Below are 60,948 nucleotides of genomic sequence, written 5' to 3'. Positions count from 1 at the left end.
CATAATATTCTATCTTCAATGTAGCAACATGTTAATATATGTTCTAATTTAATTATGTCATTTCTTAGCTAAAATTAGCAACAATTAAGAGAGAGAAAATAAAAAGCTCTTAATTAAGCCAACAGTGAAAGAGTAAAAACCAACACATACATGACCTAAATAATAATTTACTACATGTCTAAGATATTACTCCATATTTATTTTTCCGATTTAATTTATGCTTCTAACAGAAAAAGTTTGATAGACACGATGCCAAAATAAAAAAAAAGGGACAAGTTTAATTATGCATTAAGCCTCCATAAAATAATGCCAACGTCATATTCATGTTGGTGTTCTTATATACCAAAAAGAACATTCCCTCTCCCTCTTACTCTTTTTCACCTAATCCAATTATCTTTCCCACAAATCTCACTGTAGTCCTAATCTAACAAACACCCATAAACAAAATCTACATCAATTTGGTTTTGGATCTAGGGTTCATTTCCAATTAGTTCAATGAAGGGTGTTTGTCTATTTTGCAGTAAATGAACAAAAAACATAGCCATAAGTAAGATTCAGGGTGTGAGGATGAAGGAGTTGTTTGGGGGACCAGGGAAAGTGAGTGGGCTGATATTGAGAATGGGACAGTCTATATTTGCAGCAGCTTCTATATCTGTTATGGCTTCTTCTCATGGTTTCTCCACTTGTACTGCTTTCTGGTACACTATTCATTCTCTCTCTTATTTCTTTGTCTAGTTTTTTTCTTTTTTTTTTTAAATGTAACAACGGTAAATTTGTCTCTGTGTGACTTAAGAGCCTGGTTGGATGGGGTTATAACTTGTGCCTTTGGCTTATTTTTGTTATTTTAGCTTAAAATCACCTTTTTTTATCTTGTTCAAACACTAAAAAAAATGGTTAAAAGCTATTTTGGCTTAAAAACATCTAAAATAAACCATCCAACTAGGCTCATATAGGTCACGGGTTTGAGCCGTGGAAGCAGCCGCTAATGCTTGCATTAGGGTAGGTTGTCTGTATGGTGCGACCCTGCCCCGAACCTTGCTAAGGCGTGATGCTTTGTGCACCAGACTGCCCTTTTTCGGAAAAAATTGAAGTGGGTGTGAAAACACACACACATACACACACTTAAGGCCTATGGGGCATATTTATAGATGGGTCTTTTTTTTTTTTTTTTCCTATTGGAAATTTGAGCATTTAATTTGTGAAAATGATGTTTACATTCTGACTTGTGCTTGCATTAAACATTTGGATTAATACATTCATAGCCCCTTAAACTTGCCTCTACATTTCATTCAGACACTCGAACTATGACTTGTTCCAATTGAGCACCTGAACACATGATAAAGTGTTCCTATTAGATACTTTTGATTCAAATTTTGGAAAACTTTTGGGCATGTTCTCAAGTTCCAATTACAATAGATAAGTTAACCACTTAAAATATGCCACCTGCTTTAATAATACACATTAGCCTCAATAAGTTGTAAAACCTCAAGCATATTCCAGTTGAGGCAAATGTATATAATTGAATGAGATAACATATTTTATGTCATTAACTTAACTACCTAATAGACGCTTGAGAGAATGTACAAAAAAGAAAAAAAATTGAACCGGAAGTGTCTAATAGGAACATTTTATTATTTGTTTAGGTGCTCAATTGGAACATACCGTAGTTCGAGTGTCTAAATGAAATTTACTAACAAATGTAAGGAGTTGTTTCGTATATCCAATATTCCATTTCAGAATTATATAACTCATCTTCGATGGGTTCAAGTCTAATGGAATATGCTAATCTGAGGGTGTCAACCTTAGATTTATATTCTGTATTTCCTTTATTGGGACATTCATTGGCGTAATGGCCTTCTTCTTGACATATCCAACATTGGCATGATTTCTTGCCTTTTGGACAATATTTATCTTTTTTGGTCTTTTTACCAAAATGTTTTTTCCTTTCACTCTTTTTGCGAAAGTATTTTTTCCTATTACCTGTAGAGGCTTTTTGGAATTTCTTATATGGGACTTTTTTCCAAGAACGTTTTTTCTTAGAATATTTTTTTCCTTTTCGGAATTTTTTCTTCCTATCTCTCCCCCCCTCCATGGGTGCACAACCATATTTAGTAACTCGATCTGCGACTTTTTCGCAGCAGAGTTCTATTTCTGCTTCTTTTTTGAGCATTTCTTGGTTACATTGTAGCTTGAGCCATTTATCTAGTGCGGTAACTCGTCCTCCTAGATTATTAGCTAATCCTAGCTCATTTTGTAACTTTGCATAGTACTTAGTAACTTCCTTACTAATTCCTATGGGCAGTTTACTGAAGAACATTGCTAAAGCTAATGTCTTATTGGTTTCTGAGAGATTATAGAAATATTTTTTGAATTCACATACGAAGCTTTTAACATCGCACATATCACATATTTGTAGATTGGTTATATGCCACCATGCTTCAGATTGGCTGAGTTCCCATTCTGCAAGTCTTAAGGACGATAGTCCTGTGAATTCTTCTAATAGCTTCAAGGCTATAGCTTCTAGTATTAGATGAGGTTCTTTGTATTTAAGTTTATCATCTGTTCCTCCTATAACTTCTGCTACAAAAGGAATTGTTTGTCTCATCAAAAAATTGAGAGCATTTCCTGAAGTATGTCCTAGCACATAATTGAATATGAGCATTGACGATACTTGCCCTAATTGAGCGCTATTTAATTGCATGTGCATTCCAAGGACTTTTGCCCAATCCTGGATTTCTCTGGCTACATCTTCTATGCAGTCAATGTTAAGGATAAGGTCCTCTATGTTTTTTCTAGGCGTAACAATCTTAGGCCTGAATTCTATCGGTATATGGGTAATTCCTCCCTTTTTACCGCTTTTTTTGTGGTATCCTACTTGTTGTAGTTCTCGATCCACATAATCTTCTAGGTCAATTACTGGACCCTGTGTGTTTCTTCTTTGTTGAGGCTGAACCTGTTGATGAACACTACTTGTAGCTTCATCTTCACCTAAGAAGAATGGATTTTCCTCCTCACTGTCGGAGCTATCATAGTCTAGGACTATATCTTCGAATTCCGGTGTTTCGGATTCTTCTATTTCTTTTGGAGTTGTATAAGATCTCGTATTTGGAAAAGACTTCTTTTTCTTTGTCCTTGAAATCTAAATGTATGTTTTTCCTATTGTCTTCTAGGATATCTATTATCTTGGCTAGATGATTTTCTAGTGTCAAGGTAATATCTTCTAATGCCTTTTCTAAGCCTATGGCTTGACGAGGTATCTGGTGTACAATACTGTATGAGAGTACTTCCATTATGTTGTTAAGGAGTGCTCCTATTTGGCTGAATCTAACTGAGATATGTTGGTTAGAAGAAGCTATTTCTGTGTTGATACCTAAAAGGTAAGATGAAGATGGTTTTAGATTTCTAGGGATTCTAAGAACCTTTCCATCTGTTAGTAATCCTGGGACGTCACTTAATCCTGGGGCTACTATTATTTCGTCTAAAGGTAGACTACTTAGAGATGAGGTACTTGTTGTACTCATTCTGGTTGATCTAACTTCCAATAATTTTCGAGTTGATTGAGTTGTACTATCAACTTATTTATCTTTTCACTATGTTTTGGTTCGTTAACTCGCTCTGATACCACGTTTTCTCGACGCGCTGATACCGGGTTAAGGTGGTCTTTGTCGTCTGTGTTGTGCGGATTATTTCTTTTGATATCTTTAGAAGTATTCACTTCCTGTGACATCTTCGTATCCATAGACTATCCAATCTAGCCAATGTTCATATTCTATAACATCTTTCTGAATCATTCGATCTATATATTTAAGATAATCTTCTAGAATAAATTTCCAGTAGATTTCTTTGACTACTAAATCCGGTAGATCTAGTTGTGTAATAATCCAGACTTTTTCCAGATTCATTTTTTAAGACCTTCTAGATAGTATCTATCTATTTGATCTTGGAGTTCTTTTATTTTCCTTGTGGAAACATCTGCTAAGCTTATTGGCTTATCTGGTAGAATGATGGGAACATCCTTTTGGGCTATTTTGGGTTTTTTTTCTTCTCTTTGTGGAGAGTAGAAAACTTGTTTTGGGATGGATACTGAACTTGATGGTTCGTCTTTTATCATCCTAAATGATTGTGTATTTCTATCATCTTTTCTGATAGTATTTGACTCATTTTTCAATCTAAACATGGGAGTATTAACTTCCATTTTTAGTATATTTCCAAAAAGTTTATCAACTTCTATTTTTGGTGAATACCTAAATGTGAGACTATGGTGACTATTCGTCAAAGCATAGTTCATCCTATAGAAGGCTGTGAATGGGTGATTACCCTTTTTCATGAGAGGTGCTCTGTCAAGTTTATACTTGATGATAACAGCTCTATCTAGATCCTGGTCCATAAGACTCATACTTAATTGAAGATTGATATTAAACTTCAATGTTTCTCCTACTAGGTTTCCTGAACCTGTAGCTATAACACTTTCGTGTTCATTTTGAATTCTATCATCTCTGATGATTTCTGATAAAATTAAATGGAACTGGACAAAAGAAGATACACAAGCTGTTTTGAATATTAAAGACATGTGTAAAACTTTGCCAGAATTATATAATCCTAAAGCTGAAGATTTTCTTATTATTGAAACTGATGCTTCTAAGGATACATGGGCTGGTTGTATGCTAGCTATTCCTCAAGGTAAAAGATTACTAAACCTTGATGAACATGGAGATATTAAAGCCTATGATGAAAATCAGACAGGCAAAAATAATCTCATTACATATGGACATAGTTCCAAGCCTAACGGCACAATACATATGGCATCTTTTGATGACCAATCGGCAAGGAAGAGAAACATCCTTGACTCAGACCAAGCTCCACTATCCCAAAAGGAAAATCAGCTTCATGCCCAAATAGAAAAGCATTCTTCAAAGCTTTGCAAATATATTTCAGGAACCTTCACAGCCACTGAACAAAACTATACAGTACATGAGCTTGAAACGTTAGCCTGCAAAAAAGTCTTATCAAAATGGAGATTAGAACTACTAGGAACCAGATTCGAACTAAGAGTCGATTCAAAATACCTAACAGGATTTCTTCGATATAACCTTAGCACAGATTACAAAAATGCTAGGTTAATAAGATGGCAGCAGATAATGTTGCAATACTCACCATATATCAAATATATCAAAAGTGATAAGAAAAGTTTTGCAGATACCCTAACAAGGGAATGGAAGCAATCATAAAACAGCATCAAAATGAGCTCAAACAGAAGCGACAGCAGATGGCAGCGCTTCAATTTCTTTTAGAGTATCCAATGTTTCGGATTCTTCTATTTCTTTTGGAGTTGTATCCAATGTTTGCATTAATAACTCGAGGCGCTATAGCCTCGAAGCTATTAGAAGAATTCACAGGACTATCGTCCTTAAGACTTGCAGAATGGGAACTCAGCCAATCTTAAGCATGTTGGCATATAACCAATCTACAAATATGTGATATGTGCGATGTTAAAAGCTTCGTATGTGAATTCAAAAAATATTTCTACAATCTCTCAGAAACCAATAAGACATTAGCTTTAGCAATGTTCTTCAGTAAACTGCCCATAGGAATTAGTAAGGAAGTTACTAAGTACTATGCAAAGTTACAAAATGCGCTAGGATTAGCTAATAATCTAGGAGGACGAGTTACCGCACTAGATAAATGGCTCAAGCTACAATGTAACCAAGAAATGCTCAAAAAAGAAGCAGAAATAGAACTCTGCTGCGAAAAAGTCGCAGATCGAGTTACTAAATATGGTTGTGCACCCATGGAGGGGGGGAGAGATAGGAAGAAAAAATTCCGAAAAGAAAAAAAAAATATTCTAAGAAAAAACGTTCTTGGAAAAAAGTCCCATATAAGAAATTCCAAAAAGCCTCTACAGGTAATAGGAAAAAATACTTTCGCAAAAAGAGTGAAAGGAAAAAACATTTTGGTAAAAAGACCAAAAAAGATAAATACTGTCCAAAAGGCAAGAAATCATGCCAATGTTGGATATGTCAAGAAGAAGGCCATTACGCCAATGAATGTCCCAATAAAGGAAATACAGAATATAAATCTAAGGTTGACACCCTCAGATTAGCATATTCCATTAGACTTGAACCCATCGAAGATGAGTTATATAATTCTGAAATGGAATATTGGATATACGAAACAGATAGTTCTTCAGATGAAGAAACAACAAGTAGCGATTCGGAAGAATAAGAATCAGAATGCTACCTTTATAAATGTTACCATTTTAGGTAAACAGATATCTGCCTATATCGATACTGGAGCAAACTTCTGCTTTGGAAGAGATATTATAGGTAAAGGTAAATGGAAAAAACTTAAAGAACCCAAGCGAATTACTATCGCTGACAAAAGTTCTCATTATATATGGTATGCATTGGACTACCCAGATATATATATACAGGGATTCAAATTCCCATGTAAAAGAATATATAAACATGATTCAGGCATAGACCTAATCATAGGAAATAACTTTCTTAAGTTATATGAACCTTTTACACAAAGGTTAGATACCTGAACAGGAAGTTAAGGTAAAAAACAAAATACCTTACACAACCAGAGATATAGAAGAATTTACAAAAGAATGTAAAGATCTTTTAGAAAAAGGCATAATCAGGAAAAGTAACAGTCCACACTGTGCACCTGCATTTTATGTAGAAAATAAAAATGAAATAAAAAGAGGTCAAAGACGTATGGTGATCAACTATAAAAAAATGAATGAATCCACCATAGGAGATAGCTATCAGCTACCCCGAAAGGATCATATTTTAGAGTTACTTAAGGGTTGCTCATATTTTAGTGTCTTTGATGCAAAATCAGGATTTTGGCAGCTACGGTTAAGCGAAGAAACCAAGCCGCTAACAGCCTTTACATGTCCGCCACAGGCAATGTACGAATGGAACGTATTACCCTTTGGCTTGAAACAGGCTCCACCCATATTTCAACGATTTATGGATGAAGTTTTAAATGGTTTGAATTACTGTTCAATTGCTTACATAGATGATGTAATTGTTTTTTCAAAAACAAAGGAACAACATGTCGAAGACGTTACTAAAGTTTTAGAACGCTTTAAAGAAAAAGGTCTTGTAATTTCTGCAAAGAAATCAAAGATTTTACAAACAGAAATTGACTATTTGGGATTACATATTAATGCCAATGGATCAATTAAACTCTCAAATGATTTGTCAGAAAAAATACAAAGATTTCCTGACAAATTAGAAGATCGCAAGCAAATTCAGAGATTCCTTGGAGTACTGAATTATATTGCAGATCAAGGTTTTATCAAAAATCTTGCAAAAGAAAGACGGATTTTACAGAAAAAGATTTCTGATAAAATTAAATGGAACTGGACAAAAGAAATACACAAGCTGTTTTGAATATTAAAGACATGTGTAAAACTTTGCCAGAATTATATAATCCTAAAGCTGAAGATTTTCTTATTATTGAAACTGATGCTTCTAAGGATACATGGGCTGGTTGTATGCTAGCTATTCCTCAAGGTAAAAGATTACTAAACCTTGATGAACATGGAGATATTAAAGCCTATGATGAAAATCAGACAGGCAAAAATAATCTCATTACATATGGACATAGTTCCAAGCCTAACGGCACAATACATATGGCATCTTCTGATGACCAATCGGCAAGGAAGAGAAACATCCTTGACTCAGACCAAGCTCCACTATCCCAAAAGGAAAATCAGCTTCATGCCCAAATAGAAAAGCATTCTTCAAAGCTTTGCAAATATATTTCAGGAACCTTCACAGCCACTGAACAAAACTATACAGTACATGAGCTTGAAACGTTAGCCTGCAAAAAAGTCTTATCAAAATGGAGATTAGAACTGCTAGGAACCAGATTCGAACTAAGAGTCGATTCAAAATACCTAACAGGATTTCTTCGATATAACCTTAGCACAGATTACAAAAATGCTAGGTTAATAAGATGGCAGCAGATAATGTTGCAATACTCACCATATATCAAATATATCAAAAGTGATAAGAAAAGTTTTGCAGATACCCTAACAAGGGAATGGAAGCAATCATAAAACAGCATCAAAATGAGCTCAAACAGAAGCGACAGCAGATGGCAGCGCTTCAAAAGCAAATATCCAAGATGGAGAAATCATTGGAAATGCTCATGGCAATAAATGCAGATGAAGATGACGAATCTTCACCCGAACCAATCCCAGTTGTTAAAACTGAGAAGAAAACATGGTCAGATTTAGTGGAAGACGAAGCACAGTCCTCTACTAAGGAAACAAAGAAATGGTATGTGATATACGATGGAGACCACCCTGGTCTTTACAATTCATGGGGAATTGCCTCATCACACATACATGGAAAGAACGTAAAACATGAGAGCTTCAAAACTAAAGAAGCAGCTCAAGAATCTTTTGATAACTTTCAAAAGAAATACAGTACTAAGCTACTCAGGCCAGTACAGGAAAAAATATGGTAGTTATTGGGAAAACTACACAGCTCCAGGATATGATGAAAAATGTCCTAAGAAACGACGAATGTACTAACGAAGCCACTAGCGCTTCACTTGTTACATTTTGCAGGAACTGGAGATTGATCGCAGACTATCGCGAGGAATACTCAAAGCAGGGATTTTATCCCAAATATGGAGGACAAGGCTGCTTAAGAGCAGTATTCATAGAAGACGCAGATCCAATCACGGTCTACAGCTTCTTTCTACATGGTATGGTAGATTCCATATATACCAGGAGTATCAAGGTACTCTCACAATTTCCTCAGCGCTTTCAGATGCTGATCAAGAAATACATAGACAACTTTGCTAAAGGCCAAGTCATCTACCTACGAATACGGTCAACATACCCGGTATTCGATGACACGGACAAAGCAAATTTGTTAGTGCCTTCACTTGCACTAATCAGCATGGGAGTGGTCGGAAAGACAGGATTACCACCCAAAGATATTCCGATCTACCCAGAAATAGATGGAATCTGCATGGCAACAGCATATGCCGGCTTATTCAAAGCAATAGCGGACTTCGGAAAACAGCCGACTATTCGAGTCCACTACTCAAATGGCAGGAACATAGTGGTTTACACCAAGAATAGTAAACCTATCACTGCAGAAGGAGCAGCACACATAGTAGCCATGGAAAGATGTTTTTACGACTTTTCAGGCGTACTACAAAATGTTCCGTTGGATCTACAGAGAATGATCTGTCAAATGATTCGATGGAATAAAAATCATCTGTGCATATTCTGTCAACAGAAAGATAATGAGAAGGCTCCACAACAGCCAAGCTCGGAAGATGACGACTTCGTCGACACCAACAGCCTTCACGCCGATGAAGCCTATGGAGACGAAGAAGCAGAGCTGAGTCACCCATGACATCAGCATCAACATAGCATCTTTGATAGTGGCCGACACTATGTCCCACTAAAAAAGAAAAGCAGTGGTCACGCACGTTAAAACGTTGTATCAGTTTGCTTTTTCTTTTTTCTTTTCTTGGGGGGGTGAGATGTCATAATCTCCACCGAAAGTTTTTTGTTTGATATGTGAGTGTCCCTTTATCACTACCCTACATGGGAAAAACTGTGGACACGCGTCTTTAATTATTGTACTATGTGGACCGCACCTTATCTCTTCACGCGGTTTGCTTTATGTAAATTATTGACGACCTATCTTTAGTTGCCTATATAAGACATGCTAGAGGCACTAAGATCGGGGAGTTAAAATTGAGTCAGTCTTGTATGGTATAGTACGCAGATTAAAGGAATAAAGGGAAGGAGTCCGCTTTTCCGCCAATCGCAGTACGTAGCCCAGTTACAGACGTAAGTAGCAATTACTCCACGAATAGTAAGAATCTACATATCTTACTTATATATCTCTTTACTTGAAACAATTGATTTTATTGTTTTTATTATTACATGTTATCATTCTTTTAGCTATGTCTAAAGAAAAAATCTCAAAAGATATATTTGAAGAATATAAGAAAGATGAAGAGAATGAATACTCTTTAAACACAGAATAATGTGTTTTTGGACATAGGCTCTGATACCACGTTTTCTCGACGCGCTGAATCTTGTCCTCTAGTTCATTCATTCCCTACCATAGTACCATAACCTGGGGTTTGGGATGGTAAGAGTATTTACAGGTGCTGTTCCAGCAGGTGTAATATTTGGTCTTAGTAAAAGGTTATCTACCTTTGTATTAAGAGCATTGATCATTCCAAGAAGGTTTTGATCTATATTAGATTCTGAAGATGTTTTATTTCTATCAGAATTAATAGCTATTTGTTTTAGCCTTTCTATAATTTCTAGAATAGCTTGTGTTTGGTCAGTTCTTTTGGAGATATCCGAATCATTTTCTCTGGCTAATGCTTGTATGTATTCCTGAAGGGTGTGTACAGCAGTATCCAAGTTTCCTAAGATACCTTGAAGAGGTGTTTGAGTAACTCTTCTATGTATATCAACAAGAATATCTACAATTGTATTTACTTGTGGGTTATACGTGTGGAATAGATGTGGGTAGGTTCCATTATGGTCTCTACACGCACAGTATTCTAAACCATTGAAGAACTCTTTTGAGGGTTCTCTATATCCTTCTGAGAATTCAGTACTGAAATCAGCATTCTTTCTGAATTCTAAGTCTAATGTATTGCCATATTTCCTTCCAATGGCTATTTTAAGCATGCCAACTTCTCTAGCTATTTCATGAATCAAGTCACTTTGTGGCTTAACTATTTCTTCTAGGGAATCTAGTCGATTTCCTATTTGTATTCCTAATGTTCGAAACTTGTCATGGGTTTCAGACATTATTCTCCTAGAGTATCTTTCAAGTATTTCTCAATACTTTCTATTTTGTTGAGAACGATTTTCTCATTTGCTGCTGACTGAGCTATATATTTTTCTAGAGTTTCTTCTAGATGTTTGATTTTACCCTTTGTCTCTTGAAGGTCAAGATTTAGGAGTAATTCCTTTTGTTCTAGTATTAACTGAACAATAGTTTTCTGGTGACTGTATAAGATCTCGTATTTGGAAAAGACTTCTTTTTCTTTGTCCTTGAAATCTAAATGTATGTTTTTCCTATTGTCTTCTAGGATATCTATTATCTTGGCTAGATGATTTTCTAGTGTCAAGGTAATATCTTCTAATGCCTTTTCTAAGCCTATGGCTTGACGAGGTATCTGGTGTACAATACTGTATGAGAGTACTTCCATTATGTTGTTAAGGAGTGCTCCTATTTGGCTGAATCTAACTGAGATATGTTGGTTAGAAGAAGCTATTTCTGTGTTGATACCTAAAAGGTAAGATGAAGATGGTTTTAGATTTCTAGGGATTCTAAGAACCTTTCCATCTGTTAGTAATCCTGGGACGTCACTTAATCCTGGGGCTACTATTATTTCGTCTAAAGGTAGACTACTTAGAGATGAGGTACTTGTTGTACTCATTCTGGTTGATCTAACTTCCAATAATTTTCGAGTTGATTGAGTTGTACTATCAACTTATTTATCTTTTCACTATGTTTTGGTTCGTTAACTCGCTCTGATACCACGTTTTCTCGACGCGCTGATACCGGGTTAAGGTGGTCTTTGTCGTCTGTGTTGTGCGGATTATTTCTTTTGATATCTTTAGAAGTATTCACTTCCTGTGACATCTTCGTATCCATAGACTATCCAATCTAGCCAATGTTCATATTCTATAACATCTTTCTGAATCATTCGATCTATATATTTAAGATAATCTTCTAGAATAAATTTCCAGTAGATTTCTTTGACTACTAAATCCGGTAGATCTAGTTGTGTAATAATCCAGACTTTTTCCAGATTCATTTTTTAAGACCTTCTAGATAGTATCTATCTATTTGATCTTGGAGTTCTTTTATTTTCCTTGTGGAAACATCTGCTAAGCTTATTGGCTTATCTGGTAGAATGATGGGAACATCCTTTTGGGCTATTTTGGGTTTTTTTTCTTCTCTTTGTGGAGAGTAGAAAACTTGTTTTGGGATGGATACTGAACTTGATGGTTCGTCTTTTATCATCCTAAATGATTGTGTATTTCTATCATCTTTTCTGATAGTATTTGACTCATTTTTCAATCTAAACATGGGAGTATTAACTTCCATTTTTAGTATATTTCCAAAAAGTTTATCAACTTCTATTTTTGGTGAATACCTAAATGTGAGACTATGGTGACTATTCGTCAAAGCATAGTTCATCCTATAGAAGGCTGTGAATGGGTGATTACCCTTTTTCATGAGAGGTGCTCTGTCAAGTTTATACTTGATGATAACAGCTCTATCTAGATCCTGGTCCATAAGACTCATACTTAATTGAAGATTGATATTAAACTTCAATGTTTCTCCTACTAGGTTTCCTGAACCTGTAGCTATAACACTTTCGTGTTCATTTTGAATTCTATCATCTCTGATAAGAAACTTGATAGGTGCATCTATTCCTGCGCTAAATGTAGATTTAAGCAAGATTTGCATAACACTAACATGAAGATATTTAATCTTATGTCTATCTGATTCTCTTTTAAAAGAGGCTATCTTAGCTTGTATAGCTTGCCTATTTACCATGGGTATGTACATGTCTCCTTCGGTTTGTTCCTGAGGGACTGCTATTTCTCCTTCCATTAGTCCGTAATAGACTATATTTGATCTCTTAATTAGATTACTAATTCCATTTTTTAGAGATATAAAGTTTTGTTGATTAGTAACATCAAAACCTATTTCTCTTATCTTTTGAAGATCTAAGAGTGTGTTTAAAGAGTATTCATTCTCTTCATCTTTCTTATATTCTTCAAATATATCTTTTGAGATTTTTTCTTTAGACATAGCTAAAAGAATGATAACATGTAATAATAAAAACAATAAAATCAATTGTTTCAAGTAAAGAGATATGTAAGTAAGATATGTAGATTCTTACTATTCGTGGAGTAATTGGTACTTACGTCTGTAACTGGGCTACGTACTGCGATTGGCGGAAAAGCGGACTCCTTCCCTTTATTCCTTTAATCTGCGTACTATACCATACAAGACTGACTCAATTTTAACTCCTCGATCTTAGTGCCTCTAGCATGTCTTATATAGGCAACTAAAGATAGGTCATCAATAATTTACATAAAGCAAACCGCGTGAAAAGATAAGGTGCGGTCCACATAGTACAATAATTAAAGACGCGTGTCCACAGTTTTTCCCATGTAGGGTAGTGATAAAGGGACACTCACATATCAAACAAAAAACTTTCGGTGGAGATTATGACATCTCACCCCCCCCCCCCGAGAAAAGAAAAAAGAAAAAGCAAACTGATACAACGTTTTAACGTGCGTGACCACTGCTTTTCTTTTTTAGTGGGACATAGTGTCGGCCACTATCAAAGATGCTATGTTGATGCTGATGTCATGGGTGACTCAGCTCTGCTTCTTCGTCTCCATAGGCTTCATCGGCGTGAAGGCTGTTGGTGTCGACGAAGTCGTCATCTTCCGAGCTTGGCTGTTGTGGAGCCTTCTCATTATCTTTCTGTTGACAGAATATGCACAGATGATTTTTATTCCATCGAATCATTTGACAGATCATTCTCTGTAGATCCAACGGAACATTTTGTAGTACGCCTGAAAAGTCGTAAAAACATCTTTCCATGGCTACTATGTGTGCTGCTCCTTCTGCAGTGATAGGTTTACTATTCTTGGTGTAAACCACTATGTTCCTGCCATTTGAGTAGTGGACTCGAATAGTCGGCTGTTTTCCGAAGTCCGCTATTGCTTTGAATAAGCCGGCATATGCTGTTGCCATGCAGATTCCATCTATTTCTGGGTAGATCGGAATATCTTTGGGTGGTAATCCTGTCTTTCCGACCACTCCCATGCTGATTAGTGCAAGTGAAGGCACTAACAAATTTGCTTTGTCCGTGTCATCGAATACCGGGTATGTTGACCGTATTCGTAGGTAGATGACTTGGCCTTTAGCAAAGTTGTCTATGTATTTCTTGATCAGCATCTGAAAGCGCTGAGGAAATTGTGAGAGTACCTTGATACTCCTGGTATATATGGAATCTACCATACCATGTAGAAAGAAGCTGTAGATCGTGATTGGATCTGCGTCTTCTATGAATACTGCTCTTAAGCAGCCTTGTCCTCCATATTTGGGATAAAATCCCTGCTTTGAGTATTCCTCGCGATAGTCTGCGATCAATCTCCAGTTCCTGCAAAATGTAACAAGTGAAGCGCTAGTGGCTTCGTTAGTACATTCGTCGTTTCTTAGGACATTTTTCATCATATCCTGGAGCTGTGTAGTTTTCCCAATAACTACCATATTTTTTCCTGTACTGGCCTGAGTAGCTTAGTACTGTATTTCTTTTGAAAGTTATCAAAAGATTCTTGAGCTGCTTCTTTAGTTTTGAAGCTCTCATGTTTTACGTTCTTTCCATGTATGTGTGATGAGGCAATTCCCCATGAATTGTAAAGACCAGGGTGGTCTCCATCGTATATCACATACCATTTCTTTGTTTCCTTAGTAGAGGACTGTGCTTCGTCTTCCACTAAATCTGACCATGTTTTCTTCTCAGTTTTAACAACTGGGATTGGTTCGGGTGAAGATTCGTCATCTTCATCTGCATTTATTGCCATGAGCATTTCCAATGATTTCTCCATCTTGGATATTTGCTTTTGAAGCGCTGCCATCTGCTGTCGCTTCTGTTTGAGCTCATTTTGATGCTGTTTTATGATTGCTTCCATTCCCTTGTTAGGGTATCTGCAAAACTTTTCTTATCACTTTTGATATATTTGATATATGGTGAGTATTGCAACATTATCTGCTGCCATCTTATTAACCTAGCATTTTTGTAATCTGTGCTAAGGTTATATCGAAGAAATCCTGTTAGGTATTTTGAATCGACTCTTAGTTCGAATCTGGTTCCTAGCAGTTCTAATCTCCATTTTGATAAGACTTTTTTGCAGGCTAACGTTTCAAGCTCATGTACTGTATAGTTTTGTTCAGTGGCTGTGAAGGTTCCTGAAATATATTTGCAAAGCTTTGAAGAATGCTTTTCTATTTGGGCATGAAGCTGATTTTCCTTTTGGGATAGTGGAGCTTGGTCTGAGTCAAGGATGTTTCTCTTCCTTGCCGATTGGTCATCAGAAGATGCCATATGTATTGTGCCGTTAGGCTTGGAACTATGTCCATATGTAATGAGATTATTTTTGCCTGTCTGATTTTCATCATAGGCTTTAATATCTCCATGTTCATCAAGGTTTAGTAATCTTTTACCTTGAGGAATAGCTAGCATACAACCAGCCCATGTATCCTTAGAAGCATCAGTTTCAATAATAAGAAAATCTTCAGCTTTAGGATTATATAATTCTGGCAAAGTTTTACACATGTCTTTAATATTCAAAACAGCTTGTGTATTTCTTTTGTCCAGTTCCATTTAATTTTATCAGAAATCTTTTTCTGTAAAATCCGTCTTTCTTTTGCAAGATTTTTGATAAAACCTTGATCTGCAATATAATTCAGTACTCCAAGGAATCTCTGAATTTGCTTGCGATCTTCTAATTTGTCAGGAAATCTTTGTATTTTTTCTGGCAAATCATTTGAGAGTTTAATTGATCCATTGGCATTAATATGTAATCCCAAATAGTCAATTTCTGTTTGTAAAATCTTTGATTTCTTTGCAGAAATTACAAGACCTTTTTCTTTAAAGCGTTCTAAAACTTTAGTAACGTCTTCGACATGTTGTTCCTTTGTTTTTGAAAAAACAATTACATCATCTATGTAAGCAATTGAACAGTAATTCAAACCATTTAAAACTTCATCCATAAATCGTTGAAATATGGGTGGAGCCTGTTTCAAGCCAAAGGGTAATACGTTCCATTCGTACATTGCCTGTGGCGGACATGTAAAGGCTGTTAGCGGCTTGGTTTCTTCGCTTAACCGTAGCTGCCAAAATCCTGATTTTGCATCAAAGACACTAAAATATGAGCAACCCTTAAGTAACTCTAAAATATGATCCTTTCGGGGTAGCTGATAGCTATCTCCTATGGTGGATTCATTCATTTTTTTATAGTTGATCACCATACGTCTTTGACCTCTTTTTATTTCATTTTTATTTTCTACATAAAATGCAGGTGCACAGTGTGGACTGTTACTTTTCCTGATTATGCCTTTTTCTAAAAGATCTTTACATTCTTTTGTAAATTCTTCTATATCTCTGGTTGTGTAAGGTATTTTGTTTTTTACCTTAACTTCCTGTTCAGGATTCTTAAGTTTAATAACAACTAATTCTGTATTAGTGTTTTTAATATCTAAAGGGTTATTTGCACTTACTTCTTGAAGTTTATTTTCTAGAATCTGTTCTGTGGTAAGAAAGAATCTAATCATGTTTAAGACATCTTTTGTCATTAGCCGCAATACATCATAGTAACTTAGTATTGGAGCCGAAACTATTTGTTTCTTTTGTTTTCCTATTTTTGGACATAGGATTTCAATTGTATCTAACCTTTGTGTAAAAGGTTCATATAACTTAAGAAAGTTATTTCCTATGATTAGGTCTATGTCTGAATCATGTTTATATATTCTTTTACATGGGAATTTGAATCCCTGTATATATATATCTGGGTAGTCCAATGCATACCATATATAATGAGAACTTTTGTCAGCGATAGTAATTCGCTTGGGTTCTTTAAGTTTTTTCCATTTACCTTTACCTATAATATCTCTTCCAAAGCATAAGTTTGCTCCAGTATCGATATAGGCAGATATCTGTTTACCTAAAATGGTAACATTTATAAAGGTAGCATTCTGATTCTTATTCTTCCGAATCGCTACTTGTTGTTTCTTCATCTGAAGAACTATCTGTTTCGTATATCCAATATTCCATTTCAGAATTATATAACTCATCTTCGATGGGTTCAAGTCTAATGGAATATGCTAATCTGAGGGTGTCAACCTTAGATTTATATTCTGTATTTCCTTTATTGGGACATTTGAAGTACTCTCATACAGTATGAAAGTACTCTTTAAAATACTCTTTAAATAGCACTCCTTAACAACATAATGGAAGTACTCTCATACAGTATTGTACACCAGATACCTCGTCAAGCCATAGGCTTAGAAAAGGCATTAGAAGATATTACCTTGACACTAGAAAATCATCTAGCCAAGATAATAGATATCCTAGAAGACAATAGGAAAAACATACATTTAGATTTCAAGGACAATGTATTAAGTCTAAACATTTTGTTATTGGTCGTTTCTTTTCTTTGGCTTGGTGAAGTAAGGGGCTTTTGTATTTAGTTTCATCAGACATAGGCTCGTAATCAGGGGGCGGACCTAGAGTACTGCAAGGGGGTTCGTTGAAAAATTATACTTAATATATAAGGTTAACCTTATTTTTTATGTATGTATAGTAGATGTTGAATCCCTTTGGCTTCTTCCTATGTTTATTTTTTATATTTTGAATCCCTTGGTGAAATTTCTGGCTTCAGTACTGCACGAAGCGAAGTGTTAAACTTTCTTAAAGTATGAAATAGAGGTTTTTAAAGTGAGATAGCAGTGTATATGAGCTATTTGATTAAGCTAACATCATTCAGTCAGTCTAGCTAAGATTACATTACCAGGGTAAATATTGCTTGCTGCTGATGCATAGTTTTTGTAGATTTATCATCCTTGGGCTATTATAGCGTGAGAGCACCTGCCTTATCTAGCCCCAGTTGCTGAACTTTTCCTCTACAAGCATTCAACCATTTCATATCCTCCTCAAAAACACTAGGTGATTTCTTTCCATCTGTCCTAGCCTTGGTGGACAAAGTTAATTGGTACCTGTTGCTGGATGATAAAAAAAAAAATCATCCTTTCTGTTCTCTCTTTGAAAAAATAAAGTTGTGTCCCTTTGAATGCTGAAGTTTCCAGTCTTTGGATTCTTCTGAATGTCTTGCACAAAAGGTTCTAGAATAGTGCAAGTTAAGGTAGTTTAAAAGAACTGTAAAGTCATATTCTGCTCTCCAAATATTGGAAAAACACATTTGTTTTAGAACTTGGATTCTGATTGCATGAGAGCCTAATTTTTTTGGATTAAATGCAGTTATATTCATAAACGATAGTTGCCTTCAGTCCAGCAGGATTTTCCATCTACCAGAATTAGCAATTACCTATGATTTGATAATAGGTTAACTTGCCTCACCTTTGAGAATCTGTAATAGTTCTCGTTGTACTTTAAAGAGTGACTTGGATAGTTATTGGACACCTAGGAAACCCATTGTAAAAGTATTAGTCTGTTGGCCATTAGTATTTTCTAATATGTTTATTAACTTTCCTTTGTTTCATTTTACTACCTTTTCGTATTAACTATCTTTTTGAATGATGACTTTCTGGCTGAACGCTATTTCTTAGCCATAAAGTTGCGTTGCCTTTGACAATTTGTTAAGTGAAATACATTCAGCTTCATGTGGTGATTTCTATCTCTTATGTTGTTCAATAAGTTTATAGCTTGCTCATGCTTCAACCGCATGATTTTCTTGGTTCAGCTATTTAATTGCATCAATGGGGCTGCAATTTCTATGGAGCTTCTCACTCGCCTGCTTGGATATCCATGCCTTAAGATTGAAGAGAGATCTAAGGAATTACGTCTTTCTGAGCTTGCTTGTAGTTGGTGATTGGGTAATCTTCTTTATTCGATCTTCTACCTCATGCATAGATGCTTATCAGTGTGAAGTTACTAATACAACATAAAGATAACCAAACTAGAATGCTCTGTTTGTTTGTTAAATACATATTCTTGAATATTATATTTTTAGCATTCACGCCAATTAGATGAGAAGTCTTATATATTTCCCTTTTCTAGTTAATCAATATAAGAACTTATAGTTTTCGAAATACATCAACACCCCCTCTCAAAGGGAAAAGAAAATATTCTTTTTATTTGGGTGTGTGTGTGTGTGTGTGGGTCGTTGGGGTGGGGGGGAGGGATACATGCAGCTGTTATAACTTAGTAATGGGTTATGTTTGGTTTTCCTGAGTCTAGAAATGTTTCCAAGTATTATGGGAATTTATTGATGAAAGCTGCTAAATTCCAAGATGGAGTCATCTTTTTCAGTTATAAGGAGGCTGAAAGCTAGTTAGCAGTGCGAGCAGCTGTTTTAGCACATGACAACTCCTTAGACAGCATTGTAAAGAGGGATCACGAAATATACTGTCATTGGGTGGCCAGTGTAAACTTTTGGATACTTATTTTATACTTTACCTGATACAAGTTGTTGTAGAAACTCGAAAACCAGCCTATAGTTTGTATATGAAATGATATAGTTCCTTTTCTTTTTTCAATATATTTATATATATCTTAGCATTTCTGTGCTCTGATTATCCTGTATTATCTGTGTCGCTTGCATTATTTCATTTCCATATCGCTTTAAATCTCTTATCCGAATCCGAATCTCTTAACCTTATCTAACAGTATCTGACTTCGTTTTATGCTTTTATTGAGCCGGGGGTCTTTCGGAAACAGCCGTCCTACCTTGGTAGGAGTCAGGTCTGCGTACACTCTACCCTCCCCAGACCCTACGATGTGGGATTTCACTGGGTTGTTGTTGTTGTTGTTGTTGTTATATATATCTTAGCATGTAGTTCCATGACAAGGGAATGGATGTGGCATGTACCTTTTGGAAATATGTTATTGTATGCCTTTAAAAGGTTACATATCAGGGAAAGAAGTTATGGTTTCTGGTAACTGCACCAATAACAAATACTTCTGAGAATGAGGTTATGGTGGGATATGCTTAGCTGGTTCGGTACTTCATGGGTAATGCCAAAAAACGGTGAAAGAGTTGATGTTCCATTGGAAGAGCGGGAGAAGACGCAGGGCATGGAATGTGGTCCCTCTCGCGTTAATGTGGGTTGTATGGAGAGAGAGAAACAGGAGAGCTTTTGAGGGGGTAGAGTTGAGTTTTTTCTCAATTGAGGGGTAGTCTCCGGTCACTTATTTTCTCTTGGTGCACACATAGAGTTCCTTTTTGTATAGAAGATTGGGTGGAGTTTGTAGAGAATCATTTCTTTTTGTAGATTCTTTACCTTTTGGTATACCCCTTGTATACGGCCAGCTTTATGGCCATGTTTATGAATGAAAATACTTTTACTTGATTAAAAAAAAAAAAGACCAGTGAAGTTCTATTGCTAACTCTAGTCTTGCATTTATGAGCTCCTAGTAAAGAAGACTGATATTTTCTGCTGGAACAATTGCTATATTTTTTGCGATATTCAATCCCAGCAGTTCAAAATTTTTAGTGGTTTGAAGTCAAATATGGTTGAACTTGCAAGATATTAATGCTTTCTCAATTGGTGAATCTTTGAGATCCTACTGGAGATACCAAGAAAGCACATAAGATTAACATGGGGATGGAGCATAGCCAAACTGCTCTATTCATTTGATCAGAATAAGACTTGTGCCAAAGGATAGCCTAATCTGACCAAACCCAAATGATGCTACTTCACTCACTTATCGTCCTATATTATTCTATACTCTACAGCCTAAGCATCACAAAGCTAGTACTGTACGTAGTTTTTGACAATCCAATGTAATGATGGTTGTGGACTTTCTTAAGGTAAAGTACTTCTTGCCCTCGACTCATTGAACATAATGCAAATCACTTAGCGTTTTTTTGTCTCCGCTGGGTTTGAACTTTGGTCACCTATCAAGTTCCAGGAAAACTATGGAAGACCAGGGTTCAAATCTCCACTAGAGGCAAAAAAAGGCTAGGTGTTTGATTTCGATCTGCCTAAACCTTGTTGGATATAGTTACTTGGCACCTATGCTGGTGGTGGGAGGTAATAGGTGTCCGGTGGAATAGTGCGAGGTGCACACAAGCTAGAACGTTTTTCCTCTTCTTGTTTTACTCCTCATAAATGACATGGATTCATGGTGGTTGTGAGAGAGATTGGAGATTTGTCCGGTGGTTTCTTTTTACCAAGGCGGAGCTCCACCTCAGCAGATAAATACTTTTTAAAAATGGATTTACATCCTAGTGGGGAGGGATAAGTGGGCTAATTGACTAATAGCGAGGGTAATTTTGTGCCCAAAATAAAACGGAGAGCAAAATTGTTCTATTTCCAATAATTCAGGGTTATTTTTTACCCTTTTAATAAATAAGACTCTATTTATGTTAAAAAGACTGTTATAACTGAGAGACTGTTTATGTTAAAAAGACTGTTATAACTGAGACTCTGTTTATGGTAAAAAGACTATTATAACTGATCCTTTGGCATCATGTCACTTCTGCTCATATTTTGCATTCATGTTGTAAATATTATCATTATGCAGGTGACATCCATTTTATCACTTGCTGCTGCAAGCTCATCAGCTGGCGTGGTAGTCTTGATTGTTAAAGATACAAAGATGTGCAAACAGAGCCCTCAGCTATCCTGCCACATGTTTCAAATTTCAGTAGCTTTGGCTTTCATCTCATGGTTCTTCCTTGCCATTTCTTCCTACGTCATGTTTTGGCTCGCGGCCTCTGATTAAAGGCCCCTTATCCGCACGCTACAACGTTTCATATGGTGATGTGAATATTTTTGACTTTAAGAACTTATGTACAGGAAGTAATTGCTAGGCTTTTCCTGAAGCGGCTTGTTTCTTGGTTCATTGTTTTGAGGTTCATCATATCTGGAAATGAGCCTCTTCTCATTATAACCTTTTTTTTTGTGTGTGTGTAATGCTAAGTGTATGCGATTGATGCATGAAATATGATGTCATCTAATTCCCCAATGTTATCTTAGGTTGCTTATGACATTTGATTTTTGTCCTCTTTATTCTTAAACCAATTCCTTTGATTTGTTATTTTCTAATCAATCGAAGAGTGAACATATAAGTTGCTGGAATTCCCCTTGAAGACACACACACAAAAACCCTTTTCAATGTTGTATTTTGGTGCTAGGACCAAGTGGAGAAACATTGTTCTCTTAGGTTAGTCATATAACATGTGGTGCTTGCTTAAAATTGTTTTAAAGAAGGGTCTTCCCAGAAAAAAACAAAGATGCAAGAAACATTTTTGCATCTTTTTATTTTTACCATCCACCTAGAAAGAGACTTTTTTTTGATAGTTCTACAAAAAAGATTGACAAGCTTTTCTTCTGGTGTTTGGTTAATACACTTCTCATAAAAAATTTAAATCCTCTCCCCAAACAAGTTGTCCAAATTGAAGCAAATGTAGTCAGCGTTTGGATGGCTAATGATCTCCAGCTCTTGAAGAACTTCAAAATAGATCCTCATCCCCAAGTACCCATTACAAAACTATTTCCATAGGTTTAATTGCAGATTTTAGTCCATCAAATATTGACAAATTCTTATTTTAATTCTTGTGATGTTTGATTCGTTTAACCTTTAATTAATTAAAATATATACTATTCGTGCCAATACTTGTGAATCTTCATAAAGTTCATTAACAGTTAAATCATTTAGTTACGAATATGTAACATTGAATTCATATTAGCACTCAATATTCGAGGATAATATGATTGTAGAGACACAAAGAAACCAAAAACACAGTTTTATTAACTACTGGTTAAATATGCTTAACTTAAATAATGCAAGGATCAAAATCAAAATTCACCAATGATTAAGGTTGCCAATGATGCAATCACCCCTTTGAGAAACTTAAAAGATCAATGTTGTAGTCTTGGGAGAGGGAGGATTTACAAGGCTAATTATAATGCGCTTCAAAGTTCACAGAGTAACTGGGCGTTGTTTGCCTCTGAGATATTATTGTATACGTGCAAATAATATCAGCAGAAAACAGCTGCAATAATAGACTTGCTGAAACTCCCAATTTTAAATGAATAAACAAGAAGAAACTAACACAAACTTGCCTATCAAATTTAAAAGCACCATTATCAATGCACAAAATCCAAACATCAGACATCATAGTGACTTCTCTAACCATACAAAGCACCTTTGATACATCAGAAAATCCAGTCGCAAAGAGGATTTACACTGTAGACTAAGTTACATGCTAGACGACGTTGTCTCTTTCTTCGCATGTTGCTGCCTTGGTAGGAAGATGATGATCACTTATTCTTGTAATTCAAGAATAGACTCCGTGCTAGTATGTATATACGCATGCAAACTACTATATGTACCACATGCACATACCATAATGAGGGTCTTGAAATAGAGAACCACAGGCACCTAACCTAACAAAACTGTGAATTGACATCAATAAGATGAGTAGGTAGTTCAAGTAGCTGATTCAGCTAGTAGAAGTGTGTGCCACCACCCACAAGCTACATTTGTCGGTACATGACCATCGATTGAGACCTGGGATGGAATACTCCGGTCAATCACATCGCCCAGTCCAAGCTGCAAAAAGATGAATGAATTCATTTGTTTATTAGACTATACACTTGTAGAATGCCAAGCAAATGAACTTAACAAACTGGCACATCGCTAAATAAGAATCTGCAAAAAGAACATATAAAGCAAGCTGCATTCTTGAGGCACACGACTAAAAACTATGATTACAAGGAGAAATATGCTGAATAAACCTATAGCTACCTGACCATACTTGTTCCATCCCCAGCAAAACACTTTGCTATCACCTTCATAAAACAAACAGCAGAAAGGTTAGATGAGCTAAACAAAAGAAAGAAAAAGAAAGAGTACACTCTAGAAGGAAGCCATACCTGTGACTACGGCAGTATGTCGTGCTCCACAAGATACAACTTTCACATGAATGTTTTCCAAACTTGGAGCTTCCAAAAGCCGAGGTAGTGTCTGATATAGATAAAAGTAAAAGTTCAATACTAGATTGAAGATCTGCAGCACTCTTAGTATTAGCCCATAACGTAGGAAAGCTACTGAAGGGGTAATCATCCTACTGTGCACTTACGTTAAAAGTTTACGGTTACAACCCTTGCCAGAACAAAACCGATCAATAAGACTCAGCCAGTATTTCTGAGTAAGCAAACCACATTTCACTGTATGATATGTTCCCCATACTTTGAAAGCCTCTTATATTTAATAGTTGTAACAGTACTAACAGAGCTATAGGGTTGGATGGAAGGGAAAGAGCCAAAAGTTCGAAATGTACCTCAGCCTGCTCAGCACCAGTGCCTAACTGCCCAAATTGATTCCCTCCAAATGCATATACATCACCATCAGCAGAAACACATACAGTGTGCCAGAGCCCTGCTGCTACACTTTCTATTCCGATGCCAAGTAATGAAGATACACACATCGGACTTAGCTCATCATCTGTACTCCCTTGACCACACTGAAAAATGCAGCATCAACGCTTGATAAAAAAAAAAAAAAAGGGCAGCCCGGTGCACTAAGCTCCCGCTATGCGCGGGGTCCGGGGAAGGGCCGGACCACAAGGGTCTATTGTACGCAGCCTTACCTTGCATTTCTGCAAGAGGCTGTTTCCACGGCTCGAACCCGTGACCTCCTGGTCACATGGTAGCAACTTTACCAGTTACGCCAAGGCTCCCCTTCCTTGATATACTCTTTAATAAATAAAAGAATATCATAATACATCAAAAAGGAACATATGATCATATATTGTTGTAGGGAGATCCTACAGTTACCATTAATTTACTATGCCCTAAGTTCATAGCACCTTTAGGCAAATTCTCAAATTGAAATGAACTTTAGGCATTGGCATTAGGAGCTCAGAGCATCATATTCCGTCTTCTTTCTCTTGTTAGGTAATATATACACACACACACACACACATTTTCTCTTATGGAAGAGGTCGAAATACATAAGTTTTGTTGTGTTCAAGTGTCTAGTGTGCAAAAGATCATCATGCTACAACATAGTGGATGCAAATTTCTTCAAGTCCAGTGCGATTGGGCTCCAAGAAAATAGCGTCAAGGGGCATATATTACATTATTTTATACATACATGATAGATGTATGCACAACATACGAAAAAAGACATGTTTAGTGTTTCACCAAGAATATAGTTTATACTAAATGATTCACGTGCTTAAGTTCACTACGGAATAGAAATACACTGATCGCAAGATACTCACCTGTCCATACAATCCCCAACCGAAAGTTAACAGCGCTCCAGCATCTGCCTTAAAATTCAGCAGCAATAAATTATAAGTAGAAAGTATTGTAGAAGTAAATTATAGGACTGCAAGAGGAAAGCTATATTATATGATAATGTCCCAATAGAGAAACACCTAGAAAGACGAAAACATCACTCATATGAAGAATGGACATGCATATTCGACATGAAGTAGACACGTTCATAAGTGATAACCAATGTTCGTTGAAATAAGCTAGTGCTGAAATGTTAGGTATACCCAACTGATTGATAAACCAGTTACCTACACAAGAACCAGAATACAAACCTGTAATTACTGCACTGTGTCGGCCCCCACAGGCAATTCTCTTGACATAATTCCCAGGAACTCTGAGGCCTTGTCCGTCTGATCCTGGACATCCATGAGAAAGGCCCATAGCTCTGTCCTTTGGCGAAGATGAAGAATCAATGCACAGCACAAGATGTGGGGAGGACACCATTCGAACCCTGGAGCCTAGGCCAAGCTGTCCTTCCCCTCCATAGCCCCAACCCCATACTTGTCCTATATCTAAATGGAAAAAGAAAAGAAAATGTTATCCTTCTTTGAAATCTTTAACAATGTAATTATACAATTCATAAAGGGCAATGTACACAAATTCTGCTCCAGGCTAACAACTTCTATGAATATACACTAGGTTGCACAAAAAAGTTGTTTTTGGATCAATCCAAAGCCCAAAAAGGTTTTTAAAAAGGTTAACCTAAAGACAATTGTATGATGTGTTGAAGCAAGTTTATCTAAGACATACAAAATTACCTGATAATGCCAGTGTATGCCGCCCACCAGCTGCTACACTGACAATTCGCACCCCTGGATTCAGTCCAACTAAACATGGCAATGCTGAGAGACCTTCATTGCCTGAGGATGAGCTTTCAGCTTGTTGCTTAGCTGACGATACCCGTCTTCGTTTTCCACCATCCTCTCCCCCTCTAGTCTCTACACTAGATGCTGCTCCTACCGTGGATCTCGATCCCTGGGGGTGAGGGCTTACTGTGATAAAGTTAATCTTCAAAATATTACTCTGTAAAATGTAAATAGCAGATTGTGCTTCTTTTTGACAGTGAAGCCAATCCCAAAATACCTTGCTGTCCCGGGAATGAACTCTGCCCGTCGCTTACCTCCTTGTCTGCTGCTGGCTCCCCAAGAAACTTTCCAGAAGGAATGCATTCCTTCCAACCCCATGTATAAACTTCTCCAGTTTCTGCATTTAAGGTTTGCGTCCATAAACACATTACAATGAGTGATATTGAAAACAAACAAAAAGAGGACCTATAAAACATATTTCTATAATTATTAGATGCCAGAAATGGGCATTGCGCCTAGCTCAACCCCAAAAGTTAGCTCAAGGGTGACGATTGTCAAGACCATATGAAGAGACAAACAACTCATCCCTCAACCAATGTGTGACACTTAACACCCCACAACCCAAGCCTGCCAACTAGAGCATGGATAACATAACATAACATTGGGGCCCAACATCAAGACACACGATAATAGGGATGGATTTGACACCAATATCATGATAAGAAATGTTCTTTATGCCTACTCAACCCCAAAAGCTAGCTCAAAAGGTGACAGACAACCAACCCTTCAGGCTTCAGCCAATGTGGAAGATGTAACATAGTCAATCCTATATATTTGTCAACTTTGCAAAATTATGAGTACCCAAATCCAGTGAAGGAGGAGAACATAACGGATGTTGAAGTAGAACTACTCTCACATTTGAATATTATCCAAGTCACAAAATATACAAGCTTCGAGTTGCTGAAAGATTAGTGGCACCATTGAACATTAACATTGTTTAGGATACCTGTAACAGCAACACAATGTGCCCAACCCGCTGCGGCCTTTACTATTGAAATTTCATCTGGAAGGGGAAAAGGCTCCGGAATTTCCTTCAAAAGCAAGAAATTGCAGGTAATCTTCACGTGTCTCATACAAGTAGTCATTAAGCTGAGTAAACAAAGTTAGTGAATTACCCCATGTTTCCCTGATGTCACATAGCATTGTCCTAAATCATCCGTTGAACCCCATGTAATGAGCTTCCCAGAATCTGATAGAGAGTAGTATTAAGCAGCACAATAATTGCAATTTAGGTAAGTTAGGTAGCACAGATATAAGATAGTGGAAAACCATAAAGATGACTATTTGAAATCCAATTTAGGACTATGTACACAAAGAAGAATCTCTAAGTTCTGCCAAGAAGCAGTGTATTCAGAAATTCACTAAAAACTAAAGAAAGTTGTGACATCCAGTATCTTCTTGGTTGAATTGAAACAATCAGTTCCTATAAAGTGATCCAAGCTTAAGTTTCCTCTATTCAAATAACAGCGATGACTATGAGGGTATTATCTACATGTTTTGATCACCTTATAAAAACTTTTGGCTTATCTACACGTTTGGTAAAGATTAAAAGTGATTGTAAACCAAAATCTTTAACTATTTTGGTTTGACCATTATCTTTTTACTATTCTATCCTAATAATTTTTGTAATCTCCAAAATACTCTTTCTGAAATAAAACCCCAACTCCTCTGCATTTCATTTGTCATTCAACTTTTTCAAGTTAAAAGTACTTTTAAATCAATATTTTCTATAAGTACTTTCAAGGACATTTAAGCCATTTTGATGGAAGCACTATTTTACCAAAAACACCAACTACTCATTATCAGTTTCAACACTTCCAAACAAACTCATAATTACTTATTTATAAAATCATTTAAAAGTATTTTCAACACTTACACTTAAGGGCCCGTTTGGACATAAGAATTTTTAATTTTTTTTCCAAATCATCTTTTCAAATTAGAGTGTGGTCATACATTTAGCCAATTGTTCACTCCAACTTGAAAAGAGTTTTTTCGAGTAAAAGAAAAAAAACCCCACAAAACTTCAACCATTTTTCACGTGAAATGCATGTCCAACAAAACTTCCTAATAAAACTTCAATATTTTTTTCAACTGAACTGCATGTCCAAACAAAACTTCAACTCTCAGATACTTTTTTTCATCTTAACATCAAATGGTACCCTCTTTTTTTTTCTTTTTTCCCCCAAATATCACCAAATTCATGTTCAAACACCTACTAATTAGTTACTTATGAACTCTTAACAATAATGTCCTACCTTTTTTTGTTTCAACAAAACATAATGCTATAATAAACCCAACATGGAAGAAATATTACCTGAAATAGCCATAGCAAATCCACATCCACCACCACACACATCTTTCCATGAGTAATTTCCTGCAACAATACCCTGCTGTGGAACTCTCACTACAATTGGAGACAACAAAGGTGACCTTTGTGGCGTTGCTCCTGGTAAATACCCCCACATATACACTATCTTTTCCTTCTCTACTATCTCCATTTTCACACTTCCAGCTTCACCTTCACTTCCATTCATCCCCACAAACTACACAAACTCCCAAAAAAAAAAAAAAAAGAAGTTAAAAAAAAAAGAAGGAAATTCACCAACACTCTCAAAGCATTTGCTTTAGGGGGTTGTTTGGTAGCTAGTTAGAGTTAAATAAGCACATGGATTAGTTACGAGGGTCTATCGTCTTCCTACCTCCCTGCGTACACTTTATACTTGCCAGACCTCATATTATGTGAAATTTCACTGGGTATATTATTGTTGTTGTTGTGGTTGTTTATATGTATTTAATTATTCATATATTAGTTATTACACCTTATATTCTGCATAAGATAATACTACCTCCGTTTCAATTTATTTGTCTGATTTTACCTTAGCACGGAATTTAAGAAAAGTAAATAAAACTTTTAAATTTTGTGGTTTTCAATTAAAGACAGTAAAATGTACCAAAATGCCTCATTTCATGGTTTTAATTTATTTGTCTGGTTTTAATTTAACACGTAGTTTAATAAAATAAAGAAGGCTTTTAGATTATGTGGTTTTAAACTAAAGATACTATTGTGAAGAGATTGAATTCTCTTCGGAACGATTCCTGATTTATTTTACATTGCTTCATATATGAATCTACTAGTTTCTTCATTATTTGTAACAGTTCTTTAGTTGCCAAAAAAGGAACGACAATTTTTTTTTAAAAACGGATTAGAAAGTAAGTAAGACAAATAAATTGAAACAAAGAGGGTAATAAATGTATTAGTTACGTGGTTTTTAAAATGTAAACCAAACTCGGTATTAACTTTACCTCCTAACCAGCTACCAAACATAGTATAACTAACTTACACAAAATTAATACATAAATAACTTACCTTGTAACCGGCTGCCAAACAACCCCTTAACGTATTTTTCTTCTTTTTTTTTTTTCAGTTAGAGAGAGAATTTTTGGAGGGCTGTGTTTGCTGTGTAATTGGTTGGCGAGAAAATATTTGAAAAGGTGACCTAAAGTCGAATCAATTTCTAGCCAACAGGGATGCCACGTCGGATGCTTATGTGGCTTTAGTTACACGTGGCGTGATTCTGACCGCTAAATTGGTTAGGCTATTTATAGCCAGGAGTAGACTCGAAGTTTCTGGAATTTCTCCCTTTCAAATTACGCCTTCCATACACCACTGAGTGCTTAATTGCGTGTTTCACCAATTTAAGTGTCTTTTATTAGATATGAAATTTAAAAAATAAAAGACTTTTAAATCTTATATTTCCTTCGTCGCTTTTACTTGTTCACTTTGAATTTTTCATGCTGTTTAAAAAATAATAAATGGAGTATTCATATTAATGATACATATTTTTATTAGATTTGAAAAATAATTTAAAATGAGTAATTAATAATATGTCATATAAGCTAAATATAAAAATAAATACTCTTTTTGATACATGATAAAAAAGGGGAGCAAGACACTTAAAATGATACAGATGGAGTATTAATTATTCTATTTTCTATCTGACATAAAATAATACATAAATTCCCGCATAACTTATACATGTTTTAGTTATGCGGCTTTATACTACTTCTTTACGGGCTTACAAACAAGTTATAACTTATACAAAATTTAATACACGAATAACTTACCTCGTAAGCACGTACCAAACGACTCCTCAGTGTTTGTCTTTATTTTATTTTTTTCAGTTAGAGAGAATTTTTGGAGGGTTGCGTTTGTTGTGTAATTGTTTGGCAAAAAATATTTGAAAGATGCCCTAAATATTAAACAGAATCAATTTCGAGCCAATAGGGAACCACGTCGGATGCTTATGTGGCATTTTAAGTACACGTGGCGTGATTCTGACCTCTAAATTGGTTCGGCGATTTATAGCCAGGAGTCCACTCGAAGTTTCGGAAATTTCCAACCTTTCAATTACACCTTCCATAGACCAATGAGGGCTTAATGGCGTGGTTCATCATTTGTGCGCCACGTGTCTGTTATCTTATTTTTTTCATTACTTTCTGCCACGTGTCCCAGCAATTGCCATTTACAAGTATCTCAAAAAGAGAATCCAAAATAATACTTATTTTTTAATTTAAATTCAAAGTTTTAGGATTATAACAAAACTTAATTTGTTGAATTTGAAATTAATCATTATACATAATTAGTATTTTAAAAAACATAGACCCTCTCGTTTCAATTTGTTTGGTCTTACTTTTCTTCTTAGTCCGTTTCGAAAAGAATGTCTTTTTTTTTTTTTTGCAACTCTTAAATTTCAACTTTTCACATGACATGTTTAAAACTATAAGGTGAAAAGACATTTTAGTACATTTTACATATTTTAAGTTTATGACCACAAAATTTAAAATCTTTTTATTTTTTTAAACTTCGTGTCAAATTAAAAATCAGACAAACAAATTGAAACTAGAAAGTATATAGTAATACAAAGTTTAAACTAAAATTAGTCTACATCCTTTTTGCAATGTGCAGTGTTCTGTCTTTTTGTTTATACAGCATTTTTTAGTCGAATGTCATATTTTTCGTTTACCCACTATCTTTGTGATGACGGAAGGGGGGAAGCTATGAGATGAAAAGTTAAGCTCAATGATAGCTTAATTCTGTTATATAAAGCAGATGATATTTTAGCCATTTACGTCAAGTTCAAACTTTCTTCAAACATGCACGCTCCCAAAGTAGTGCTATAATAAATGAATTTTCTTTGAAGATTTTAAAGTGCTTTTATAGTGGAACAAAAGAAATTTCCAATATTTTTAGATTTTGCCAAAATATATATATATATATGAACACATAAGCAAACACAAACTTAAACTCTTTGCAAGTATTTTGGTAAAAATAATCACGAACTTGTTTCGTAAGTTTTGTATTTATCCCACGGTTACAATTTTTTGTTTTACATCCCCTTTCAATTTGTTTAAAAAAAATGTAGTTTTTATATTTACTAGTAATTTTTAATTTTAATACTAATGATATTTTTAAGACCACAAAATTTAAATATAAGTCTGATACGTTATAATATATAGTTTTCTCTATATAAAATATAGTCAAAATCAAGCATCGCCCCTACCGAAAGACTATATCTACCATGGAAAATAGTGTCACATCTAAAGCTAGTTGGTTGACGAGAAAACGTAGGAGTGTGGCTTTTATTTGGTACTTATTAAGATATTATTATTTGAATTAAAAGAATACCTTAATATTATGGTCTATTCCACACATTTAACTAAGAATAAGAATAAAAAATTTCGAAAATTGAAAAAAAATCAAGTCATCAACGGAAAGAGAGGGATTCGAACCCTTGGTACGATTAACTCGTAAACTTACGAATAAGTTAAAGAGTTTTTGTCTATATATAATCAATTATATGCTTGTGGTTTTGCTTGTAGCCAGCCATTCACAAATAGGAAACCCCAGGTGAAAGCAATTTTAATATTCGACGAAGGAATTAAAAAATGGGACTCCCTACATGTGATCTCACGATTAATACGGTGATCAATGCCAACGATAAATTAAATTTACCTAAAGGTATTGTAGTACTAGAATAAATTATATGTTATAGTTTAATGTGACACACTGACATTTTTATATATTTAGAAACAAAGTCAAAATAAATCAACAAATTCTTAAACCTACACTATCTTTCATTTTGATACCTCATTTCAGCCAAGTACAATTTGATCACCTCGTGTAGGCTTGTCTTTTAAACCACTAATTTTAATATTGTCAATTTGTCATAGGAGTTAGCAACTTAGCATAATTTATTATGGATGCCTCTAAAAGACTAAAATAATACTCATGATATTTTATGTATATTTTAATTTATGTGTCAAATTTTTTATCTTATTGCTGAACTATGTCACTGTCAAATAGTATCAAATGAGTTGCGAAGACACTAATATTTTTCTGCTTGTGTGTTTGTTAATGTTTGTGCACCTTAATATGGTCTTTTATTTATTAGTTTTTGTATATCAAATTTAGACAAAAAAATATGAAAAGCTTTTTCAACTTTTTAAAATATTTCGAAGCATATGTACATTTAATTCATGAAATATGTAAATTATTGACGGTAACAGATACAATTAGAGGTTTTTTGAGTTGTCAAGTGCAAGACTGACACATAGTGATATTGATCTGTCTATTCAAGAAAAAAGTTATTGCAAAGAGGCGTGGCTGAAGGCTCCAGTCATACGCGCCATCATTACCTTAGATCAAACTACACATATGCACACCTTATGTTAAGTTTTCAATCATTATCATAAGAGGGTACCAGGTGTAATGAAACTCCACAGTCGTTATTAAAATTATAGACACTCCTGTTCTTCATTAATTTCTTGGTCTAATTGATGGACATAACAAGGCCATGAGCCATGTGAAGTCTTTTTTGCTCCTTGGAACGTGATAAAAAGAAGGCCAATGAGCAGTCCATTTAGTTGATGGGACAATTGCATGGTCTGTGGGCCTATATATACCTACTGGCCCAAATAAATGCACACCTGGGAGGCCCATGATTGCAAGACTAACCTTAGACACAACTTCATTGACAAAACTTGTTATAGCAAAGTGGCGTTTAGGGTATGGATCCGTATTGCCACATGTTCATACCATAACATTTGAGACTCAAAAAAACAGAAATTTTCACCAATTATCCACTTTTCGAATAGTTATTCGGTAAATGACCTTCTTTTTATTTCTTTAGCAACTTATAGACCTTTAAGATCATAATTTAAAGATTCATTTTGAGCAAAAATCTTATAAGAAAACGCTAGGTCATAATCTAAAATTTTGTAAGTCATAGCAACTGCTAGACGACAGTCTAATATTTATAAGGTTGACAACAACAACAATATACCCAGTATAATTTCACCAGATGGGTCCGGAGAGGGTAGAGTGTATGCAGACCTTATCCCTACCTTGTAAAGGTAGGAGGCTATTTTCGATAAGCTTGACAAATTATGAGTAACTATTAGACCAGAATTTAAAGTTGTCCTAAAAGGTAATTTCCTTATGATTATACTTTCTAAAAAAAGGGACAAAATCTTGATAAAATGGGACATTTGCGTTAATCAACCAAAAACATTGCGTGGTCATTTCGATATCTTTTTTTTTTTTTTGGAGAAATTTTGAACATAAAATTTGAGTTATCTTAACTCATCACATCCTGTGGTTGAAGAAGGTCCGCGATGATGTTCATGAAGTCTGGTTCCTATCAATTGCACAAACACAAATATTTGAATTTCTCAAATGATTGGGCTACCTACCCTAAGTCCAATGATTGGGTTTGTTGGGCCCTAGAGTGGGTGGTTGATGCTCTAAATGGGTTGGATCACTGTGACCCTGTACAGCATCCAATTTTGTGAGGAAGAGGGGTTTTCTGGTCCATTATAAATAGTTTTTGAAGTTGTGAGTTGCTATTTTTAAATGAATTCGATAAAACAAAATACATGAGATCAATAAATTAAAATGCAATAGATCTTTGCGGGGTCATTTACTTTTATTCAAATTGTAACTAGTCATAAGAGATTATTTTCTGAATTTTGTGGAACCATTAGGAGCTCTTAAATATTAAGTGTTTGTCTGAAAAATTACAACAACGTACACAATGTAATCTCACAAGTGAAGTCTGGGGAGGGGAGGATGTACCGAGACCTTATTTCTTTCTTTTGGTAAAGGAAAAACATATGGTTGGATTATAACATTATAATCAGTATTTCAAGAAATGCTAGCATTTTTTATGTCTGTTAATGTAAGGTCTGCGTACATCCTCCCCTCCTCATGCTCAACTTGTGGATTACACTGGATATATTGTTGTTGTGCATGTAATGGAATCAAGTACTATGAGATTGATAAATTAACACGTGCCATTGTTTTATTCAAATTGTAATCGACTATAAGAGACCATTTTCTCTATTTTTTGGAACCATTAGGAGTTTGTATATAAATATGTGGCATTTGTTTGAAAATTAAAAAAGAAAAACGTTTGAAACTTTCTTTTTAATTCTTGCAAAGCCTAGATTTTTAGTTGCCTCTAAACTCACTTTTCGAAATCTTTTAAAAACTCCAAAAAACTAGGTTCGATTTTCGCAGTGGTGCAAATTATTTGATGTGCCCCAAAATCATTGGTTGTTATGTTGGTGAATTAAGCTGTACTTCAATTCATAACACCTCCAATGCCCAGATCCTTCACCACAAACTTAACCAAAAATGTATATATTCATGTGTGTTGTTTCTGTTATGCACGTCACACACATGACAATCGAACCATCTTTTCTTAAATAAACTAGATACCAGAGCCCATATATTTTTATTTTTATTTTTATGCAATTATAAAAAGAATTGATATATTCTACAACATTTCTTGAAAGTCATGTACGTAAAGACAGAAATTTTGAGAGCACGGGTTCAATAATTTGTGCCATGATGTTATTTCTTTGTTTCAGTTTATATGACTTTATTTAAGAAAAAGGTTGATAGACACTTTTTAAACTACGCGTTAATCAAATTTGAACCAGAATTTCAAAATTTATTGAATTTTTAACTACTTATAAATACAGAAACGTCATTTGAACTACCATTCCCATAGGCTAAAACGTGAAGCATTTTATACATATGGTGATTATGTATATTGTGTCATATAACATGAGCATAGATATGGTATAAGATTTCTATCCTTTTTTTTTTTTACTTAACCTATCATAAGTATGTACTAATAAATTATTTTGGCTATTATGGTGCTCCGTATATAATTAGAAACTTAAGACATTGGAAAATGCCTTTTGAGAATGTAATACCCATCTTAGTTTCTTTTTAGGATATTAAACAGTACTGCAATAAACATCCGAGTAATTTATTTTATCAGTTGTAACAATATTCAATTAATTTGATTATAGAATTACAGTTGTTGAGGTAAGATATCACCCATGAAACAACAAAATGTAATAAGTTGTAATAGTAACTTTTAAAAAATGAAGCTTGATAATAATATATTCAGAACTACTTTTGAAAAATTAATCCTTACCTGTACTTTCTCTGTCTATTGAATATTAGTACTATAGGAGTACAAAAAATGCTATGGAGATTGGAGGGAGAGATAAGTAAGAGACTGCCACATTAAAGTTTAATGTGGGCCACTTTTTTTGGACAGTCATTCAAAAATGCTGCAAATGCAGTGCGTGGTATAAAAATCCAACTGAATGAATCCACCATTATTGACTTAATGGGGGATACTTTGTGAATTACATGAATATTACTTGATTTTTTAATATGAGGTCCACATTTTTTTTTAATATTGCTTATTTTTTAATATGGGGTCCACATTTTTTTTTTGTAATATGAGTCGGAGTTGGACGACGAAACCACCTCCAAACTCATGCTTCTAATATGGTTTTTTTAAAACTAACTCATGCTTCTAATATAGTAAAAATAAAGATGCAAAAATTCACAAGTTTTTCTTGGCCTGCTAAGGAAGACAGTGCGTGTAAAAGTACCGAATCGCACTAGAGGCGAATTCAAAAATTTATGGATTCTTATAATAATTTCAAGTTAATATACTATAATAATTTAATTCATATTTAAATATTTATACATAAATATTTACTTTTTAGATATTTTAATACATATATCAAGTTGAGCAAAAAGCTACTGGCCTTTGCTGAACCAGCAAATACACGTTGGATCCGCCACTATTTAAATGAGTGATCAATTGTTTGGGTAATATTTTTGACGAGTTGATTTTATGTTCATAATTCAACTTGTTTAATTCATGATTATTTCCAGAAATCAGATTATCCAAGTAATATCATCACTCTATTCCCCTAGATTCAAAGATATATCTGACTCGAACGAAACGAAAAAAAAGAAAACAAATCTCTAATTAGTAATCAGATAATTAACGAATCCTCTAATTAGTAATCAAATAATTAGCGAATCAGTTAGTCATATTGAATCTGCTTCCCCCACCCCTACCCCCACCCCCACCCCCACCCCAGGTCAATTATTTTGTAGGCCTTTACAAATGGGCATAAGATGATTTGACCTCATTCTCCGACTTATCACCAACAGCCTGTTCAGGTTCTAAACTCAATATTTAGTTGTCTTTTCACGAGAAAATTTCATTTTACACATGAGAAATTTGACTGTTTCGTCTTTCTCTCTCTGCATACACGTGTGGACCAAAACGTATACAAAACACACAAAAAGGTGGACATCAACACATTTACCAACATATCGAGGAGAACTATTTACATATTCATTCATATTGCATCACACATAAGCTGAAATTAGCTAAAGACAAAATACACCAAAACACCTCTAAACTATAACCCAAAAGTCATTTTTACACTTAAACTATCCTGGCGACCCATTACACACCTAATATATTTAAAAATGATATTTTTTACCCCTCCAGAGCTGATGTGGCATAAATAAAATTTATAATTCAAAAATGGGCAAGTGAAGTCAAAATTAAAATAATTTTTTTTTTAAAATTATTCCTCCACCACCACTACCCCCCCCCCCCCCCGCCCACAACTCCACCCCACGCCACCCCCATCTCTTCCAGCTTCAAACCACCACCACCGCCACTGCCACCCCGCCCTCCCTTCTCCTCCACCTTCACGCCACCCTACACCCCCAAACCCTTTTTCTTCATTTCACCAACAACCACCCTCCCCCCTCCCTCCCCACTGCCGTTCTCCTCCCCCTCCCCGGTCAAACTCCACCACCAAAGCAACAATCCTACGTTGGTATACTTGTGAAATTTCCATTGATGTAACGTTGATAGCAAATCTGTTGCCATCTAACGTTGATAGCAGCAGTAGCAATAATTTATTACTCTGTCCAAAATGGCACCAAATCTCTAATCTGTTGGTGCCATCTGACGTTGATAGCAATAGAGATTTGCTGCCATTTATTTCTAATCTGTTGTCCCTCAATCCTCCTTGCCATTCTCTTTAAAATGAAGAAGTCAAAATTAAAATGAAGAAGGCGGGCGGAGCAGGCTTCCTCCTTGGCAGTGACAGAGAGGACGAGCAGTGGTTGCAACAGTGAAGCCTGAAGGGCTTGGGGTGTCGAGGATCGCGGTGGGGCGCAGGATAGGGGGTTGGTGGGGGGTTAAATGGAGAAGAAGGAAAAAGAAAATAGTGCAAATTAAAAAGAAAAAAGAAAAAGTACTGAAAATAATAAAATTTATTTTATTTTCACGTGGCGCTGACGTGGCATGCGCGTGTGGAACACCACACGCTGTGAAAGTGATATAATACCTTGCAGGGTGGTCTTAAATTCACTTTTAAGATGTTAAGGTGTGTAATAGGTCGCTCGTATAGTTTAAGTGTGATATCGACATTTTGGGTATAGTTTACGGGTGTTTTGATGTATTTTGCCTAAGCTAAACTAGTGAAAAGTTTGACAGTAAACTTTACTTACCACCACCTATTCATGCTAACACCACAAGTTAACATTCAGAAATTAGAACTGTTCTTAAATCCAGTAAAAAGAAAGAAAAAAACTAATCATTACTTGGGTTTTCCATTAACACATTCTCAACCTAACTCTCATTGCACTTCAAAGGCTATATTAGGTTACATCCGCCTTCTCACCCGCCTACCAGGATTAACAGAATCTGTTGCCACGCCATCTGCAGCCAGATCTAGCCCGAAGATGCTGCTGCTACTCCTTTTCTTGCTAGACGTCAGACTTGCCTTCTCATCGACTGACGCCACTGTTTCCAGCAGCTCTGATAACAGTGACGGGCAGCTCTCTTCTAAGTGCTTGAATCCTTCCGTCTGCATGACCACTGTTTAACCAAAAAAGAAATCACATAATTTAGCATAGCAACTACAAGAAAATAGCCAGAATATCCCACAATATCTTATCCAAGCTAGCACATGTATTACAGCTTTAAAATATAGTGAATGTTGCATGAAACCAACAATCTGCAACAAGGCGGCACATATTCCTGTTCGAAGTATTAGAAGGGGGTTAGTGCTTCGTATGTTTTTAGAACACGCAAATTTTGTTTTATTCCAATGGATACTATTTTTTTCCCCAGGGGATACTAATTAAAGAAGCCAAAACCACTCAAATATTCTCTCATGACTTCCAAGCTAAGGGTAGCATAGGTGTTCATCAACGATTAGAGCCGCTGAACTTCAGACTCGAGGGGAGAAAGGCTATAAACTAACTGATAGTGAAGCTCAGATCAAATAATAAGACTATAAGAGTTGCTCCGCATAAGGAAGACTAACTTGAGATACTCCATCAACATCTCTAATAGCACATTTCGACTAAAGTAAAAAAAGAACTGCCTCAATGATAGATACCCATCTCTATAAACTTTAATAGTTGGCAATCAAGTTGAAGCTTAAGATTATCAAAATCATTTATGAGACTATTGCCAGTCTGGAAATTTACCATAAGATTTCTTTTCTTGGCTTTACATTTAAGCTGGAAGATATAAACTTTGCCAAACAAACTGACATGAACAAGCAGAGTTAAAGAACATGCTGCAGTTATATTCACTAAGAAAACTAAAAATGACAAAACCTGAAATACCTCACCGCTTAAATCTACGGAGTACACGCACCTCCCAAGTTTGTTGCAGCAAATTTCAAACAGATGGCCTTGAGCTGTGGGCATCGATGCTGCTCAGCAAGAGAAAGAGTTGTTGCCACTGTATCCGCATTAACTTCTTCACACAATTTTGCTTCACATAACTCTTTCAATCTGTCTAAACCAAAGCGATCAGCTGCTGCCAATAGATGCTGTAGCATTATCGTAGAAGAGCATGTTGAAGTAGAGCCGGTAATTTCAGCTAAATCTGGAAGCTCATCAGAATAAATGTACTGGAGCATAGCCTACATAACAAAAAGAAGTCCACCTAAATCATCTCAGCTTCTAAAAAAAGACTGCAATGTTGGCGTAAGTTACATATAGTTTACATATTGAAAACCGCAGACAACCAACACAGAGAAAACTCAAGTAGGAGAAGCTACGGTGCAACACCATGACCATAAAACAGGAAGAGCCTGAGCATAAAGGGATGACACTGCTTAGCTAAATATTTGCTAGCTTTATGTTTTTCTCTTTTCCCTCAAAAATCTGACAAACGGAAGCAGCTAAGAATACCAAATACGAGTAACTATCTAAAATATAGTGTTATTAGCTAAGGCAAAGATGATAAATGTATAAAAAAATGCTTAGTTCACACAGACATTAGTGCTTTAACAATTTCAGATCAAGAAAATCTCAGTCTATGCATCATACTGCTACATGCTGATTCAGGAAAAAATTGAGTGTCAAAAATATCAGTACATGCTAATGTTTAATAAGAAACAGTAAAATATAATGATAAACCAGTTGCTTTCATCCCCACCCATCACCCAAGAGAAACTTCCTGTAAGCCAGTTGAACATCTACGTTTAATTATATATGTTTCTTCTTACAGCACAAGAATCATGTGTATTAAACCACAAAATAATACCTTGAAGACTGACGGTTCAATATCCTCAAGTTGTACTTCGTCCGATTTAGGATTCCCAATAAGGCCAAAGAATTGGGCTCGAAACACAGGAGACCGAGCAGCAAGTATCAACTTATGACCCTTAAATATCTCTCCTCCAACCTGGAAAACTATATCACAGCCAAGTTCAGCATCCAGCAAGTATTTGAGACTTTGGCCCATGTCTGATGGTGGAACTGAAACAGTATAATCTTTGGGGCCTTCAACACGAGTTCTGACAACTCCAACGGTACAGTGCATGGAAAGGCAATCATCCTTCAGGTAGTCAGACGTTTCTAAACTTGTTCTTCTGAAAAATCGTTTGTAACCCCTGGAAATACAGACAAGATGCTCTCATGAGGACAAGTAAAAGAAAAAGTTCTAGATGTATTCAACACCTTCGATTCAAAAGGTAATACAGTTCTCGAACCGCAAAATCTAGTGAACTTTCTCGAGGTTTACCAAAGCCATACAGAGATTTTTTTGAGGTAAAGGTAACTTATAAGATATAATTAACTAAAGCCATACAGAATGTACTCACAATATGTCAGATTTATTACCACATTATTTTACCATGAAAAGATACCAGGTGCAAACGAACAGTTTCTTGCGTTGAGACACAATTGATAAGGCAAAACTAGCAACAAATAAGTGGTGAATTCATCACTAGACGTCTCTTGAATTAAACAATAGAGCGGAGATGGTAAGCAAAAGAGCAAAGTAGACACCACTCAAGGGAAAATCAACTCTGTGAATAGCCTAATCTGGGGTTACCCAGGTAGCTGATCTCCACAGATGAGAGTCAATTGTCTTTTTTTTTCTTTTTTTTTTTTTTAATGACAGAGAACTCTGGCTGAGTCAACTCTTAGGACCAACTGCAACCTTCAAAACTCTGAGATAATGGGTCCGCCCCTCTGCCCTTCTAATTTATATACCAGGCTTAGTTCCTATGGCGCATGAGAGACGATTATCTTGAGAAATCACATTTGGCAACTGATTCACAATCAATGAGTTTCTCTTTTAATTTTGTTGATAATGGTAAATGTTTACTAATAATGTCGAAGATGTTACAGAATTGACAACTAATTCGCAATCATTGAGTTACTAATCAACACAATTGGACAAAAGGATCCTTGAGTATGTTCCTGGTAAACCAATAATACTCAATGTAAGTCTGTAGGTTTACTAGGAACTTGTGCTTCTGGGCTGTACATGCTAGAAAACACCAATGCATAAAAAATTACAAAATTAACAATTGACCTAGGGTTAATATTTCAATGGCATCAAAGCCTTTTTCCTTCTTTTTTTACCAAAAACTAATTTTATCTGCTCATGCATCATCATAAACCCGGAGTTAAATAGCTGTATTCCCCAGTATATGGCACGTGAATCAATACACGTACACACATTGAGCAAAATTCAGAAATACACCCATTTTCACGATAATGATACACCTAAAAATCAAAATTTGACATGATTAGCAAAGACCAAAGATCAAATTCAGCAAAAAATCATAGTCAGGCAACATTTACACGACCATCAACCTACAACAACCCTCCCATTTTATCTAGGCCTTGCACAGAATACAATTCAAAAACCCTAATTACATACAATTAAACCCCAACACAAACACAAGAATTTTCCAATTCCCAACTTATAGTAACAATTAATATATAACCAAATAAAACCCGCAAGGGTGGCTCGGTTGGTTGAGCATGGGGCTTTCATAATGGAGGTCTCAGGTTCGAAACCCCCTGCCTACGAAAGTAGGGGATTTGCCTTCTGGGTCGAGCTCGCGGCACATGGCTTGCCTAGTGCGGGTTATCTCTCTTGTGTGATTTGCGGGCTATTGCACAGTAGTAGGTTTACCCTGTGCGCACCCAAAGGGTAGCGGCTGCGGGTTCCCTCATAAACATAAACAACAACAACAACAACAACAACCCAGTGAAATCCCACAACGTGGGGTCTGGGGAGGGTAGAGTGTACGCAGACCTTACTCCTACCAAGGTAGGATGGCTGTTTCCGAGAGACCCTCGACTCAATAAAAACATAACAAGAGGTCAGATACGGCTAAGAGATTCAAAGCGATATGGAAATGAAGTAACGCAAGCAACACAGATAACATAGAATAATCAAAGCACAGGAAATAACAGATAATAGCATAATAGCATAAATTAGAGCACAAGAAATTATACTACGATAATGCGACTATTAATAAGGCAGGGTAATGAGACTATCTACTAGCCTTCTACCCTAATATGGGTCCTCCAAACCCTCCTATCTAAGGTCATGTCCTCGGTAAGCTGTAACTGCGCCATGTCGTGTCTAATTACCTCTCCCCAATACTTCTTTGGCCTACCCCTACCTCGTCTGAAACCATCCATGGCCAACCTCTCACACCTCCGCACTGGGGCATCCGTGTCTCTCCTCTTCACATGCCCAAACCATCTCAATCTCGCTTCTCGCATCTTGTCTAAACATAAACATAAAAACAAACCACATGCTAATCCCTGTATTACTAATACCTACATTACTAATCTCTGTATTACTAATACCTACATTACTAATCTCTGTATTATTAACCCCTATATTACTAATACCTGCATAACTCTAACCAGCTACCAAACGACCCCTAAATACATACAATTAAACCCCAACACCGACACAAACACAAAAAAAAAATTAAAAAAAATCCAATCTTCAACATATAGCTAAAACAATTTACAAAAATAACCATATAAACATAAAAACATACCACATGCTAATCCCTGTATTATTAATACCTGCATTACTAATCTCTGTATTACTAATACCTGCATTACTAATCCCTAATCCCTGTATTACTAATACATGCATAACTCTTACCAGCTACCAAACGACCCCTAATTACATACAATTAAACCCCAACACAAACACAAAAATATTCCAATCTTTAACAGATAGCTAAAACAATTTACAAAAATAACCAGATAAACATACCACATGCTGCCTCTATATTTCAAAGTATAAGGCCCACTTTCCAAAGCCCGATCAAAATGACTATGAACTTTATGTTTCATTTTACCACTCTGATCCAACAACGTTAACTCAAACAAAGCCCTAACATCCGTTCCTTCGCTAGCCAACGCTATAAACACCGACACATACATTGAAGAATCCTCAATGTTTTTACCATCTGGGTAAAAATAAATTGCCCAATCATATCCACCAACAGTAAAAATGTCACTCGATATGTATTTACCAGGACCCATTCCTTTAGCTAAAGAGTAACCGCGTATGGTAAAATGGTGAGACCCATTTACCGTTTCGTTAACGGATTTGGATGAAGAATCGTTGTTCATTGGATTTTGGATCATTTCATCACAATTTAAGGAAACCCTAGGATTCGAATTGGAATTAAAACGAAATTGAGGGTTAATTTTCGGGTGAAAGGGAAAATGAGAGATTTGTTTATTTATTTATTTATAGAGAGGAAAATTCAGAGATGTTTGGCTGGAGGAGATCAGATTACTGATGAATTTAATGTTGTTTTTTGGGGTTTTAGGAGTTTGAGTTTGTTAAGGAACATTATTGTTGTGACTTTCTGGTCTGGCAGTGGGGTTGAAAGTCGGGTAGGGTCGGGTCGGATCTCTCTAATTATTTTTATGATTAAAAATTAGAGTAAAAATTTAACCGGATGAGTAGTTTTCACCGTACTATTTAAGTTATATTCGCTGTGTCTCAATTTGAGTGTTTGAGGAAATTAAGAAACAAAGGGCAATTTTTGAATCATTGATCTTAATTTAAAGAAGTATGTAGTCATTTAAATCTTATGATGTTAAACTTGTCAGGTAGGATGCTCAAAATTGAAAAAAATTTACTAAATATAGAAAGAGATAAATATTTTTGGGACAGACCAAAAAATAATAATAAGATATTTGAATTGGGACCAAGGGAGTACTTTTTTTGTGAAAATGATTATTTAAGTTATAATGTGTTGGTGGAATAGTTTGCCCCAGATTACGAACACCAGAAACTTCATACACGTCACACTTTTTTCGATGTGTTGTTTGTACACAACTTTTGCAATGTGCATGCGTTTTACTCACAAACAAGTGTGTATATCCCATCCCAATCATTAATATTATCGATGGCTGACTTCACCTATTGCAATGCTTTTTCGAAAGTTATAAAATTAGAATAGTGACAAGATTGGGGGGGGGGGGGGGGGAAGAGATACAATGTAGGAGCTTTAAAGGAAGCTAAAGATGAAAGTTATAGTGTTTTTGTACGAGTATAAAACAAAAGAACATATAATTGTGTGAATGGTGGTAAGGTCAGGTTGTTTACCCCGGATTCGGTAATCAATTGAATTTGTGTGTGAGTATAGGATATGTGCTTGAGTCCCAATGTTTATTACAAATCGTGGATGAGAATGCTTATTGATAAACGTGCAAGGAGCGCAAGTGACAGATGACTCCGCGTATGGCCAATTTGATTGAAAAAATATGATATAGATGACAAACTTACAATGGAAAATATCAATATTGAGATTGCTAGAACTGTATATATATATGTATTGTGTTACAAGTGTTCTTTTGAATAAAAGATCAACCAACCCCCAAAGTGAGGAGGGAATGCCCTATTTATAGTGATGAACCCATGGGTGAAGTAATAAAATAATAATAAAAGGACAGCCCCTGTATGGATGTGATGGGATCTGACTGACGGCGCCGTCTGACACACGCATAGTTGGTAGTCGACCGTGATGTGACACCACTGCTGCGCCCCAGTAACGGTCATAACGGACCAACGGACTCACGGGTACCGGACTTCCGGCGGTAACCCCCCGGAAAGAGATCCGAACCTTCGGTGGCTTAAAAACCGGGACCGATGATGCTTCCGCTCGACTTTGATCCGAATGCTTATCCGGAAACCCGATGCTTATACACGAACTTTCCTTCCTTTTCCTCCTCCGAGCCACGGTTACCCCGGATGAGGGCCCTCATCCGGTTTTCACCGTATACAGATAGCCCCGCGCTTCCCGGACCAACGATCTATCGGAGTGATGGGAAGTGAATGAATCGTACATCCGGCCACCCGGTCGGCCAATTCTTATCACTTTATTTTGGCGGGAACGGCTCAGTTTCGTCTTCCTTTTTGCCGCCCACGTGTCCAATTCTGGTTTGTTCGTTCCTGTCAACCGCCTTTTACACGTCGTTTCGTATTAATGTCGCAACACGTAGCGATCCTCGATTGGCCGCCCTCGATAACCGTTCCTCTCTTACGCCTATAAAAAGCCCCTCCTTTCCTCATTTTTCACTTTTCTCGTTTGCTCTCCCTTTTCTTCTTCCTTCTGTGCATCAACAACCATCCTTTCCGTTCACAACTTCGTTGCCAAACCTTCTCTTACCAATACAAAAAAAAAGAAAGGAAAGGGAATTAGCTTTGTCACTACTCTCGTCAATTGCTTCTTTGCTTCTTCAAATCGTCACCTCCTTCGTTTCCTTCACGCCATTCCCTACTTCCCTCCTTTTCTTTCAATTATGTCTGAAACCACTTCTACAGACATTCCTTCAATCTCGTCCCCGAGGGCCGAGGCCGTATCCCCGGTCAAACAAAAGGGTAACCCCGAAACTGCGACCTCGGATATTATACCGGCAAAATTTAACTTCAACAAAGACCTGGAGGTAGAAAAACCCTCCGTCGTTTCAGACCGGGGATACGACGTGAGGCGATATCCTTCCTCTATAACCGAGGACAGGCTCGACACAGTCCGGACAGACTGCGGGTGGGACACACGCCCGGTAAGGGTTTTCGTACCCGGGCCGGATGAATCCATAACCGACCACCGGGAGGGGTTTTTGTACGTGTACACTTACCCCTTCACCCTTAAGCTCGATCCCCCGGTTGATCCGGTCATACTGGATATGTGCCGGACTTATGGCGTAACTTTGGCTCAGATCGGCCCAACTGTTTGGAGGGTCGTTGCCTGCCTCCGGTTGCTGGCCATCAGGGCTGAGAAGGAATTCTCATTGGGCCACCTAATACGCTTGTATTCCCCGAGGATATTCCGGGGTGGTGTCATAAGATTAACCAAGCGCAGCCGGAACCCGCTCTTCTCGAAGATGGACGAAGACCGGGACAGGGGGTGGTTGGAACGCTACGTCCGAGTAAAATCCGAGGACATAATCCCAGACTCCCATCAACCCTTTCCGGAGAAATGGAACGACAAACGTAAGTTCGATCCTTTGAGTAATCGTCATCATATGTTTAGTTGCTTACGGTATTGTTTTCTCACCACCCTTTCGCTACTTTACAGCAAACGGATTTGTTCCCCCGGTTATTCGAGATCTGACTGAGTGGGTCATGGCGCTCCTCAACCAGCTTCCCTATGAGGACCGGACTTGGGCCCACTTATCACGCGGTCGATGGATCGCTCAAAATCATGGTAATATTTGGCTTCCCTTTGATCTCGTTGCCTCCTTAGCCATTCGAGGCCGTCAATTTCCTTAACCTGCCTATGCTTTTGTCATCCAGGCTTGCCGAAGGGTTCGGTGGCATCTAGATCGGAGTCGGGGGCTGCTTCCCCTGCACCGGCGTCCGCGTTTGACATGGTGGGTTCCGCTCGCGTTCTCGCCGAAGCCGCCAAAAGGAAACGACCCCCCGAAAAGGGCCAACCGTCCAAACGAAAGAAAACAAGGAGTGTAGCCCGGCCACCGAGGGAGGAGGTGGAGTCTGACATCATTGTTCGGAGGGTAGACCCGGCACCGTTAGCGGCCCCGGTACCCGAGGAGGCTGCCTCCGAACCACCCTTGCCTTCTATGAATGAAGGTATCTTAATTCCCGCTCTTCTTTCAAGCGCGGAAGAAATCCTTTCCCCGGCCCCTCTTCGGTCGGTTGACTTCATCGACATTTCAGGTGAAACTTCTTCGGAAGATACTCCCCTGCAAAGGAGAAAAGGAGCCGAGGAAACGGCGGTTGCTGCAACCGATCAAGGGACCGTTCCAGTTCCGGAGACCGAAGCCCTCACTCAGGCTCGTCCATTTCCCGGCCACGAACCGGTTTCTACTTCCGAGCCCCCGGCCCTCGCCAGGAATATTGAGTCTATACCGAGTTCGTCTGCCCCTGCCCCGAGGGTTGCAGACTTCGACGATATGTTTTCAGCCACTCCTCCGGCTACCGGTGAAGCTGCGGGTTTTGGTCATCTTCCAATTCCTCGGGTCACGAGGTCGGCCAACCGACAGTCAGAATCTGGCTCTAGGGATAACCTGGTGACCATCTTCCCAGCCCCGAGCGTTGAGCCGAGAAGGACCAGATCGGTCGTAGTCACCGTCCCCGAGGATTGTGGCTTTCTATCCCGTCCGGTAGGAGTGGCAAGTTATTTGCGTCCTCTTGTTTCCGACTCGGATAAGCGCAAAATGACCGGGGTCACTTGGCAATGCCTCATGAACGAAGGCATGCACGCGGGCAACCGGGTAGAACTTACAGCCATCTTTGTATATCAATCAGATTTTGCGCTCATTTTGGTTTTGATTCCTTATGTTTGCTTTCCTTGCAGAGTGTAGTACTGGTGAACGAAGCCTTCATCCGTGCCCAACACGAGATGGATGATCTCCGAGGCCAACTAGACGCCCAGGGCCGAGAAACGGAGAAATACAAACACCTCCTCCGAGAGAAAGAGGAAGAGTTGAGCCAGGTCACCATTCTCGCCAACCTTCGTCCCGAACTCGATGCGGCTAAGGACGAAAGTCGTCGTTTAAAAAATGAGTTGGTCGCTATGACTGATTATAACCGAAGCCTCGAGGCTGATAAGATTTGCCTCAGCCGAGACAAAGCTCAGTTTTCGTCAAGGCTGGACGAGTTGGAGACCACTGTCTCTCAACTCCGAGGGGAACTTGACTTGGTGAAAGCCGATGCGACTATCTTGGCCGAGAGGAATCGGCAACTGGAATCTGATACAGCCCTGTACGAAAAGCACATGAAAGTTTCCGAAGAGAAGGCCGAGGAGCGGTCTCGGATGAGTGAGGGTTTAAAAGCCGAGCTGGAGGAGGCGGTGAGTGCCAACGACGTTCTTAAGGCCGAGCTAGAAGCTGTTGTCCACATGAGGACTATCGCTGTGGCAGGCCGAGCTGAGCTAGAGGCTAAGTTGGCTAAGGTTGAGGCCGACTTGGAAGAAGCCTGGAAAGGCGTTGAGACGGCCGAGGCCCATACTGCCATTGTTGCCGAGTATGAGAAGTGGAAGTCTCGGTGGCTCACCCTTGAAGAAGCCGATCGCGGATTATCCGATCTTCCGGCCCTGATTACCCAGGCCAAGGAGATGGAGGAGGAGGCCAACCGTGCCCTTGGGTCCGACTCGGATGACTCCGAACGAACTAAGTCCGATTATTCTGACTCTAGCCGTGCTGAGTAGCCTAAGATCTTTTTTATTTTTGATGTAAATGTACTCTTTATAAAAGTATCCTTTGCGTATACGAAAGTTACACTTCTCTTGTGTCTTCGTTTGATTGCTTGTTTTTATTCTGCCTTGAACTATTGGTCCGAATTTCGGACAAGATGATCCGTGGTCGTTGATTAATTCTGCCCGTGGGACTTATCTTTAAGGCCGATTTGAGATGACCTCACTTCGCCCAGTTTTTTGGGCGTACAACTTGAGCACTGCCAAAATATTGGTTATTGTAATGACTTTTGTATTACAAGTGTTCGTACATATAGGAGAATTTTCATTCCTTGTACCTTTGCCATAGCAAACACTAAATGGGACACGATTCATTATGATCGTTTGGTCCTTACATCAAAGTTGGGGGCCGGCGGCCGGCCTACGCTTTTGCCGTGGAAAATGTTGAATGGGACACGATTCATTATGATCGTTTGGTCCTTACATCGAAGTCGGTTGTACCTTTGCCATAGCAAACACTAAATGGGACACGATTCATTATGATCGTTTGGTCCTTACATCGATGTCGGAGGCCGGTGGCCGGCCTATGCTTTTGCCGTGGCAAATGCTGAATTTCTTCCCTATGCTTTTACTGTGGCCCCTTAACACTGATCCGAGCTTCGAGGTCGGGTGAGTGTTACCAAGCCCTCACTCGGAAGATGCAACCTCGGGTGTCCGAGTTCTGGCCCTTGGCCTTTATTGCGTAGCACGCTGTACTCGTTGCCTCATTAAAAACCTCGGCGGAAAACCCATTTTGGGACAAAACCGCGCTTAAGGAAAAGAGTGCAACACGTGCTTTCAGTCCTAAGTTTCTATTTTTGTGTTGTGTTCGATTTCCTGCAAAAAGACAATACGGTTAACAGAAGGTACATGAGAGGATCATACCTTAGCAGTAATATCTTTTCAGATGGGCTATGTTCCAGTTGTTGCGTAGGCATTGTCCATCCATGGATTCCAACTGGTACGATCCTTTGCCTGTTACACCGGTCACCTTGTACGGCCCTTCCCAGTTTGGTCCTAGCTTTCCCTCGCTTGGGTTTTTTGTATGCAAAGTGACTTTTCGAAGTACCAGGTCCCCAACCCGGAAATGCCGAAATTTGGCTCTCCGATTGTAGTACCTTTCCATCCTCTGCTTTTGAGCCGCAATTCGGACCAAAGTTCTTTCGCGCATCTCATCTGCCAGGTCGAGCCTTACAACCATGGCCTCCCCGTTTAACTCCTCGGTTGCATACTTGAAACGGAGAGTCGGCTCGCCAACCTCGACGGGGATAAGGGCTTCGGTCCCGTATACCAACGAGAAAGGGGTCTCGCCCGTGCTGGACTTCGCCGTGGTTCGGTAAGCCCATAGTACCTCGGGCAACACTTCTCTCCAACGGTGCTTCGATGCTTCCAGCCGCTTCCTTAGACTTTGGATTATTGTCTTGTTAGTGGATTCCGCCTGTCCGTTTGCACACGGGTGATATGGGGTCGACACAATCTTCTTGATCTTCAACCCCTCGAGGAAACTGTCGACCTTACTACCGATGAACTGAGGACCGTTATCACAAGTTATTTCGGCTGGAATGCCGAAACGGCAGACGATGTGGTCCCAAACGAAGTCGATAACCTCCTTTTCTCTGATTTTTTCAAAGGCCTGCGCTTCGACCCATTTAGAAAAGTAATCAGTCATAAATAAAATAAAGTGTGCCTTACCTGGTGCCCGGGGTAACGGACCCACGATGTCCATTCCCCATTTCATGAACGGCCATGGTGAGACCACTGAATGCAACGACTCCCCGGGCCGGTGAACCATCGGGGCATGCCTCTGACACCCGTCACATTTTCGGACGAAGTTTCTCGTGTCTTCATCCATCTGATTCCAGTAATACCCGGCCCTGATCAGATTCCGGACCAGAGCTTCCGCACCAGAGTGATTGCCACAGGTCCCTTCATGTACTTCCCTCATCACATACTCCGTTTCCCCGGGGCCCAAACATTTAGCCAAGGGTCCGTGGAAAGAGCGTCGGTATAATTGACCGTCCACTAAGCAAAATCGGGCTGCCTTCGTTCGTAACGAACGCGACTCCTTCGGGTCGCTTGGAAGCTTATCATCACGGAAGTAGTCAATGTATTTGTTGCGCCAATCCCAAGTCAGACCTGTCGAGTATATTTCAGCGTGTCCGCTTTCTATGGCCGTTCTTGTCAGTTGCACCGTTTCTCCGGAGTTGATTTCGACCCCTTCGACCGCAGATCCCAAATTTGCCAGTGCATCGGCCTCACAGTTCTGTTCTCTCGGTATATGCTCCAGGGTCCATTTTTTAAATCAGTGAAGTATCACTCTGGTTTTCTCGAGATACCTCTGCATCCGTTCATCCTTGACTTCAAACGTGCCATTCACCTGGTTTGCGACCAAAAGCGAGTCGCACTTTGCCTCGATAGTTTCTGCCCCCATACTCCGGGCCAATTCTAATCCTGCAATCATAGCCTCATACTCGGCTTCATTGTTAGTTAGCTTGATAGTTTTGATGGAATGTCGAATGACATCACCGGCCGGGGCCCTAAGGACAATGCCAAGCCCGGAACCTTTAAGGTTCGAAGCCCCGTCCGTATACAGAGACCAAATGCCCGTGGCCTTTCCCGAGGTCAGCAGGAACTCTTTTTCGACCTCGGGGACCATGGCTGGGGCGAAGTCTGCTATGAAATCGGCTAAGATTTGGGATTTGATGGCCGTTCGGGGTCTGTATTCGAGGTCATAGCCGCTGACCTCTACAGCCCACTTCATTAGCCTACCCGACAACTCGGGTTTATGCATGATGTTTTTCAAAGGATAAGTAGTTACTACACATATGTGATGGCTTTGAAAGTAAGGCTTAAGCTTTCTGGAGGCGCTTACTAGTGCCAACGCCAACTTTTCCAGATGGGGGTAACGGGTCTCCGCATCCCCCAATGTTCTACTCACGTAATAGATAGGGAATTGCGTACCTGATTCTTCTCGGACCAAAACGCCGCTTACCGCAACTTTGGAGACCGCTAGGTACAGAAATAGTGTCTCACCTGCCTTCGGCGTGTGCAGTAGAGGGGGGTTAGACAAGTACTTCTTCAGATCCTGCAGAGCTTCTTGGCACTCCGGTGTCCAGATAAAATCATTCTTCTTTCTGAGCAAGGAGAAGAACCGGTGACTCCTGTCCGAGGATCTCGATATGAAGCGACTTAGTGCTGCGATTCTCCCGGTGAGTTTCTGAACCCCCTTTATGTTGTTCACTACCTCGATATCTTCGATGGCTTTGATCTTGTCCGGGTTGATTTCGATCCCTCGGTTTGACACCATGAAACCTAGGAATCTGCCAGATCTCACACCGAATGCACACTTCTCCGGGTTAAGCTTCATGTTGTATTTGCGAAGCACATTGAAGGTTTCCTGCAAATGCTTTAAATGGTCCTCTGTTTCCAGGGACTTAACAACCATATCATCAACGTAAACCTCCATTGTTTTCCCTATCTGTTCTTCGAACATTTCATTAACTAGGCGTTGGTAAGTTGCACCGGCATTTTTTAGTCCGAAAGGCATGACGTTATAACAGTAGGTCCCGTACCGGGTGATGAAGGATGTTTTCTCTTGATCCCCCGGGTACATCCGGATCTGGTTATACCCGGAGTAAGCGTCGAGAAAACTCAACATCTCATGCCCGGCCGTCGCATCGATCATTCTGTCGATATGAGGCAACGGAAACGAGTCCTTCGGGCATGCCTTGTTTAAATCTTTGAAGTCGACACACATTCGAAGTTTGTTACCTTTTTTGGGTACTACCACAACGTTGGTCAGCCAGTCCGGGTACTTTACCTCTCGGATGGATCCTATCTTCAAAAGTTTTGCTACCTCGTCCTTCACAAATGCGTGTTTAGCCTCCGCCATGGGTCTCCTTTTCTGTTTCACCGGAGTAAACTTCCCATCCAGGCTGAGCTTGTGAGTTGCTATTTCTGGTGATATACCTGTCATATCTATATGCGACCATGCAAAGCAATCGGCGTTAGCACGAAGAAATTCAATTAATCGACGCCTGAGCTCCGGGGTGAGCCCCGTGCCCAGGTATACCTTTCTGTCCGGGAGATATTCGAACAGGATGATCTGCTCCAATTCCTCCACAGTTGACTGAGTTGCATCCGAGTCATCTGGCATGACGAACGATCTGGGTACCTCGTAATCTTCCTCCTTATGTACCGGGTTCAACCCGGCGCACTTTGATTGCTATTTGGGAATCTCGCCTCCGGTTGCACTTTTCCATTCCGGCCCCTCGGGCCGAGGTGCCGCTTCTTCTACTGCAAACATTTCCCTTGCAGCGGGCTGCTCGCCCCGGACGGTTTTCACTCCTTCCGGCGTGGGGAATTTCAATAGCTGATGTAGTGTTGAGGGCACCGCCCTCATGCTATGTATCCAAGGTCTGCCCAATAATGCATTGTATTTCATGTCCCCCTCGATCACATAGAACATCGTTTGCTGAATGGTGCCACCCACATTTACAGGCAATGAGATTTCCCCCTTTGTGGTTTCGCTCGCCATATTGAACCCGCTTAGCACCCGAGCCACCGGTGCGATCTGGCCGAGCAGTCCTAGCTGTTCAACCACCCTCCATCGGATGATGTTGGCCGAGCTACCTGGGTCAATCAGAATACGTTTAACCTTAGTTTTAAAGACTAGTATAGAGATTACCAATGCGTCATTGTGGGGTTGAACGATGTCCTCTGCGTCTTCGTCATTAAAGAAGATGGATCCCTCGGCCGAATGGCCTCGGGTGCGCTTTTCACGAACAATAGAGATCTTCGTCCGCTTCATTACCGGCCCTCGAGGGGCGTCTGTCCCGCCCACTATCATGTTGATCGTATGCTGGGGTTCGACAGGCTCGGACTTTTGAAAAGATTCCCTTTCCTTATAGTGATTTTTGGCCCGGTCGCTCAGCAGATCTCGGAGGTGACCATTTTTCAATAACCGGGCTACCTCGTCTCTCAATTGACGGCAATCTTCGGTTCGATGCCCGTGGGTCCCGTGATACTCGCATACTACACCCGGATCTCGCTGACCCGGATCCGACCTCAATGGTTTAGGCCACCTTACATCGGGGACACGTCCAATAGCCGAGACAAGTCTTGAAGTACTAACGTTGAAGTTGTATTCCGAAATTTTTGGAGGAACTTTATTGCCGGCGGAACTTCCGGCATCGCTCCTAAATGAGAGTCCCCGACTGTTCGATGGCCGCTCCACTCGTTTGCTGCCGCGTCCTGAGAAATGGCTCGGGCTTTCTATTGCCTTTTCCGACCTGAAACTTTGCTTATCCGGATAGGGATATGGCCGAAACCTTCCTTTCGATGATTCAGACATGGCCTCGTATCCCTTCCTTGGCGGCTCGAAACCTCTACTTATTTTGGTCCTTACCGGAGAGAACTCGAATTGATCATCCTCCACCCGAATCTTTGACTCATACCGATTGTGGACGTCGGCCCACGTTACGGCCTCGTATTCCAGCAAGATCTCTTTCAATTTTGCCGAGGCCACCGAACTTAGCATGTTGAGGCCCTTTGTGAAGGCCTGTGCGGCCCACTCTTCCGGTACCGGGGGTAGCTCCATTCGTTCCCTCTGGAACCGGGTGACGAATTCCCGCAATAACTCGCCGTCCCTTTGGGTTATCCGGAAAATGTCAGCCTTACGGGCCTGCACTTTTATTGCACCGGCGTGGGCTTTCACAAAGGCATCGGCGAGCATCTCAAAAGAAGTGATCGAATGCTCGGGCAGATGGTCGTACCACGTCAACGCCCCTTTTGACAGAGTCTCCCCGAATTTTTTCAACAGTACTGACTCTATCTCATCTTCTTCCATATCATTACCCTTGATAGCACAGGTGTACGAGGTCACGTGCTCATGCGGGTCCGTGGTGCCGTCGTATTTCTGAATGTCCGGCATCTTGAATCTCTTCGGGATCAACTTGGGCGCTGCACTCGGGGGAAAAGGCCTTTGAATATATTTTTTCGAGTTAGCCCCCTTCAGCAAAGGGGGAGCCCCCGGTATCTGATCTACCCGAGAATTGTAAGTCTCTACCCTTTTTTCGGTAGAGTCCACTCGTTTCGCTAAGGTTTCAAGCATCTTTAGTACCTCGGTGGAAGAACCGGCTCCCGAATCATTGCTCTCGACCGTCCGCGGCCTGCTTCTCTCGATTTCCGCTGTTCCCTTGGCCTTTTCCGGCCCAGGCTCCCCCTGCCCGCTCTGCAACCGGGCAATCGCCATCCCTTGCTCGGCGATTGCCGCTCTTTGTTCCTGCAACATCTCGAAAATCAAACGCAAATTAATGTCGTCATTTGGTGCCTCCGGCTCCTTCTGGCTTTGGGTCCGAGACAATGTGACGGAGTTGCGAGTTCTTAGGGGATCAGTTGCCGGTAGGGCGGCGTTAATTTGATCCACCGTGTTTTGTCGGTTGAGGCCCTCCCTCGAGTCGATGCGGTTCGGGTCAGCGGGGTTTGGTAGTCCCCGTAATTCGCTTTCCTCGTTTTCTGCCACAATCTCGGTATTATTGACATGGCCGGACTGCTCAACATCAGCCATGAGTCAGTTTTTGTCGAGACAAACGAGGCGGAAGTGTTACGGTTTGGAGGTGAGAACGACAAGAATCAGGACCAAGAACTATTATCCTTGCCCCACGGTGGGCGCCAAACTGTTTACCCCGGATTCGGTAATCAATTGAATTTGTGTGTGAGTATAGGATATGTGCTTGAGTCCCAATGTTTATTACAAACTGTGGGTGAGAATGCTTATTGATAAACGTGCAAGGAGCGCAAGTGACAGATGACTCCGCGTATGGCCAATTTGATTGAAAAAATATGATATAGATGACAAACTTACAATGGAAAATATCAATATTGAGATTGCTAGAACTCTATATATATATGTATTGTGTTACAAGTGTTCTTTTGAATAAAAGATCAACCAACCCCCAAAGTGAGGAGGGAATGCCCTATTTATAGTGATGAACCCATGGGTGAAGTAATAAAATAATAATAAAAGGACAGCCCCTGTATGGATGTGATGGGATCTGACTGACGGCGCCGTCTGACACACGCATAGTTGGTAGCCGACCGTGATGTGACACCACTGCTGCGCCCCAGTAACGGTCATAACGGACCAACGGACTCACGGGTACCGGACTTCCGGCGGTAACCCCCCGGAAAGAGATCCGAACCTTCGGTGGCTTAAAAACCGGGACCGATGATGCTTCCGCTCGGCTTTGATCCGAATGCTTATCCGGAAACCCGATGCTTATACACGAACTTTCCTTCCTTTTCCTCCTCCGAGCCACGGTTACCCCGGATTGGCCCTCATCCGGTTTTCACCGTATACACAGGTCCCATCCCATTGATATTATCAGTGGCCGACTTCACATGGTGCAATGCTTTTTCGAAATATATAAAACTAGAATAGTTACAAGATGGAGGTGAAGAGATACAATGTATGAGCTTTAAAGGAAACCAAAAATGGTAAGAAAGAATACAAGTATAAGACAAAAGAGGATACAGATCTTGTGAGTGGTGTTGTAAGGGTCAGATCCTCTATCGTTTGTCTTTTGTCTAGTATTTACAGCAATTGGGATCCTTAAAGTCCAAGTCTAACTGAGGTGTTCAGTTAGTCCGTGAGCTGAATTAGCCGTTGAACCGATATTCGCTCCCCTAACCTCTCAAAATCGATTCTGGTGTCTGTTGGACATGCACCATATCACTTTAGACTCAATCAGTATGGTATTGATGTAGGTTGAGGTGAGGCTAAAAGTGAGAGGGCATCACTTGTTTGTCACACCGACTCGTTAAGAAAGTCTTTAGTTGGCCAAGCGAACGTCGGACCATAGGTTGGTGGATTATCTTGTGTGGTTCCTTTTAGGATAGGAGCGAGGTCTTTTAGGGGATTTGATTCGAAAATGTATGTCTCGACACTAACAACAGCATGTGTAATTTTTTGGTAGAATATATTGGAACTTCCCCTAACTTGAAGATTTTTATTCAGCGTATATGTTGGCCTAATCGCCCCCTTGAACAAGACATACACTATTAAATTAATAGCTTGTTTCACCAAGCTTTTGACGAGCTAAAAGCGTTTTCGTTATAAATAATTATTTTAGAAAGTTAAGATGGTTGGCCAAATTTTTAGGAAAATAAATATTTTTGAGTAGTAACACAAATTATTTTTAAAGTTTAAAAAGTAATTTTTATGCAGAAGTTTAAACACATCAGTAGTATGAATTGTTGATATTGCAAAAGTATTTCTCGAATTGCATAATCACACATAACTTGAAGAGTACTATTTCTCAAACATCAGTAGTATAAATTGTTAATCTCCAAGAAGTACTATTTTGAGAAACACCTTTCAAAATAGATATATTTTAAAAGTTTAACCAAACATGCTATCATAATTTATAATAGTGGCAAATAGATAACTTTTATAATTTAGACATAAATGGAATAATCTGTGATGAGTGAGGAGTGCACTAGTAGTAACATATAATTTAAAGGTTCCAATCCCAGCAAAAATGTATTTTTACCGATATCATATAAAGAGTAAAAAAAATTTAAAAAATTATGAAGTAAAAATGTATTTGTACTCAATATTTACATCAAATTATCTCACTTATTCTGGTTAGATGATTCTAATAAGGTGAGAATATGTAATTTTTAATTATAATTAAATAATAATTATTTATAAATACATAGCCATTAGCTTGCATATACTCTCTCCACTTACTTGTCACGTTTCGTTTCTCAAGAGTCAAACTACATAAACTTTGATCAAAATTTTAATATGTATTTCTTCATCATATTAATTTGAAAAAACATAGCAACTTGTAGTATTTTTCGTATAATCATAGCAACTTGTAGTATTTTTCGTATAGTTTTTAAATATTTAAATTCTAATTTAAGAATGTTGAATTAGCTTAATTCAATTTAGCTCCAAAAATTTCTCAAATTGCTTCTCGTGAAGCGAAATATGACAAGTAAAAATAAATCAACAACGACAAACCAATGAAATCCCACAACGTGGGGTCTGGAAAGGGTAGAATGTACGCAGACCTTACTCTTACCAAGGTAAGACGGTTATTTCCGACAGACCATCGGTTCAATAGAAAGCATAAAAAGAGGTCAGATAAGGCCAAGAAATTCAAATCGATATGGAAATGAAAATAACAAAGCGACTAAGCCATGATGAAGCAGTTTGCAAGGGGGACAGTAGCTACCACAAATAAAATAAGATAATCAAAGTAAAGGAAATAACAGATAATAGCAGAAATCAAAGCACAAGAAACTATAGCGCGACAATGCGACTACTAATATGAAAGGATAAACGAGACTATCTACTAGCCTTCTACCCTCATATTAATCCTCCATACCCTCATATCTAAGGTCATGTCCTCGGTAAGCTATAACTGCGCCATATCATGTTTAATCACCTCTTCCTAATACTTCTTCGGCCTACCCCTCCGTACTGGGATATCTGTATTTCTCCTCTTGACATACCCAAACCAAAGGAATATATTAATTTAAGGCAAATATTGTTGTTGAGCCAATGAGTTTTACCAACGAATCCTAAAATAAATTAATTTTAATCTAGAACAACGTCCATGACACTTCACATCACACTTTACACTCACATTTCCAGATCTACAAAGAAACACTTGTTCTCTCAACTCTCACTGCTGTATAATAAAACTCTGCCACATCTTATTTTGCCTATCAATTCTTAGATTTGATTCATTTAACTCCAAAGAAGAAAGAAAGAAAGAAAAAAAAAAAATGAAAGGAGAAATACTGAAATCTTCAACACTAATCAAAATAGTATCCTTTACATTACTCTCAATAGCTTTCTTCTACTTCGGTAAACACTACTCCGATGGATCTCAACAACTCATTTTCTTCAACACACACCAAAACTCACCCACAACTTCTCAATTCGTCACCATTTCCCCTAATTTCAACAAAACTTACACTTTACCCCCCATAATTAACCAAACCACCACCAAATCACCGGAATATTCAATTCCGCCGCCGCCGCCGCCACCGGCGGTGGAGAGGATGGGTGTATTAGATGAGAACGGAGTAATGAAGGATGAATTTGAAATTGGGGATTTTGATAAAGTGGAAAATTGGGGTAATGAAACGGATGTAATTGAAAGTGATGGGGGTAAAGTTAATAAATTTAAGGTTAAGAAGTTTGGGCTGTGTCGAGCTAGTATGAGAGAGTATATACCGTGTTTGGATAATGTGGAAGTGATTAAGAAATTGAAAACAACTGAAAGAGGTGAGAAATTTGAGAGACATTGTCCTGAAAAAGGTAAAGGATTGAATTGTTTGGTTCCGCCACCACGAGGTTATCGAACTCCGATTCCATGGCCAAGAAGTCGCGACGAGGTGCGTTATATGAAACTCAGTAGCTTTTGCTCAGACCCTGTATATGTATTAAGATATTTACTCGATATTTATAAATGTTTGACTGTGAATCCAATCATTAGCGTTTGTTAACTTGAGATTGATGTAGGAACGAATAAACTTCAAATCCTGGATCCGTCTGTATTAGTTATGTAAATTGTTTTATCTCAGAAATGATTTGAAGGATTTTAGAGTGTAATGTATTAAGAAAGTTGGTGTATGGATATTATAGTGTAGTCAACTAGTCATGTATATGTCTCAAATTTCCCCTAATTTCACGCCAAGAAGTCGCGACGAGGTGCGTTATATGAAACTCAGTACCTTTTGCTCAGATCCTGTATATGTATTAAGAAATTTACTAGATGTTTATAAATGCTTGAGTGAGAACTCAGTTGTTGTCGTTTATTAACTTGAGATCAATGTAGGAACCCAGGAACTTCAAATCCTGAATCCTGAAATGATTTTCTTATTGGATATTAAAGTTGGTGTAGGGTAACCTACAAGTTTAAAGTTTTAATTTTTGAAGAATTTCTTTAGATATTGTGATGAGTTATGATACGTGACGAGGTGTGTTATACGAAACCAGAAGCTTTTGCTCAGATCCGGTATTGTGTTAAGAAATTTACTAGATATTTATAAATGTTTGACTGTGAACCTAGTTTTTATCGTTTGTTAACTTGAGATCGATGTAGGAACTCATAAACTTCAAATCCCGGTCAGCATAGTTGTGTGATTTTTGGATACTTTTGTTATCAGTGGTGGATACAGAGTGTAATTACTATATGTTTTGAGAAATTCACTAAATATTTGACTGTGAACCTAGTTATTATTGTTTATTAACTTGAGATCGATGTAGGAACCCATAAACTTTAAATCCTAGATCCGTCTCTGTTAGTTATTTAAACTTTGCGAAGGATCCATATTTTCCCTTAGAACTTACAAATGGTCTAAATTTACCCTTTATGCTGCTGCCGTTAGCCCAGAAGGGAAAAGTTCATCCATTTTGGTAATGGCGAGGGTAAAAACGAGACATTTTTTTAACGGAGGGTAAATTTGATCTAAATCGTATAGTTCAGGGGAAAATTTGGACCTTTTCCCATGCTTTTATCTCATAAATGATTTTCTAGATCATTTTCTAATTGGATATTAAAGTTGGTTTATGGTAACCTAAAAGTCTAAAAGTTTTAATTTTGAAGAATTTCTTCAAATATTGTGATGAGTTGTCTTAGGTTTTCCTGAAATATTTGAGTTCTTTTGGATGAGTAGCTTAAAGTTTATTTTTTGAAGCACTTGTCCAGTGTAGTTGTGTGAGTTTGGAGAATTAGTCATGGGAGGCAAAGGAAAAAGGAAAAAAGACACTGCGAAAGCTTCATTTTGTTGAAAAATTCAACTTCTTTCTATACTTCATTTTGTTGAAATTCATTAAATATTTATAAATATTTGACTATGATCCCTGTTGTTATGGTTTATTAACTTGAGATCGATGTAGAAACTCATAAACTTTAAATCCTGGAGCCGTCTCTGTTAGTTATGTAATTTTTTTTTTATCTGAGAAATGATTTTCTAGAGAAATTTTTAATTGGCTATAAAAGTTGATATATGGTAGCCGACAAGTTCAAAGTTTAATTTTTGAAGGATTTTAGAGTGTGATCCTATATACGTATTAAGAAAGTTGGTGTATGGATATTAGAGTCTAATCTTGCATATGTATTAAGAGATTCACGAAATATATATAAGTATTTGACTGTGAACCTAGTTATCATTGCTTATTAACTTGAGATCAATGTAGGAACCCATAAGCTTCAAATCCTGTATTCGTCTTTGTTAGTTGTGTAACCTACAAGTTTAAAGTTTTAATTTTTGAAGCATTTCTTCAGATATTGTGATGAGTTGTGTTATGTTCTCCTGAAATATCTTGAGGTTTTGGTGAGTAGCTCAAAGTTTAATTTCTGTAGCACTTGGTCGGTGTAGTTGTTTGATTTTGGATAATTACTCATGTGAGGATAGACAAAGGAAAAGGAAACTGCAAAAGCTTCATTTTGTGGAAATGTTCAACTTCTTTCTATACTGCAGGTTTGGTTCAGCAATGTTCCTCATGCACGTCTAGCTGAGGATAAAGGGGGTCAAAATTGGATATTGATAGACAAGGACAAGTTCAAGTTTCCTGGAGG

General features: G+C 38.2%; 4 protein-coding genes across 10 annotated transcripts in view; 2 read left to right on the top strand and 2 right to left on the bottom strand.

Annotated features, from left to right (window-relative positions):
- The first annotated feature begins 318 nt into the window (after positions 1–318).
- LOC132640351 (CASP-like protein 5B1) lies at positions 319–21,780 on the top strand. Its single transcript, XM_060356916.1, has 3 exons — positions 319–698; positions 18,527–18,659; positions 21,313–21,780. Exons 1-3 carry the CDS (start codon positions 568–570, stop codon positions 21,511–21,513), a joined length of 465 nt encoding a protein of 154 aa, XP_060212899.1. The 5' UTR covers positions 319–567; the 3' UTR covers positions 21,514–21,780.
- Positions 21,781–22,800: 1,020 nt separating this feature from the next.
- On the bottom strand, positions 22,801–30,190 carry LOC132640350 (ultraviolet-B receptor UVR8). Of its 5 annotated transcripts, none has more exons than XM_060356911.1 (12): positions 30,068–30,190; positions 28,257–28,485; positions 27,058–27,131; positions 26,889–26,973; positions 26,160–26,279; positions 25,835–26,068; positions 25,349–25,588; positions 25,022–25,065; positions 24,077–24,259; positions 23,670–23,760; positions 23,542–23,585; positions 22,801–23,346 (listed from the first exon to the last, which is right to left on the bottom strand). In XM_060356911.1, the coding sequence occupies exons 2-12, from the start codon at positions 28,474–28,476 to the stop codon at positions 23,224–23,226; spliced, it is 1,458 nt and encodes a 485-aa protein (XP_060212894.1). In that variant the 5' UTR covers positions 28,477–28,485; positions 30,068–30,190; the 3' UTR covers positions 22,801–23,223. The 5 variants fall into 5 exon arrangements, with proteins under 5 accessions (XP_060212894.1, XP_060212896.1, XP_060212895.1 ...); XM_060356913.1 differs by lacking the exon at positions 30,068–30,190 and adding an exon at positions 29,310–29,685 and having other exon boundaries at positions 24,077–24,240; positions 25,022–25,069; XM_060356912.1 differs by lacking the exon at positions 30,068–30,190 and adding an exon at positions 29,310–29,671 and having other exon boundaries at positions 28,257–28,494.
- A 7,675-nt stretch (positions 30,191–37,865) lies between these two features.
- Positions 37,866–43,518, bottom strand: LOC132640349 (BTB/POZ and MATH domain-containing protein 3). 3 transcript variants are annotated; one of them, XM_060356907.1, is made up of 4 exons: positions 42,910–43,515; positions 39,913–40,261; positions 39,016–39,286; positions 37,866–38,226 (listed from the first exon to the last, which is right to left on the bottom strand). In XM_060356907.1, the coding sequence occupies exons 1-4, from the start codon at positions 43,284–43,286 to the stop codon at positions 38,012–38,014; spliced, it is 1,212 nt and encodes a 403-aa protein (XP_060212890.1). In that variant the 5' UTR covers positions 43,287–43,515; the 3' UTR covers positions 37,866–38,011. The 3 variants fall into 3 exon arrangements, with proteins under 3 accessions (XP_060212890.1, XP_060212891.1, XP_060212892.1); XM_060356908.1 differs by having other exon boundaries at positions 38,086–38,226; positions 38,990–39,286; positions 42,910–43,517; XM_060356909.1 differs by having other exon boundaries at positions 38,088–38,226; positions 38,985–39,286; positions 42,910–43,518.
- A 14,461-nt stretch (positions 43,519–57,979) lies between these two features.
- Positions 57,980–60,948, top strand: part of LOC132640348 (probable methyltransferase PMT11) — a 7,602-nt gene continuing 4,633 nt past the window's right edge. Inside the window, exons 1-2 of the mRNA XM_060356906.1 lie at positions 57,980–58,759; positions 60,851–60,948. The exon at positions 60,851–60,948 is cut by the window's right edge and continues 52 nt beyond it. Of these exons, the coding sequence (XP_060212889.1) occupies positions 58,145–58,759; positions 60,851–60,948 (713 nt within the window). The 5' untranslated portion in view covers positions 57,980–58,144. The remainder of the gene's footprint in view (positions 58,760–60,850) is intronic.

The sequence above is a fragment of the Lycium barbarum genome, chromosome 5, assembly GCF_019175385.1.
Source record: "Lycium barbarum isolate Lr01 chromosome 5, ASM1917538v2, whole genome shotgun sequence".
In the NCBI taxonomy this organism is placed as follows: domain Eukaryota; kingdom Viridiplantae; phylum Streptophyta; class Magnoliopsida; order Solanales; family Solanaceae; genus Lycium; species Lycium barbarum.
This window is presented reverse-complemented; position numbering and strand designations above follow the sequence as displayed.

What these genes read in the sequence shown, in the direction of transcription:
- LOC132640351 (XM_060356916.1), top strand. Translation starts at nt 568, where the DNA reads ATGAAGGAGTTGTTTGGGGGACCAGGGAAAGTGAGTGGGCTGATATTG. An exon ending in TCCACTTGTACTGCTTTCTG is followed by an intron (nt 699 to 18,526) that starts GTACACTATTCA and finishes TTCTTGGTTCAG; the next exon opens with CTATTTAATTGCATCAATGG. An exon ending in TGCTTGTAGTTGGTGATTGG is followed by an intron (nt 18,660 to 21,312) that starts GTAATCTTCTTT and finishes ATCATTATGCAG; the next exon opens with GTGACATCCATTTTATCACT.
- LOC132640350 (XM_060356911.1), bottom strand. Translation starts at nt 28,476, where the DNA reads ATGAATGGAAGTGAAGGTGAAGCTGGAAGTGTGAAAATGGAGATAGTA. An exon ending in ATTTGCTATGGCTATTTCAG is followed by an intron (nt 27,132 to 28,256) that starts GTAATATTTCTT and finishes ACTCTCTATCAG; the next exon opens with ATTCTGGGAAGCTCATTACA. An exon ending in GATGGAACAAGTATGGTCAG is followed by an intron (nt 23,347 to 23,541) that starts GTAGCTATAGGT and finishes ATCTTTTTGCAG; the next exon opens with CTTGGACTGGGCGATGTGAT.
- LOC132640349 (XM_060356907.1), bottom strand. Translation starts at nt 43,286, where the DNA reads ATGATCCAAAATCCAATGAACAACGATTCTTCATCCAAATCCGTTAAC. An exon ending in TTGAACCGTCAGTCTTCAAG is followed by an intron (nt 39,287 to 39,912) that starts GTATTATTTTGT and finishes TTTGTTATGTAG; the next exon opens with GCTATGCTCCAGTACATTTA. An exon ending in TGCTGCAACAAACTTGGGAG is followed by an intron (nt 38,227 to 39,015) that starts GTGCGTGTACTC and finishes TTGGTTAAACAG; the next exon opens with TGGTCATGCAGACGGAAGGA.